Here is a 65,454-nt window from a genome sequence, read left to right as displayed (position 1 = left end):
CCTTAACTGTCAGTCAGTGTAGATGGCCCACGTTGTCTATCTGTGTTCTAGATGAGTTGTGTCAGTGTTCGGCTACGTTGTGGGCCTGTACACTTGGGAAGACAATGTCTTTCCTGGGGTTGTTCCCCCCAGAGGCTGATCTGAATGGATTGCAGAGGCGTGGAGGAGAAATAAATTGGAGAAAATAATAAATCGATGCTTGACGGAGAGTAAACAGACCTTCTAACCCCCAGTCCAAACGCTAGCGCTGAGGTTTTCTCCTTGGGCTGTATTGGATTGGTATGCGGAGCTGAGGAGAGGGGGCTCAGAAAAAGACTTGGCCTACAAATGATGTCCTTTGTTTGATCCATTAGGGAGGGGACCTCTACTGTCCCAGGGTGACAGTGGGGGAGGGACGGTTCTAAGAAACATCTCTGTCAGCTTCCTCTTTACGGCTCTTCTTCTCTGGACAAAGAGAGAGATACCAAGCTAAGACTGCTGTAGGTTTCATCCATTGGGGAAATTAGTGTGAGGAGAGTATATGGTGGTATGCTGCTGGTGTGTGCGTGCGTGCGTGCGTGTATTTGTGTGTGTGTGTAGGGGGGGGGGGCCTTACTGGCTTCTTGAAACTAATCTTGAAAACCCAGTCAAAAGTAAATCTAGTTTCAACTAAATAGTATTAAGTTATTTGAATTTAAGTGAGCATTCAATTTTGGTTTGCCCAAACTTAGCTTAAACAACATAAAATGAGGTGTTTACTCAATTTGTTTCTAGTGTTCATTCAGCTAGATGTTTTTTGTGGAATTTTACAAAAAAATGGCTGTGGAACTAAACTAAAAGTATTAATCGCAAGATGCAACATATTCAAGGACTTTACTGAGTTACAGTTTATATAAGGAAATCAGTCAATTGAAATAAATTAATTAGGCCCTAATCTATGGATTTCACATGACTGAGAATACAGATATGCATCTGTTGGTCACAGATACCTTTATAAAAAAGGTAGGGGCGTGGATCAGAAAACCAGTCAGTATCTGGTGTGATCCCCATTTACCTAATGCAGTGCGACACATCGCCTTTACATAGAGTTGATCAGGCTGTTGATTGTGGCCTGTGTAAAGTTGTCCCACTCCTCTTCAATGGCTTTGCGAAGTTGCTGGATATTGGTGGGAACTGGAATACGCTGTCGTACATGTCGATCCAGAGCATCCCAAACATTCTCAATGGGTGACATGTCTGGTGAGTATGCAGGCCATGGAAGAACTGGGACATTTTCAGTTTCCAGGAATTGTGTACAGATCCTTGAGATGCAGATTAGGTGATGGCGGCGGATGAATGGCATGACAACGGGCCTCAGGATCTCGTCACAGTATCTCTGTGCAATCAAATTGCCATCGATCAAATGCAATTGTGTTTGTTGTCCGTAGCTTATGCCTGCCCATACCATAACCCCACTGCCACCATGGGGCACTCTGTTCACGACGTTGACATCAGCAAACTGCTTGCTGACACGACGCCATACGTGCTACACTGTCTGCCATCTGCCTGGACAGTTGAAACTGAGATTCATCTCTGAAGAACACCCTTCTCCAGCATGCCAGTGGCCATCGAAGGTGAGCATTTGCCCACTGAAGTCGATTACGACAACAAACTGCAGTCAGGGAAGACCCTGGTGAGGATGACGATTTTGTGCAGAAATTAATCGGTTCTGCAAACCCACAGTTTCATCAGCTGTTCGGGTGACTGGTGTCAGACGATCCTGCAGGTGAAGAAGCCGGATGTGGAAGTCCTGGGCTGGCGTGGTTGCACGTGGTCTGAGGTTGTGAGGCCGACTGGACATACTGCCAAATTCTCTAAAACAATGTTGGAAGCGGCTTATGGTAGAGACATTTACATTCAATTCTCTGGCAACAGCTCTGGTGGACATTCCTGTAGTCAGCATGCCAATTGCACGCTCCCTCAAAACTTGAGAGTTCTGTGGCGTTGTGTTTGCACTAACAGGGATGTAAGCAAAATTGTGCACAACATTTTAGAGAAATAAGCTTTCTGTGCAAATGGAACATTTTAGAGAAATAAGCTTTCTGTGCATATGGAACATTTCTGGGATCTTTTATTTCAGCTCATGAAACATGGGACCATGTTGCATTTATTTAGTGACACACAGTGCTTTTTAATGTTTTTACAAATGTTTTACAAATTTTTCTCCCCAATTGGTAGTTACAGTCTTGTCCCATCACTGCAACTCCCATACGGCCTCGGGAAAGACAAAGGTCAAGAGCCGTGCATCCTCCGAAACACAACCCAGCCAAGCCGCCCTGCTTCTTGACACAATGCCCGCTTACCCTGAACGCCAGCCGCACCAATGTGTCAGAGGAAACACCGTACACCTGGCAAATGTGTCAGCATGCACTGCATCCAGCTTGCCACAGGAGTCGCTAGAGCACGATGGGACAAGGAACATGTTGAATAATAATTACTGTATAAATGAACATGCACAATGTAATCATGTACAGTATGTCAACGTGGTTCAAATATGTATTTTGAAAACATTGTATGTGTGTAACTAGCTCCAGTGTTTTTTAGGTAAGATGCCAAAAATAACAATTTCTAGAATGAACATATGTGGCTGAATGTGAACTAGCGGAATCAGCGCCTCCCCACTATGAACTTTCCGGTTCAAATCCTCCACCTCACCAACATATTTGTTTTACCCAAATATCACATTCACCAACCATTGCCGACACATTTTTCATTTTTAAATCACAAGAGATTATCTTTAAATTAATATTTCAGATGGAAGTGATGTGCTTGACTTTGAAGTTCAAACATTCCTACGATTTTACGTTCAGTTTTATTTCTATTTGGACAATTTTGGCAGTGGTGGAAAAAGTACCCAATTGTCATACTTTGGTAAAAGTAAAAGATACCTTAATAGAAAATGACTCAAGTAAAAGTGAAATTCACCCAGTAAAATACTACTTGAGTAAAAGTCTAAAAGTATTTGGTTTTAAATATACTTAAGTATCAAAGTAAATGTAATTGCTCAAATATACTTAAGTATCAAAAGTACAAGTATAAATCATTTTAGATTCCTTGTATTAAGCAAAGCAGACGGCCACATTTTCTAGTTTTTATTTATTTACAGATAGCCAGTCCTTTCTGTACTACTAAGCATTCAAAATGTAACGGGTACTTTTGTGTGTCAGGGAAAATGTACGAAGTAAAAGTAAAATTTGTATAAAATATAAATAGTAAAGTAAAGTACAGATACCCCAAAAAACTACTTAAGTAGTACTTTAAAGTATTTTTACTTAAGTACTTTACACCACTGTATATTGGACTCACATATTTTCTACTGTGGTCCAAAAACAAGGTACGATGGCATTTACTGTAGTTGGCATTTACTGTAGATGGCATTTACTGTAGTTCTCTAGTTTGTTCTCTCTGTGTTTTTTAAAATAGCTTTGCAGTTGTTCATATGCCCTACTGGGGCTTTATTTTCACTAATTCTGTTACAAGAAACTAAAAGGCTTCAGTGCACGCGTAGTTTATGTGAGTGTTTGAAGAGCCATTATCTATGTTATAATGAATGAATTAAGATCCATTCTATTCTATTCTATTCTAATCACTTTTATTCTATTCTATGGAAACATACCAGTAAGATCTCCCTGGATACTGAATTTCTTTCATTTATTTCCCACCATGTCTCATGTTTGGGATGTGTCTATTTTTGATCTTTTAGAATTCCAAACTTGTTTACCATCCGGTGCAGTCCTTCAATTCTCTGGATCTGGATGATACCGATGGAACAGACCTCCAACTCCCACCTGAAGCTCATGTGGAACACTCTCAGGGATAAAGTGAAGGCCAACTGGTTTCCCCATAAGTCCATTACAGGGAATCAGTCTCCACAGGTGACCGACTACCAGAGATAATACAGTATTTCTTGTGTGTGTGCTGTCTTCTGTCTATTTGTAGTTGTCTACATGTGCTGGGTTAACTATCCACAATATATCTCATTGTGTTTTGTGTGTGTTATTTCTGCCATGTTTGAGTTGGCTGTTGGTCTCTTCCAGTTACCATAGGCAGACATTGCCCTGCAGAACTTCCAGGGAGCAGATCCAATGGTGGGGGTGGAGCATCTTGGGATGATGCATAAACTCCATGACAGCGTGGGCGGAGTCACCAGGTCCTCACCACCTCAGAAAAGGACACAGCTATTGCATGATGTCGCCGTGGATGTCCGAGAGATGCACCTTAAGGATCTTCTCCAAACCAGCAGAGCACCGGCACGCAGGGCAGACCATGGGTAGGGGCAGGGGCAGAGGAGGAGGGGCACCGGGCAGTGAGGGCAAGGGGCACAGTTGAAACAGCATATCTCAGCCCTGGTCCAACAGAGACTGTAAAGAGAACTATGGGATCTGTATGTTTACATTTGCCTAAAAGTGGGAGCGAGAGAGAGACATTTTCAACATAGCCTTAAAGAGGAGGACGAGAGGCTTAAAATACATTCTCACACTCTTACACAAAAATGTTTTTGTTTAAAAAAAAAGATCTGCACAATTCTCAATAACCACCTCCTATTTTGACTCTTGCTGCCAAAGTTGTAAAGGTTTATGAAAGTTACATTTGTGTTTTTGTTTTTACTTCATGGAAGTGTGAATTCAGCTCAGGAAATGAATTACATTCTCATTAACTGAATGTCATTCCTCATTGGGTTGGACAAACAACAAATTACATTTCAGCTGTCTAATTTCTCTCTGTCCTCGACTGATCTCAAATAACCACATGATAATCCATGATAATAATAGCAATTTGAGTGCTCTCAACCTTTGATCAATTCATAAAAAAAATGCACCCTGACAGAGAAACAAATAATTGGTTGGCTCATATCCTCAGTGTTTTCAGGACCCCAATTTACGCTTGTAATAGGGGGACACCGTTTTTTAGGTACTTATATAAGACAATACAATAACACGTTGGGCATTGAGGAGTGAGATACATTGTTTTATTAAGGTGAGGTCTGAGACAACCTTTGATAACAGCAACATGAAGGTAGGCCTACCCTGTTTGATTTAAACAACAGTATCGAAACATTTATCAAAACAAAAATATACAATCAAAAAGTTTCTTTCCCAAGATGTGGTTTGTGATCATAAGATCTTTCTCCCAGTTTACCATGGTACTGCTGTGAAGTACCGCCACCGTATTGACACGGCTATATTGATGTTTCAATTAGAATAGCATTACATAGCGCAGCCGCATGGTAACACAGCATCACCAACCATCTGCTCTGACTCCACGTCTGACGAACGAGGCACGTGGGGCTAATCGAGCTGCACATGAGCGACGGGACCGTGAGATCTCGCACACACGCATGCACACTTACAAAGATATACCCTCACTCTCTCACACATACACACACACATAGACACACACTCTGTCTGTCTCACACACACGTTTCTATGCAGAGAAAGGAGGAACAGAAGGGAGGCTCCTCACCCTCTAGTTTAGACACCCTATTAACTATAAGGACAACCTCTGATTCCATCTCTCCCTTTCCCTTTCGTTTTAATAGGATCACCTGACAGGGTAATAATGCATTGACAGGGAAGAGAGATCCATACCTAATGTGTGTGGAGAATTCTTCAAAGCGCATCCGGGCAAAAGATTTGAAAAGGAAATGCTTTGTGCCAGGTTGGCGTGCTGGGAGGGTATGAAATAATACAGGGCATTATGCTTGGCATTACTGTCTGCCAACCCTAGAATCAAAGACGTGGTTGTCTGGATTACCTCCCTAATCTGTTGATGCTTTTGAGGAGCGATGCAGGTGTTCATGTGCCAGTTTTTTTTGTGTTTTTTTTCGGGAGGAGTGTTAGGTTGGTAATCTACATGAAATGCTTTCTGGGGAATAAGACATGATGAAATAGGGCCAAGAGATCTCACTGGAAGCATGGCACGTTTTATTGCAGAACAGCATGCTGTTCAGATAGTTGTAATACCGCTGCCAATGTGGAGGAGGTGGTAGTAGGCCTAGACACCACTTGTTGACTTACTTGACTGTTATGGTGGGAGGAAACTACTACTTCCGAACTACTAGACTACGATCAAACAATTTACCAACTAACAATACCTACTAACAATTTTTTACAACTAATGCTGAAAATACCTCAGCTTCAAAGTTCAATGAACAACATCGCCAATGGCACTAATCGGAAACTACATCCACAGCTCTAGGAACAACGCATCTTATTATCGTGGGTAGTTAGTCTAAAGATCAGCTCATCAGTGGACTTCCGGAGAAGTATACATTGGGTAATCCTCCCTTTTTCTCTTCACTGGGGTGGTCTCATCCAGGTTCAAAGAGGGACAGAATACACCTCCCACCACAATAGACTAGAACCACTGGTGGCTCTGCTTGCTGAGGGGTGCAGCTTTAAGCAGGCCTTTGAGGGGCCTAATTGCATTGGAATACAGGAGCCTGAGAGCTTGGCTCTGATCACGCCGACATGTGAAGGGCTCGCTCCCCAGCACCTCGAGAGCCATACTTTGCCAAGCCCTTCACAATACACACAATTAATACTCTCCATGCTCTCCCTACTCTACCTCTCTTTCCATCACTCCTTTATTTCTGTCTGTCTTTCTTCCGTTCTCTCTCTCTCGCTCTCTCACTCGTATGCACACGCACACACACACTGTTAATTCTCACGCAACCTGTCAATCCCGCTTCCTTTGATACATACACCAATTACATAATGGACTATAAGTAAGAGCTATAGGGAAAAAATGGGTCAACTTAAAAGACACCAATCCTTACACAAGTAGCCTTACACTACTAGTTGAGTAATGTACTGGTATGTAATTACCTTACAAAAAGGCTAGTAAAGTATATGCAGTTAATTCATCTCTGTATGGTGACATGACCGCTGAAAGGTAACAACAGTCCAATGCAGTGTGATATTGGTCTGGATATAGCTAAGGTTTTTCAAGGGAATGTTTCAGTGGTTTTACATATCAGACTACCTGTAGGCCTACATGTTAAAAAATGACTGTGTCTAGTCTAAATCCTTTCTATTGATTTCTAACCTATTGCATGAGAATTATAGGCATAGTATTTCCTCCAGTTCAGTACAATTGGAGGAGGGGACAGGAAGTGGTCACAGGCATGTCATGAATGTTATTATGGTAACATCACATCTACATAATGCAAAGTGAGGGATTCTTCAATGAGGCCTACAGGTCTGTCTTCATCCTACACTCATCCTACACTTCATCCTAAAAAGAAAAGGTACCTAGAGTGTCCTTTCGAAGTTCTTCGAATTGAAACTGTGGGGGAACCCCTATATGTTCTTCGAAGAACCCCTTTTAATGGATCCTCTAGCAACCTTTCAAAGAAACTTTAGGGGTACATTTAACTACCCCCCCCCCCCCCCCCCCAACCCCACCACCACTCCCCTAGTCTTATTATTAATACACATCACTATAACAACAATAACACAATATTTTAGTTGTCCGTGTTTCGCTACATCTGCATTAACATCTGCTAAAAATGTGTACATGACCAATCAAATTTGATTTGATTTATTATGATTTTAGCAGCAAAGCAGAATAAAAAAATATATATAAATGTGAGGTAAACTCCCAGCAGAGCCCCAAGTCCAATGGTTATATCCTCTGGCGTGTTGATGTTAATGTGTTGAGGTTCTCCATATTCATAGCCAGAATGATTTTGCAGTGGATGGTGATCAAACAGGTTTCCTGTTATATTCATCAGAGGTATAGGGAGAGTGAAGTCTGTGAATCCCCCCCCGAAAAAAACATTTTACAGATGATTAACAAAACATGCACAAGACAGTATTCCTACCTTGGTTTTTGTGGTGAATGTGAATGAAAAAAACAGTTAATGGTTTTTATACACAAACATTGTCCATAATGTTCATTGAAGAGGTAAAGGGGGAGGATCTACATAACATACTAATAGCAATTGACAAACCTTTGTATGCCTCCTCCTCTGTATACCTGCAGACACAGACACAAAAGTGAGCAGTTCAGTCATCTACACCCAATACAGCTAGCCTTCAACATACTCTTATAGCCTACATAGTCTTACCTCATTGTTGATTGATATCCATTGAATTGTGTCCATTTTCCATTTTAGAAAGATTTGAACAAATATGAAAAGCTAGATGATCTCATCATAAAACGATATACATTTATATCATACAAAGGGACAAACCTTACCTTAAATTGAGGAGATCTTCAGTTAAGTGCCGGCACCTGCTGTCCTTTCAAATTCAAATCCCAATGTTTCAGTTGGGCAGTTAGGTTCTTGCAAGAACCCCCACCAACTAAGGAGGTTCCTCAATTAACCTCACCTATAGGTTTGTTGGAAGAACCTTTTGGGGGAATTTTTCAGTGCCAAGAACCCTACGGTTCTTCGAAGAACTTTGAGGATCCAGGTGACCATTTGTAAGATTGCTTGCTGAAATAGTAAGATAGTAGGCGAGATAAAGTGACGTTATGGGTCTTCCTGGTTAAAAGAGCGGTTGTGTACATTAATAAGCCTACTCTCTAAACGTGAATCAATGTAGTTTGTGGAACAATTGAAGATTTTAAAACATATCTTTAACGAACACATCATTAGATTTTTCATTACATGAACCATTTATGAAATGTAATTATTTTCCCCACAGCATTTGAACACAAACGAGTTCTTGTGAAAAATTCGCAGAGGGATACGAGTTGATGTATGGGGAGACAGTTACCTAATTAGACCGTTAAAAATTGAAACTTTACAGCATGCGGGTCATATAATTACTGTTAATTTAACGCTCAGATTCTCCATCGTTAATTTTTATTCCCTTAAATGTTTGGCAGCAGCTCTTAGAGCACAGGAATAGATTCTACTGTATGGGAAAGCACACTGCCCCCTCCGAATGAATTACCACGGACCCCGCAGTCCAAATAACAAGACTCGCATCATTTATGCGTTGTTAAGCCATGTAATTGAACGACCCATAGTTTGCATATTACACCATTAAAATAATGTGCTTTGCATTTCTCCCAACACGACTATTTAAGCCTGTGTGGCGATGTGGTAATTCTTTGAATTACAGCCCTAATTACCACAAATGTTCTTTTGATTTGGGTGATTTCAGTGTTACGCCACAATGATGATATTTAAAAAAATGAATTAGTGAACCATGCCGTGAAACTTTTGTGCTTGGACTTTAATCCTTTCATATTTGCACTGTGTAGTATGCACAGTCTATTTGATTATGTTCATATTAATAAGGATTATTTTCTGTGACATGTCAAGAGAATACTCAGGTCAATCTATTGGTATAATGGATGGATGCACAAACCTGTGCATAATGCCATTCAGTCAACCGAGATTGTTAATCTACACTCTTAGAAAAAAAGGTTCTGGATAAAACCGAAAAGGGTTCTATGCTTGCTTCATATATGGCATCCCTTAAGGTTCTATATTGAACCGAAATTGGTTCCATATGGAACCCTATATGGAGTCCAAGGGTTCTATATGGAACCAAGATTGGTCCAGTGAAGAAGAACCCTAGAAAGGGGTTCTATATAGAACCTTTGTCTGTGCCATATATGAAGCAAGTAATATAAATAACCCTTTTTGGTTGTATACAGAACCTATTTTTGTGTATTGGACTAATCAGACAATTGGTTACCAATAAACTGTCCCACGCTAAATGAAAGATTGTTTCGATTATCCAATAATGGTCCCTATTTTAATAGGCCTATATGCCTCTATTATGTAAATTTAATTTTTGTTGAGCTTTATAGGCTACATTTTGATCGTTACCTTCTTTAATAATCGATTGAATTGAATTCATATTCGATTTCATTCTATTTCAGTTTCCCCAAAAAAATATTCATACTGTTTTTCCATACCTACGGTTGAACACGTTGTAGGAATATTTGTTCTGGTGGTCAATTCCATGCTCCAAAATATTGATATATTTATTGAGGATATTTCAGAGGGCTATTGTATTTCGCCTGCACCCTAGACGATGATTCAAGTGGGTAGTTTGGGCTAATATTTGTGACTGAAAAATTGCTTGAATAATGCACAAAAGTTTGAGAATGGAGAAGTGGGGCCAGTTTTAACCCCTTATGTCGTTTACAGGCCTATCATAACTACTCTCTCAGGCACACACAGAAACTCTCTCACTCCCTCCCTCTCATCCCTTCTCCTTCAACGTTCCCAATAACACCCACTCCCTCCTTTTCTCCCTCCAGCCTTTGTCCCGCCAGAGGGCCCCTTTAAATAGGCCTTTAGATATTCAAGAAGAGGGGGCGAAAGTAGCTGTGACGTGAGCTCTGTTGTTTCATTTACTCTTCTCTATGGCAACCAGCAGTGGCGCGACAAGAATGTCTCTCTTTGGACAATGTCCTAGCCTATCCCTGAGCGGCACAGAGAGGAGGAGAGAGGACGGCAGCTGTGGCGGGTTTGACACCTGCGCATCACGCCACGGACCGAGGCATGATCTCACTAAGCCGCTTGTATGTACTTCTGTCCTTGATGCTTCACTGACTAAACATCAGCCAGTCGACTCCCACTCTAACAAACATTTTAGCATTATATTGGCCTAAGTGAGAAAATACTTTTTGTTTTATTATTGCAGATGGAGCGCTACCGTCCTGTAGGTTTTCGCTCCAACCCTAACCTAGCGCACCCGATTCTAGTAATTAGCTGGTTGATAAACTGAATCAGGTTATTTATAACTGGAGTTGGATTGAAAACCTACAGGACGGTAGCTCTCCAGGAACAGGTTTGGAGAGCCCTGTTGTAAACTATTAGGCCTGCTACGCCTATAGGCCTACAATCTCAAATCATAAATGTAGGCTATAGACACAGGGTTGGGTAGGTTACTTTCTAAATGTAATCCGTTACAGTTACTAGTTACCTGTCCAAAATTGTAATCAGTAACATAAGTTTTGGATTACCCAAACTCAGTAACAATCTGATTACTTTCAGTTACTTTCCCTTTAAGAGGCATAAGAAGAAGAAAAAAATAACCCTTCAAAAGCATTTGGTGTGTCATCATAGTGGTCTCTGACTTGGGGTCAGACTCGTTCAGGTGGAACAAACTTAAACTTGCGCCTTTTTTCTAAGATAAATTGAATGTCAGTGGGAAAACAGAAAGGTGTCAATGTATTTTTTGCAAACATCCCTTCGACATTTAAAAGTAACACAATAGGTAATAATTGCGTTTTTTAAGTTTCTGTAATGTGATTAAAATATTTTTGCTGGTATCATAAGTGATTACAGTTCGTTTTTTTTGTAATCAGATTACATGATTAGGCTACATGTAAATCAGATACTCCCCAACTCTGTATAGACACTGTGTATAGGCTTACTTCAGACATTAAATATTGATTTCATTGTACTATTTATTATACATTGTATTTATTACTTATTTTCCTTATATTTGAATCAATTAAGTAGAATATTGAAAGCTACATTTCCAAAGATCATACTTTTAATGGTTTCGATTTGAAAAGTATACTTAGGCAACACAACACTAGTCTTGCCAATATAACCAAATTCATCACTGTCCTTATAATGCATTACGCATGACGTTCACTTCTTAGCCACTGTGGAACGTGTCTTGAGTAGGCGCAATTGAATCGTGGTATGCAAACTTTGGCAAGAGTTAGTTAGCTAGGCCTACAGCTAAAATCACCTAAGCAGATGCAATGCTTATTCAAATATTTTAAATGTTGTCGCAAAAAAAAAATTCTGTTCCATAGGCCTTTTATGCATCTGCCTTGTGACGCACAACTGTATTAATCTCTTACGGTCATTGTTTGACATTGTTGTGGTGGTCCAACTTTTTGTTTTATCGTAGACGTTATATATTAGTGTAGTTCTCCATAATCCAAACATGTTCAATTTGGTATTTACAAATTACATCAACAAATTGTTCTACTAAACATAAACCAAATAAAATAGTTCCCAAACAAATATCTGAAAACTCATGCCATTTCAGACCTGATTTCCATAGGTCTGAGATGGAAGCGTTTCACACACGCACATGCACACGCACACGCACACACACACACAAAAGGTGTCCAAAACAACAATGACATCATAGCCAATGAACCGCGTTCCCATAGTTGGACATTATGCATTCATGTTTTAAATGCATACTCCAACTATTAAACAATATACTATCACAAATTGTGTTTTTTTTTATACAAGACTGCTATGTCTAGCTTCTAATGTAAACAATTTGAGTCATAAGTAACCTACTACTGAAAGTTTTTATTTGAAAGTTTACCCCTTCATATGTTCATGGCGCCAAGACTAGTTTGATTCTGTTAAATGTCTATTGTACTTAAACTTATATTTGTATTGTCATACAATACATTCCAGTATTGTAGAGCATATGTAATGCAGAGGAAAATGGCATTCTATCACCGACATTGTATACAAACAGATCACGTAACACATGCACACTCAAAGTACTGTCAGTGGTACAAAGCATGTATCTATACAGGTTCACAGTAAAACATGCTTTCATTCCATGCAGTTTTGGCCATAAAAAAATAATTAAGCTCTACAATAAGTTCAACAATGCAACCAGTACTGATCATCGCAATAAGTCTCAGTTACTCTCATTCGGCTATTCAATATCAAGGAATTAATTTCATATCTCACAGTATAAACCTAATAACATAATAAATACATAACAAATGTAAGCTATAGGCCTACTACCTCAAACAAAACTTTATCCTTGAAGAAAAAAACTTTTCGCCCCATACACTGAACGCCCAAAATATGAGAATGCCCACACAATTATTGTAAGTATTTATAACATTTAATGTCTGAAAAAGTAAAAGTACAGTAAAATACAAACATAATTTACTCAAAATAAATAGACGAAGATTTAGAACCGTATTCAAATATAAATTTCACAAAAGCATTTGAATCATGCATCAGTCGAATGATCTGCAATCACGATATTTATATATTGGTTTAAAACATTATCGTATTAATATGAGTAAATGCCTTACAGTTCCATTGAAAATCTCGGCCAGTGCATATCCCCTTTCCGTTTTCCATGCAGCACTCTGTCTCTCATGTTTCAGAGGTGCCGCAGCATAACTCGCAGTTCTCTAGAAAGGGGTAGTGTTTGTTGAGACACTGCAACGTCCAATGAGAGGGCTGTTGCCAGGAGCAACCACGTCCATCAGCCATTTCTGTCCAATGACCAGCGGGACGAGGCGGGGTGCAGGTGCGCGCCGCTGAGTCCACTTGGCAGAGTGCCTGGGAGACGCCTGTGGCAAAACAGTAACTGTCAAATGCAAGGTTCCTTTAATAAGAGCGATCAGTCCGGCTCCGAGAGTCATGGCGACCACAGCGTCTAATCATTACAATATCCTTACCTCCAGCGCATCCATTGTGCACTCGGAGCCCGGGAGCATGCAGCAAGCATCGGCGTACAGGGACGCGCAGACCCTGTTGCAGAGTGACTACTCATTGCAGAGCAACAGTCACCCGCTCAGCCACGCGCACCAGTGGATAACGGCACTGTCGCACGGAGAGGGAGCTCCGTGGTCAACCAGTCCTCTCGGCGACCAGGACATCAAACCCGCGGTGCAGGGCACCAGAGACGAGATGCACAGCTCCAACAACCTGCAGCACCAGCACCAGCCGCGACCGGCCCACCTGGTGCACCAGTCGCATGGGAACCACCACGACGCCCGAGCGTGGAGAACTACCGCAGCCCACATACCCAGCATGGCAACATCCAATGGCCAGAGCCTTATTTATTCACAGCCCGGATTCGGCGTCAACGGCCTGATTCCAGGCAGCGGACAGGGGATGCATCACCACAACCTAAGAGACGCACACGAAGACCACCACAGCCCGCATCTCAGCGACCACGGCCACCAGGCGTCCCAGCACCAGCAACAGAGTCACCACGACCATTCGGACGAGGATACACCGACCTCGGACGACTTGGAGCAGTTTGCCAAGCAGTTTAAGCAGCGGAGGATCAAGCTGGGCTTCACTCAGGCTGACGTCGGACTCGCCTTGGGAACGCTGTATGGAAATGTGTTTTCCCAAACCACTATTTGCAGGTTCGAGGCCCTGCAGCTCAGCTTCAAAAACATGTGTAAGCTCAAGCCTTTGTTGAACAAGTGGTTGGAAGAAGCGGATTCCACCTCGGGCAGCCCAACCAGCTTGGACAAAATCGCTGCACAAGGGAGGAAAAGGAAAAAACGGACCTCTATCGAGGTAAGCGTAAAAGGGGCTTTGGAGACCCATTTCTTGAAGTGTCCTAAACCCGCAGCGGCGGAAATTACTTCCCTGGCGGACGGTCTACAGCTGGAGAAAGAGGTGGTGAGGGTTTGGTTTTGTAACAGGAGACAGAAAGAGAAACGGATGACTCCTCCCGGTGGACCGCTTCCTGGAACGGAGGATGTGTATGGGGACACACCGCCACATCATGGAGTCCAAACACCGGTTCAATGAACAATAACGGACCACTATTAGACTTTTCCTGATTCGATTTATCCTGAAAACGATATATATTTCACTGGACTATGAGCGATAGTGGGTGTTTTATGTATAATAATAGCCTAGCCTATGGCATGAGTAGGCTACTTACACAATATCTGCATTGAATACCATTCAAAACCCAAATATCATTAGCAATGGAGTGGAAATTGTTTTCTTCAAGAGCTAAGAGAACACATGTTCGAGGATATGCCTTGCAATGTGACTCGACGCAGTTTCAAGGTGTAGCCCTATTGTGAAAAATATTTGGCGTAAAGGGAATTATCGTTTAAAACTAGCCTCGAGATTCTTAGCTAAAATGGTTTACGTTCTCGACTTTTCTAGTGTATTCAACACATGGCGCTGCGTAATCATCATTGTTTTGTTCTGGACATGTGGGTCCGACAAGAAAAGTCATCAGAGCTGCATTCGACAAATATAGCCTAAACGCCATTTCTCTGTCCCAGACATGCAACTGGGGTTGAGCATCGGCTGAGCAATGTGTGAGGGTTGATAATCTGTCAGTCATATTTTCCCAGTTAGTTTTGACATTCAACATTGCTTTGAGGCGTTTAGGCAAATTATTATTGGCGAAAGCTTTATTATTTTCCCTGTTACTTGTTATATCCCTATTATTATTATTATTATTGTCAAGAGCAGTTCGATGGACCTCCTTGAATAATTGATACCACATAAATCGTATGGTTTTGATATTTCGTTTGAACGCACACAAGAGCGCATCATCCTCCTCGTTCTCTCAATGATATCAGCACGTGCGGTTCTAAACACAAAAGGCTGCCAACACTGAGCTCCGCTCCACGCCACGCGGCCAGCAGCTAGCAGTCAGGTCACGGAAGGGCTACGTGGCGATGGAAACCTGGCACTTTTCTAGAGCAAGATATATCACCAAGTTTCACAGAACATTGTGATCAATTTTGTAAATATTGTATAACTAAACAGTCATGGCTTAGTTCCTTCTCACTGAGGCACTTTTTTTCTTTCGGTGTTTTCAAAACAAAAACAGGTTTTAGCTGTTTATTTTTTTATTCCAAATGGTTTTGACACAATTTTAGGTTTCAATAGCCTACCTTGTATTTTTATTTAAAGTTATTTGTAGCTGAAATTATGCTTGTTGTTTGCAGTGTAATGTGTTTTATGTTAAATTCAGAGGCATTTCATTGATGTGAATTCAATTGGATTGGCAGAATTGACTTCACATGTTGTCCTGTCATTGGCTTTCAATAATGTCCACCTGACATATTTTTGAATCAAATATATGCTTTAAGTAATTATGTTCTAATTGATTGGCAACTAAATAATGAATCAGCCCACAGATTGGCAAAGGAAGGCGATATGCTCGCTGAAATATATTTTATTTAAAAGATGTATTATTCCTTTACAAAAGGAAATAGATATTTAAGTAGCCTACATTTTATATCAACTTTTAAAAACAACGTAAGCCTTTTGTCAAAAACAAGTCACCTGGCACCACATAATAATGATAATAATAATAAGAATAATATATTATTATTTTATTATTTATCATAGGTGAGGATTTTATTTTATCCTTACCATCTTTCTTTTGTTTTGGTATCATTACGAAATGGGAATAATTATCAAATACTTTAATTTTATTATTTTGTTGTTGAGATTGTAATTTATTCTATAACGACTTTTATAGATGACACAAAGTACAATAGATATATAAATGCCATCGAAAAGGCTTATGGAATATAGGCTAGTCATAAGGGGGAGAGATAGTATTTTTTATTTCAGCGGGATTGCCATAGCCTATACCGTCAATGCTACGTGTATATACATGTTTTCTGATAACCATATGGCTTGTTCTCCGTAGCTTTGTTTCATTTTATGCAAATTGTATCCAGGGACTTGTGTTCTTCTCATTTGGAAGCAGCTTGCCTAATCTTACTTTTTTTTTTTTAAGAAAAAAGGTCATGGCATTGATCATATTTCTTCTGTAGCTTGAATTAACCGACCAATCTTACAATTCTCTGAAAATCAAACTGTGCGATGTACAAATTCGATGTTTTTTTTTTTTTTCCCCCGCGTTTGTCACATTCACTTTTAATTGATCTGGATAAATCTGGGGGTTAAACACGCAGAGATGGTGATAGAAATATGTTTAGGTAATATTTCATCACTTGATATGACATGAACAAAGACTTGCACATTTTTAAATAATGGGGTTGATATTAAAAAGCTTTTTTCAATGTCGAGATCTAATGTATATTTATTTAAAGCTAACATGGAACATGGTCTTTCTGGCTATTTCCCACCATCTTTTTTTATTGTATTCTCATCAAAGGTTTTTTCGTAGTCATAACGTCATGATGACGAATTTGTTTCCTTTTGGGGTTTGCAAGAAGAGAGGCATGTAGTTGGTTAATACCATGTTGAAATTGAGAACAATAAGATTTTAATGTTTATCAGTTCATGGCCATGGCGCATTGTATTATGCCAACCAAATGCTAAGACCTAATTAATGCAAGTTACAGTTTCACGACAGCTATGACATTTCTGTGCATTCGTTCATATTTACTGACTAGACAAACATATTTAATATGAGCAAATAGGTGGTGAGCCTTGGCTATAGGGAAAATATAGACTATAGGCCTATTTCGTTTCTGCACCCTCAACAAGCCTGTATGTAGTCTTTTGTAGGCTAAATGTAGGCCTATGTCGAGTGTCCATTCCACAGGTCAAATGGACCACAACACCATTGCGCTCTGTGGACGTATAGGTTAGGGTCAATGAATCCATTTGAACATGGGTTCAAAATAATACAACTGCTCTCTATCGATCACAAGTCCTATTATGGCGTCTCAGTGGGCAGCGTTATTGGCAGCCCATTGAGGACTCCTCCATTTTGAAGTTGTCCATTTTCTTCTACTACTTTTATGACTTGGCAAACAAACTGAAAGGGTGCATACTGCCACCTGTGGTGTGTTGTTTGAACAGGTATGAAGCCAAGGTTGGTGATTTACTGCCAATGTTTGTGCATGACTATAATTCATTGGTTTATCCCTCCCGATCACCCAGGTGGAATCATGTTGACTACTTCAAAATGGTGAAAGTGGCGCTGCACATGCTAAAACAAGATTTTATTCCACAACACTGATGATGGATCAGCTCGTATAGGGATGAAACCACCCATGGCTGCAAATATTGAGATGGCTTATTTTAAATGCGTAGGCCTACCATATAATAATGGACTTAATCAAGATTTGGCAAATGATTCTACACGTGTTGTTAGATATCACGAAATATATTGAGCCATAAAGTACAGACAGTAGCCTAGAATTAACAAAACATAATCAAGGTTTGAGAGTCCTCTATCCAACTCTGTGGTCACAACCCAGATCAGGGCATGGCTTCTCAGAGCCTTCGTAGCGTTAAGATCATCTTTAGAATAATCGTATGAAGTATAGTAGCCGAGCTGTTTCCCAAAACCATCTTTACTAAAGTTGCACAAAATAACACTCGTTATTTATTGACGGCCTCAGACCACTCGTAGAACGTCTCGGTGCGTCGTTAGATGCTCTTCTCTTTTTTTTTTGCCGTTCCGTGTCACAGAAGATACACAGAAGATCTCTGCTAAACACATAATCAAGAGGTTCATCCGTCTCAATGTGACTGCGGATACGTTCAGAACGTAGGCGACTACAAATAGGCTAGCCTATGAAGCTCATGTCTTTGCACTTGTTAAAAACAAATGAATAATACAACGATGCATGCTTCAAATGAAAGGCTACATTTTAGGCTACGTAGGCCTATATATTTAAATGACATTGAAATCAATTTGATGTTCATTCAATTAAATTATATTCGCCTCAATATATTTCATGATATCGAACAACATGTGCTGGATGACGTGCCAAATATTGATTTTGTGCATTATAAGTCGCTTCAATATTTGCAGCCAAAGATGGTCATATCTATAGGAGCTGATCCGTCGTCAGTATTGTAGAATAATTATAGTGCTAAGGTAATATTTGAAAGCTGCCCACTGGGCACAGTCGTCAATTCAACGTCTATTCCACCTTGGTTCAACGTAATGTCATTGAAATGATGTGGAAACAACGTTTATTCAACTAGTATGCCCAGTGGGCCGCTGCTTCTCTTTCGCCACAAATGGTTCTTTCTCTACGTGCTTGTTTTGGAAAAAGTAAATAACGATGCATCTGGTATAATCGTAATGCTTACGTTACATCACATGTTTTTCTTGACCGGATGAAACATTTTGGGGGATAATATAATCCAATAATTCAAATGAAAATGCCATATTACATTGCATATTTTAGAAACTTTGAAAACACGTAGATGTCCCTTATTTTTTCAATTTTGTTGACATGCGATCATATGATGATAATCTGAACCAATCACACGTATCAGCCTTTCTACCCACACAAACACTCGATGCTTCACAAGTTCAATAACGTTTTGATGTGAAAGGGTGGAAGGTATATTATCGATAGTTTGAAAGTGTTAATGTAACCGGCTCTAATGTAACTTCAATAGTATTGCTATTGATAGGTAGGCCTAGGCTACTAACTGTAATGAAAAGCTAAAGCAAATATCTGCGTTCAACAGTAAAGATGGTTAATTTAAGGCGAATAAGCATAGCTTTCCTTTTAAGCAAGGCCTTCATTACGAAATGCGCTCAGTCATTATCCCTGTACCGCGATTCTGTATATCTTAAAATCTTTATGGTTACATGACTCCTTAGTGCCAATCCACCATTAACACTTGATTGATACATTTGGATGGACTTGGCTGCAGGCCGCCTCAAAGAGCCTACGAAAGAAGAAATGCAAATATGAGAACTGCAGAGCTAGGTCTACATGCCTTCTTCCATAGGGGCCTTCTTTTGGGAATTTTGTGGAAATTGCATATCCTAGCCTACTTGTCAAATTTGTACTATTATTGCAGTGTCCTTCTTTTTTGTAATATTATTATTATTATTATTTGTTTACATAGCCATGGTTTGTTTACTGAGCCTTTACTGAGCATATTTGCATATACCAGTAACATGTTTTATTTGAATAAGACCAAATATTCAAAAGGAAAGTGTGCAGGAGCCCACAATACCATTTTAATGTTTTGCATGAAATGCACCGGCCTCTGATCTATCTCGACCCTCACAGAAGCAACGCCTAACTATATTTATTTATAACAAAAAAAACTATGGTCTTGTGCACTTCATTCTTTCACTTGCAGATGCAATTAATACTGCGACATGTTAATTACACCTTCCTCTTTATTTAGGTTGCTTGAAATTTCCCATTAGGCTCGCGCACTGCACGGTTCTTGCATGGTGCTTATCCGCTGCACACAGCTCAAGTTTGCGCTGCGTCAATCCTCTGGTGCCATCTAGCGAGTCCTTTGCGGAATAATAGCCTAAAAGGCGGGGCAGTTTAGTGTATCCTAGGCCTACACATGGAACACATTCTTTCTTAGAACCTTTTAAATTGATAGGGACATGGCTTTACATATTGCCCACTGCTCATTTCATTCTTAAAGCATGCTTTCATAATGTTCAATATTTGGAACATTAACAAACTCAACAATTTAAGGCACCTTCTCATCAGGTAACATAGCTGGTCTTTCGTAGTGGGATCCTGTTCGGTAGGCCACTTAACATTCATTATGTAGCCTAGGCCTATTTATAATTTATTATAGGCCTCATAATAATGATCAAATTAAGCAATCTTAGGGCTCTATTTAATCAAATCTGCTTTAGCTGACATCTGTGTAGAGGTTGTTTTGAAGGTGTTGGAGGTGGAACTGCATTAGAGCTGTCAAATCCACAAGAAGCTCCTGGCAATATACCTAAAGCAGACATTGCCATTGGCTGCACTGAGTCACTTTAAGAGAAACCCCAAATCCCATGCAGCCTTGTTTACAAGTTCAAACACTGGAATGAGAGATGGGTAATATACATTGATTAGGCTGATAGAAATTATGATTATTTTGTTAAATCATTTTAAATTTGAGAGTCATTATTTATATATAGCCAATACACTTTCCGGTTCTGAACTTGTAATGCGAGTGGGACAGGTGTGGCTTCATGACAATGATCAAGAGCAACTGCTCACCAAATTGACAGCGCCAACGCAGTTGCATCTCAGACACCTCCAAAATATCAGCTATGTGGGTGTTGGCTATCGCTGGTTAGTGCTTGATCTGATTGAATCTATGCTGTAAGTTAAAAGCACTTTACATTGTATGTGGTTACTTACCACTGCCAGCATAAATAGAATGGCATTTGAAAAGTAACACTGAACAGTTGTATTTTCATTTAGCAATAGGCTCTCTCTCATATATATATATATATATATACACACATATATATACACACACACACACTAAACAAAAATATTAATGAAACATGCAACAATTTCAAAGATTTTACTGAGTTACAGTTCATATAAAGGGAAAGGGAAACACAGTCGTGAATTTCAATGGGACGTGAGCCTACCAGACAAGCTAAATGTATTTATTTTATTTTATTTCACCTTTATTGAACCAGGTAGGCCAGTTGAGAACAAGTTCTCATTTACAACTGCGACCTGGCCAAGATAAAGCAAAGCAGTGCGACAAAAACAACAACACAACACATAAACAAACGTACAGTCAATAACACAATACAAAAATATATGTACGGTGTGTGCAAATGTAGAAGGAGAGTTTACAGTCTAGCCAGACACCTAGCTATTTATAGTTGTCCACATATTCATAAGTCAGAACCGTCCAGAGTAGTGATGCTAGTCAGGCAGGCAGGTGCGGGCAGCGATTGGTTGAAGAGCATGCATTTCATTTTACTAACATTTAAGAGCGGTTGGAGGCCACGGAAGGAGTGTTGTATGGCGCTGAAGTTCGTTTGGAGGTTTGTTAACACAGTGTCCAAAGAAGGGCCAGATGTATACAGAATGGTGTCGTCTGCGTAGAGGTGGATCAAAGAATCATCCGCACCAAGAGCGACATCATTGATGTATACAGAGAAAAGAGTCGGCCCGAGAATTGAACCCTGTGGCACCCCGATAGAGACTGCCAGATGTCCGGACAACAGGCCCTCCGATTTGACACACTGGACTCTATCTGAGAAGTATTTAGTGAACCAGGCAAGGCAGTCATTAGAGAAACCAAGGCTATTGAGTCTGCCGATAAGAATACGATGATTGACAGAGTCGAAAACATTGGCCAGGTCAATGAAGACGGCTCCACAGTACTGTCTTTTATCGATGGCGGTCATGATATCGTTTAGGACCTTGAGCGTGGCTGAGGTGCACCCGTGACCAGCTCAGAAACCAGATTGCATAGTGGAGAAGGTACGGTGGGATTTGAAATGGTCGGTGATCTGTTTGTTCACTTGGCTTTCGAAGACTTTAGAAAGGCAGGGTAGGATGGATATAGGTCTGTAACAGTTTGGGTCTAGACATCCCCCTTTGAAGAGGGGGATGACCGTGGCTGCTTTCCAATTTTTAGGAATCTCTGACGATACAAAAGAGAAGTTGAAAAGACTAGTAATAGGGGTTGCAACAATGGCAGCGGATAATTTTAGGAAGAGAGGGTCCAGATTGTCTAGCCCAGATGATTTGTAGGGATCCAGATTTTGCAGCTCTAACAGAACATCAGCTGTCTGGATTTGGGTGAAGGAGAAGAGGGAGTGGTTTGGGCCAGTTGTTGTGGGGGGTGCAGAGATGTTGGCCGGGGTTGGGGTAGCCAGGTGGAAAGCATGGCCAGCCGTAAAGAAATGCTTGTTGAAATTATCGATTATCATGGATTTATCGGTGGTAACAGTGTTTCCTAGCCTCAGTGCAGTGGGCAGCTGGGAGGAGGTGCTCTTATTCTCCATGGACTTTACAGCGTCCCAAAACATTTTGAATTAGTGCTGAAGGATGCAAATTTCTGTTGAAAAAGCTAGCCTTTGCTTTCCTAACGGACTGTGTATATTAGTTCCTGACTTCCCTGAAAAGATGCATATCGCGGGGACTATTCGATGCTAGTGCAGTACGCCACAGGATGTTTTTGTGCTTGTCAAGGGCAATCAAGTCTGGAGTAAACCAAGGGCTATATCTGTTCTTAGTTCAACATTTATGGTAAGGGGCATGCTTATATAAGATGGTGAGGAAAACACTTTTATAGAACAACCAGGCATCCTCTACTGACAGGATGAGGTCAATATCCTTCAAGGATACCCAGGCCAGGTCGATTAGAAAGGCCTGCTCACAGAGGTGTTTTAGGGAGCGTTTGACAGGGGTGGTCGTTTGACCGCGGACCCATAATGGACGCAGGCAATGAGGCAGTGATCGCTGAGATCCTGGTTGAAAACATCAGAGGTGTATTTAGAGGGCAAGTTGGTCAGGATGATATCTATGAGGGTGCCCATGTTTACGGATTTGGGGTTGTACCTAGTAGGTTCCTTCATAATTTGTGTGAGATTGAGGGCATCTAGCTTAGATTGTAGGACGGCCGGGGTGTTAAGCATGTCCCAGTTTAGGTTACCTAACAGTATGAACTCTGACGATAGATGGGGGCAATCAATTCACATATGGTGTCCAGGGCACAGCTGGAAGCTGAGGGGAGTCTATAACAAGCGGCAACAGAGAGGGACTTACAGATGAAGTCAGAAGTTTACATACACCTTAGTCAAATACATTTAAACTCAGTTTTTCACAATTCCTGACATTTAATCAGAGTAAAAATTCCCTGTCTTAGGTCAGTTAGGATCACCACTTTATTTTAAAAATGTGAAAAGTCGGAATAAATAGTGGAGAGAATGATTTCTTTCAGCTTTTATTTCTTTCATCACATTCCCAGTGGGTTAGAAGTTTACTTATGCTCAATTCGCATTTGGTAGCATTGCCTTTAAATTGTTCAACTTGATTCAAATATTTCAGGTAGCCTTCCACAAGCTTCCCACAATAAGTTGGGTGAATTTTGGCCCATTCCTCCTGACAGAGCTGGTGTAACTGAGTCAGGTTTGTAGGCCTCTTTGCTCGCACACCCTTTTTCAGTTCTGCCCACAAATGATCGATAGGATGAGGTCAGGGCTTTGTGATGGCCACTCCAATACCTTGACTGTTGTTGTCCTTAAGCCAGTAAGGACATAGTACATTTGGAAGACCCATTTGCGACCAAGCTTTAACTTCCTGACTGATGTCTTGAGATGTTGCTTCAATATATCCACATCATTTCTCCTCCTCATGATGCCATCTATTTTGTGAAGTGCACCAGTCCCTCCTGCAGCAAAACACCCCCACAACATGATGCTGCCACCCCCGTGCTTCACGGTTGGGATGGTGTTCTTCGGCTTGCAAGCCTCCCCCTTTTTCCTCCAAACATAACGATAGTCATTATGGCCAAACAGTTCTATTTTTGTTTCATCAGACCAGAGGACATTTCTCCAAAAAGTACGATCTTTGTCCCCATGTGCAGTTGCAAACCGCAATCAGGCTTTTTTATGGCGGTTTTGGAGCAGTGGCTTCTTCCTTGCTGAGCGGCCTTTCAGGTTATGTCGATATAGGACTCGTTTTACTGTGGATATAGATACTTTTGTACCCGTTTCCTCCAGCCTCTTCACAAGGTTCTTTGCTGTTGTTCTGGGATTCATTTTCACTTTTCGCACAAAAGTACATTCATCTCTAGGAGACAGAACGCGTCTCCTTCCTGAGCGGTATGACGGCTGCATGGTCCCATAGTGTTTATACTTGCACACTATTGTTTGTACAGATGAACGTGGTACCTTCAGGCATTTGGATATTGCTCCCAATGATGAACCAGACTTGTGGAGGTCCACAAATTTTTTATGGGGTCTTGGCTGATTTTATTTTTCCCATGATGTCAAGCAAAGAGGCACTGAGTTTGAAGGTAGGCCTTGAAATACATCCACAGGTACACCTCCAATTGACTCAAATTATGTCAATTAGCCTATCAGAAGATTCTAAAGCCATGGCATCCTTTTCTGGAATTTTCCAAGCTGTTTAAAGGCACAGTCAACTTAGTGTATGTAAACTTCTGACCCACTGGATTTGTGATACAGTGAATTATAAGTGAAAATAATCTGTCTGTAAACAATTGTTGGAAAAATTACTTGTGTCAAGCACAAAGTAGATGTCCTAACGAACTTGCCAAAACTATAGTTTGTTAGCAAGACATTTGTGGAGTGGTTGAAAAACGAGTTTTAATGACACCAACTTAAGTTTAGGTAAACTTCCGACTTCAACTGTATTTTTGGCGAGATGGATTTTTAAAACTAGAAGCTCGAACTGTTTGGGCATAGAACTCTGCAGGCTATCGCTACAGTAGATTGCAACTCCGCTCCCTTTAGCAGTTCTATCTTGACGGAAAGTGTTGTAATTGGGGATGGAAATTTCAGAATTTTTGGTGTCCTTCCTAAGCCAGGATTCAGATACGGTTAGGACATTAGGGTTGGCTGAGTGTGCTAAAGCAGTGAATAAAGCAAACTTAGGGAGGAGGCTTCTGATGTTAACATGCATGAACCCAAGGCTTTTAAGGTTACATAAGTCAACAAATGAGAGTGCCTGGGGACACACAGGGCCTAGGTTAACCTCTACAGACACCAGAGGAACAGAGAAGGAATAGGATGAGGGTATGGCTAAAGGCTATAAGAAGTGGTCGTCTAGTGCATTGGGAACACAGAATAAAAGGAGCAGATTTCTGGGCATGGTAGGATAGATTCAGGGCATAATGTACAGACAAGGGTATGGTAGGGTGCGAGTACAGTGGAGGTAAACCTATGCATTGAGTGACGATGAGAGAGGCTGCATCTCTGGTCTCCGCATGTGTGTGGTGTGGGACAACGGAGCTACCTGAGGCATGTTGAGCGGGACTAGGGGCTCCGCAGTAAAATAAAACAATGAGAGCAACCCTAAACAACAGTATACAAGGCATATTGACAAAGAGAGGCATAAAGCAATCACAGGTGTTGATTGGGAGAGCTAAGACAACAACGGGTAAATGGCAATGAATGTGCAGAGAGGGTCAGTTAGCTACACACAGGACCTGAGTTCGAGGCTTGGGCCAACAGATAAACAAAATGAAGTACCGTGTTAATGAACAGTCCAGCAGGCATCAGTTGTGTAGCCGAGTGATCATGAGCAGCAATAGATGAAACAGGGAGCCGTTCGGGTGTGGTCGTTACTACGCTAGGCGAGCGGGAGACACGGCATTCAGAAAAGCTAACGAGCCGGGCCTAGCAGATGGGTCTTCACCGACATCCACGACGCAGAGGCCGGTTGAGAGCACATCGGTCGAATTACGTCAGCAGACCAGTCGTGATGGATCGGCGGGGCTCCGTGTTGACAAAGGGTCCAGGGCAGGCCAATTGGCAAGAGAGGTATTGTAGTCGGTGTACTTTGTTTGCTAGCCGAGAGATAGCCTCGTGCTAGGCTAACTGGTGAGTGCTTCTGGACAAGGGCGTCTGGACATGGGTAGCAGCCAACTAGCTGCGATGTTCCGATGTAATGGTCCGGTGATGTAGTGGAAAAAAGCAGTCCGATATGCTCAGGGCTGATATCGCGCTGTGCAGACTGGCAGGTATTATCCGGGTTAAAGCGGCTGGTGTCTGAGCGAAAAGGTAAAGACCGCTAGCAGTGGCTAACAATGACTAAATAGCTAGCCAGCTAATTGGCTACTATCTTCTGATGGCTAGCTTCTGATGGAGGTTCCAGTTATAAGGTCTAAAAAAAACTGGGCCAGCTCCAGTACATGGTGGACTGGGAGGGGTACAGCCCAGAGGAGCCGACATCCTGGACCCCAACATCGTCCGAGATTTCCATCTCCGCCTTCTGTACCGATCCGCTCCTCACCCTCGGGGCTATCCCCCTGGCCCGCATCGTCCTGCGGCTGTAGCCGTTACACACACCTGTCCCCTAAAATGTCTGTTCTGTAATTTGATTTGGCCATAACTTAATTAGTATTGTTCAATGTAGTGTGGGAAATACAATCAAATGGATCATGTATGTTTTTCTGAAGATGTATTTGAAAAATGTACCAAATCACTGATTTATTAAAATATTTTTGATCCTTCGATTGAGAAACTACAATTTCAGCATGCTCTTAATGATTTCAAAATAGTGTGTGATATCTGTGGATTAGAATGATATAACATGTACCAAACAGTGCTTGCATAATTAGTAATGGTAGCCTTAGTATCTTGTCCCATACATCAAGTTATATAACGGGTGGGTCTAATCCTGAATGCTGATTGCTTAAAACTGCATTCCAGCAAGTTACCACCGGCTAAATCTATGACGTTAAAATGGCTATTTACTCTATTCCATCTGACTGCGCAATCCACTGTCTCATCAGACCAGCCAGGCAATTTATGAACTTGATCTCCACTACAAGAAGCATCTAGACATTATTTCACATTTCTTTTCGACATTTTAGACATTTCTCTCAAGTGGCGCAGCTGTGTAAGGCACTGCATCACAGTGCTTGAGGCGTCTATATAGACCCGGGTTCGATCCAGGCTGTGTCACAACCGACCGTCCCTGGCAACCGAACCAATAGAACAAATGACCAACCGGCTATCTTGTGGAAGGATGAAATGGTATGAATAAATTAATCAAAATAACCTTTTTAATTAAAATATTTATCATTATTTGAAAATGTTGGTAACCCGTTATATAAAAGTGACAATGCCCTCAAAGCCGGTGTTCTGAGAATATATTGGCACGGTTGGCCAGCCCTCGTCTTCGTCTCGGGTTTAACAACGCCAGTGCCAACATATCCTCCAAACACTGGCTTCGAGTTCATTACCACTTAAGTAGAGTAATATTGAAATAGCTTCATGTCCATGGTTCCAAAATGTAGATAAAAGTAAGTTTAAGAATTAGTCATTTTGGTAGATTTTTGGGCACTTCACCACTTTCCTACCAAATTTTTAAAGGATACATATACAGTATATGGCATACTTGGGCCATTTTTTGTGTTCTCCAGAACCCCTCAAATATTTTAAGCCATCATTGGGCTGTATGTAGGCAGGCCAATTATTTATTGAGATATGACCATGTGAATCCTGTTCATTATGGCCCTTTGGAGCTGGTTGGTGGTCATTTTGGAAACCTGAGTATAATCAAAGAGGCACTGGAGTATTGCCGGAGCGCACCGGAGCGATGAATTAATGTCTCACAACATCACTTAATGAATGATTAGTATTCTGCATAACAGCCTGAAAATAATAGCATACTATAACATTACTGTATGACCAAAAACACCACGTAATTTATGAGATTTAAGGATGATTGTGCTGAATGGTTGCGTTTTTTTCTCATGATGCGGCCAAAACGAAACAACGTGCGGCAAACAATAAATATGCTCTGATGGAAACAATACAGGTAGGCTAGTCTGTAGGTTGCTCAGGTGAGCAACTTTCACTGGGGACGGGGTCATGTACCCCCCACATTCTGAAATTGTACAGTCTACGAGCGGTCAGGTAGACTGTTTGGAGTGTTCAGACAGATAGATTTAGGACCACTTGTGTCCACAAGTCCGCAACCACAGAGCAGGCTGACAGGCTGTGTGAAGGCAACGCTTCCGGAAGGCTGGCTGGACCAGCACTGGAAAGTTGGGAATAGTTCAGTGTGTATGTGTTGCGCTCTTTCACAGAGTTGTAAAAGCAAGCAGAGCAGAAATTGGCTACCCTTTAGCTGGCAAGGTAACTGATTTTTAACTTAACAGAAAAAAACTAGTGTTTATTCGCAGTGCTGAGCTATTATTGTAACCTGACATGTAACGTTAGCCAATGTGTCATTCCCTCTCGACTGAGGTGAATGAATAAGCTACACTAGCTAGTAGCTTCTACAGTTAGGTCAGCTCTAGCCTCTAGTTATCTGTCGGATAGCGATAGCCTGTTTGGACTCTGCTGTTGGGACAGCTTTATGTAGGCCCTAACAGTTTGTGGGCACCGTTTGAGTGCAATTAATGTATTGTTTAGTGTTGTGGCTTTGCTGGCATGCATCCCACTTTTTTTTCTTGCCCCACATAGATTTACATGCTAAAATCGCAACTGAATATGAGTGATCAATATTTAGGCCTATTTCTAGGCAACGTAGTAAACTATGGCCTAATAATAGGCTTATTTAGGAAGGTTTGTTCATTTGTCAGGGTATTGGTTAAAAAGAAAAGCAGTATTTATTTTTCAGTTACCTTTGATCAAATTTCACCCGTAAAACAAAAATAATTGTCATACACGATGGCACCAAGGTAGGCCTATTTTGGTGTTTGAGGTTATTAAAATACAAACATTTATTCAAGTCAATGTGTGTAGGCATAGGTAGACGTTGCATTTGAATGATGGGTTCTATGCGCATAAAATGATATTATTCAACAGGCTACGGTGCAAACTTTGAGAAATTATGACATAATTTTCTTTCTTTTTTTTACACTCTGGCACCTAAAAATATTGCACTACACTACTGAGTATAATAGGTTGAATCTGCAATGGCACTATAGCTAGACATCTTCGTTTAGACTTTTACTTCCTTTGTGTCGAGGCTGAAATGGGTCTCTCTTCTTGACAATATATCAAAAGTGACGTGTGTGTGGGGGGGGTTATGGCCCTTATAATTAAAAATGAATTACCTTTTAATGTGGCATGAACACAACCAGTCACGATGCTTTCGTCTGATTGTCAAACAAATCACTTGAAAAAGTATGCTACCGGTGAATGTTTCTCCACTTCAAAATAATCCGAACAGTGCAATGCATGTACACTCAAGCCATTTGAGGAATGGAAATAGACATCTGTTTACCAAACACAAAAAGTACTAGGGTGACCATCCTGTTTTTCCTGTGACAGTTTCATCCCCATTTCAGGAGTTCTTGACTTGTCAGGCTACAAAAAGGTCAATTTGTCAGCATGACACATCAATTCATGTAGCCATAATCAATGGCAATCGCTGAATGTCATTAGGCACACTTTTTGAGTTTATGGTCAATTTATACTACCGGTAGCCAGTGATGCAGTGGTACATTTTTGGGGGTAAACTCTGATTGGTGGTTGGGGTGAAAATAGTAACACTCCCTATACTTTCAATGCCTTTTTTTCTGAAAAAGGTGGATAATCTGTGTTTAGTTGCGTTTACCCTCCACTTGGCCTACACCACTACCGGTAGCCTACCCTCTCAGCCGAGGCAATTTTACACACACCAACGCATGCAGAGCAGGTAGTTGAATCAAAACATGTTTACGCCCTAGTTCATGAGTTGTCCATAATTTATGGGTTGAATGCTTGGGAGTCTTCACAGATCCTGTGACATAAAACACTACCTTTTTTTCCTTAAATGGCATTTATGACAGTGTTCTTAGTCATTTATAAGCATTTAACAATTGAATTAGAACACTGAACTTAAACCCCGTGCAATTCCTGGATCTTGGAGATCTGGAAAATACAAATGTAACTATGCCTATGTTGCATTTCATTATGTTTCACTGTGAAAACAGTTCTTATGGGCACACAAGTCCAAAATAATGTAGACCTATGCCATTGCAAAATTGAATGCTTCTAACCGAAAGAGTCAACTATAGGCCTATTGTCATTCATGTTGGATGGATTGGATGCACATTGGTGTCTAGCTGTAGGCTAGTAGTTTAGTGATATTGGCAACCATCATCAGTTGATGATGAAAAAAATATTGTGTGATAGAAAATAATGACGCTAAATACATGGTCTACTTCTTCTGGCCACGGCTGGCACGGCTCTCTAAACAGCTGACTGAAAAAAGCAAACAATGATAAATCAACGGATAAATCTAATGCATTAGAATAAAGGCTATTTTTATACTGAGTGGACAGGCAGTGGACAGGGAGTCGTTTGTGCAGCCACCTAGAAATACATGGTTTAAACCATGACAGAGGGTTGGGGGTGTTCGTTTCATTTGGAAGCATTTCTTTTCATATTTACCACTGCATTTTAACAAATAGGAGAATGGTTAAATTGACATTATTTAGAGACCCCCCCCCCCCCCCAAAGTTTGACTTTTGTTGCATTTAGGGTAGCTAATGTCTCATTCAGGGGAGTTGAGCCCCCGTGGCTTCCTCATACTTCGCACCCTGCTGCCTCCAATCTTTAAAATGTTTTTAAAAGGTATGTAGTATTAGTGTACCAAGTTTGATACCTATATCATGAAGTGGAACAATCTGAGGTAAATTTGATTCTTATCGGCTGGACTATATCAGGTGAGCAGAGATGACTGATGATTAGAGTCCTCTCTCTCTCAACTATGTGTTCTTTTTTCACTTTCTGTGCCAAACGATACTTTAGAATAAGGCTACTTTTAGAACTTGAAATACAGTACAAACTGACAGAGGCCAGCTCAAAGCATGATGTATATGCAATCATGTATATAAACCCTGGATTGCTGATGCTATGTTTTGGCCATTGAGCGGCTTTGAAGCCACCAGTCGGCCATATTGGCACTCCCCAGTAGGAGCAGTCCTCCATAGGAATGAATGTAATTCTACAGTTTTTCAATTAAATGTTTCAAGGACAAAATTACATGTATTTAAGTAGTTTTTTGTTGTAGTGGGGATAGTAACATTAATTATCTCAAAAAATTATACTTTAAGGAAAATCTTTTTATATATTTGTAAAAAAATAATAGATATATTATATTATATTATTTAAAAGTATCTGTAATAGAATAACGTGGCTAAAACAAATGTAGGGGGATGGGGGAGTGCCATGATGGAGGCAAGGTGGCTTAAGCACCGCACCCTCTATTAGCCAGTTAGTGTACACAGTGCCTTCGGAAAGTATTCAGACCCCTTGACTTTTTCCACATTTTGTTACTTTACAACCTTATTCTAAAATTGATTACATTGATGAGGGGGGGGGGGGGGGACAATCTACACACAATATGCCATTAATGACAAAGCAAAAACTGTTTAGATTATTTTCTAATTCATATATATTTTGTATAATAATATCACATTTACATTAGTATTCAGACCCTTTACTCAGTACTTTCTTGAAGCACCTTTGGCAGCGATTACAGCATTGAGTCTTCTTTGGTATGACGCTACAAGCTTGGCACACCTGTATTTGGGGAGTTTCTCCCATTCTTCTCTGCAGATCCTCTCAAGCTCTGTCATGTTGGATGGGGATGCACAGCTATTTTCAGGTCTACCCAGAGATGTTCGATCGGGTTCAAGTCCGGGCGCTGACTGGGCCACTCAAGGACATTCAGAGACTTGTCCCGAAGCCATTCCTGCATTGTCTTGGCCGTGTGCTTTGGGTTGTTGTCCTGTTAGAAGGTGAACCTTGGCCCCAGTCTGAGGTCCTGAGCTCTCTGGAGCAGGTTTTCATCAAGGATCTCTCTGTACTTTGCTCCGTTAATATTTTCCTTGATTAGTCTCCCAGTCCCTGCCACTGAAAAACATCCCCACAGCATGATGCTGCCATCACCATGCTTCACAGTAGGGATGGTGCCAGGTTTCCTCCAAATGTGACGCTTGCCATTCAGGCCAAAGAATTCAATCTTGGTTTCATCAGACTAGAGAATCTTGTTTCTCATTGTCTGAGTGTCTTTAGTGCCTTTTGGCAACTTCAATCGGGCTGTCATGTGCCTTTTACTGAGGAGTGGCTTCCATCTGGCAACTCTACCATAAAAGCCTGTTTGTTGGAGTGCTGCAGAGATGGATGTCCTTCTAGAAGGTTCTCCCATCTTCACAGAGGAACTCTGGAGTTCTGTCAGAGTGACCATCGGATTCTTGGTCACCTCCCTGACCAAGGCTCTTCTCCTCCGATTGCTCAGTTTGGCAGGGCGGCCAGCTCTAGGAAGAGTCTTGGTGGTTCCAAACTTTTTCCATTTAAGAATGATGGAGGCCACTGTGTTATTGGGGACATTCAATGCTGCAGAAATGTTTTGGTACCCTTCACCAGATCTGTGCCTCAACACAATCCTGTCTCGGAGCTCTACGGACAATTGCTTCGACCTCATCGCTTGGTTTTTGCTCTGACAACTGTGGGACCTTATATAGACGGGTGTGTGCCTTTTCTAATCATGTCCAATCAATTTAATTTACCACAGGTGGACTCCAATCAAACTGTAGAAACATCTCAAGGATGATCAATGGAAACAGGATTCAACTGAGCTCAAGTTCCAGTCTCATAGCAAAGGGTCTGAATTTCTGTTTTTTTATTTTATTTACATTTGCAAAGATCTCTAAAAACCTGTTTTCTCTTTGTCATTATGGGGTATTGTGTGTACATTGCTGAGGATTTGTTTTTATTGAATCAATTTTAGAATAAGGCTGTAACTTAACAAAATGTGGAAAAGTCAAGGGGTCTGAGTACTTTCCGAAGGCACTGTATAGATTATTGTGTAAATGCCCAAGGTACATGGCCTACCGCAGGGTTCCCCGATTGACATTTTTTCGAATTTTCGTTGTTGGACATAAAAGACTGTAAAAACACCAGGAAATCAGCTCCAAGTGATTTTAATTTTGGATATCTGTTCATAAGTATTCCCACACATAGAGACATGATCATATACAAATGTAAGAAAATGTTTCAAATTATTACGTTTTAGTCAAATACTGGGCAAAAACTGTTTGAATCAACATTGTGATGACGTGGGAATCAACGTGGAAAACTGATTGGAATTTAGTATTTTTTTCACCCAACTTTTAACCTAAATCCAATGAAATGGTCAAATGTTTTGTTGATTTCACATTGAATTCACCTTAGTTGACAACTCAACCAAATGTAAATCAAAACTAGATGTTTGTGCCCAGTGGGATGATTCTCTCGCTCTCTCCCTTAGATAACTGTGACAAAGGCTCACCAGCGCCCATAATTCCCCCAGCTCCCATAATTCCACCATTTGACATTGTTGTTTTTCAACCTCACTCAGACGCATCTGAGCTAACTACACTGTGCGCCCTTAAGTACACAAATGTTTGTGTGCGTGTTCATTTGTAAACAAGTTATTGTTTAATTATAACTTTGCGTGAACTTTGCTGATCAGTGGGGCGAAGCATGTCTCCCCTTCAGCGCGTAATTATTCAGGCTAATTGCTGGCCCTGTTCACAGAGCATAAAGCACTGCTCATCCCTCAGCATGGCTATCTCACATGCCTTCATTTCACTGGCTGTGTCCCAAATAGCACCTTATCCCCTATGTAGTGCCCCACTTTTGATCAGAGCCCTATGGGCCCTGATCAAAAGCAGTGCTCTACATAGCTGTTAGGGTGCAATTTGGGAAGCACTCACTGGCTGTCTCCTCAACAGAAACATTAACAGCATTTGAATGGTTCAATGTCTCTTATGATCCTAGTTGTCAAGATAAAAGCATATGGTGCTGAAAAGAAGGAGGGGGTAGATATACATGTTATTTTTTTATTCTCACGTCTAAAATGGATATAATAATAATAATAAAGACATGACGTTAGCAATTTGTCTGTCTTTACACCGTAAACATGCATTGTTGTCCCACCCAGTCTGTTCTCCTTCCAAATCAATGCTGGGTAATCAGAGAGGACACAAAGCCACATATATACGACTGTCATGGTGAGGCCTCCCTCTCTCTAAAGATGAGCAAAAAAGACTATATAAAATAAACAATACAAATACTTAGCTATATTGTATGCTACATTATTTTTAAACAATTATATTATTTTATCCCCCTTGCTAGAATAATGACACTTAGCTTTTTTCTAAAATGCTTTATGATATTGGAGAACACATTAAGAGGGATCTTAGACCATTTTCTCCATACAGAATCTTTCCAGATCCTTGATATCCTTCCTCTGTACTTATGGACTGCCCTCTTCTATTCAAATCACAGGTTTTCAACAGGGTTCCAGTCCGAAGACTGAGATGGCCATTGCAACATTTTGTGGTCAATTAACCATTTCTTTATGGATTTTGATGTGTGCTTGGGGCTATGGTCTTGCTGGAAGATCCACTTGAGGCCAACATTAAGCCTCCTGGCTGATGCAACCAGGCTTTTGGTTAAAATGTCCCGGTACTTGGTAAAGTTCTTGATGCCATTGACCTGAACAAGGGCCCCAGGACCAGTGGAACCAAAATGGACCCATAACATCAAAGATCCCATTTTTTACAATAGGTATGGGGTTAATCTCTTATTATGCTTCATTATTTCAACGCTAAACCCACCACTGGTGTGTGTGGCCAAAGACCTCTATTTTCAGGTCACCTGACCATACCACCGGTTCCAATCAAAGTGCCAATGCTGTTAAGCAAACTCCAGGCGTTTACATTTGTTCAATGACATGAAAATAGAGCTCTTTGGCCACACACACCATTGGTGGGCTTTGCTTTGAAAGAAAGATTGGCACCCTTGTACTTTTGAGCTGAATGCATTTCCTCTTCCCCTTTGAGACCACATCCCGCTCTATAAATCCCACATCAGTTCATTTTCAGTTCCTCCCTATCGCTCACAACTGTTACGATGGCATCTCTGTCTGTCAAACAACAAATTCTCCCTGAATCTCTTCAAGAAGATCAGCGAGAGGAACAGCGAAGGAAACATCTCTCCTCTGATCATCTCCTCTGCTTTGGCTATGGTATTCCTTGAGGCCAAGGGCAATACTGTTACACAGATGTCAGAGGCGCTGCACCTCCACAAAGCTGAGGGTGACATCCATGATGGGTTAAAAAAAACTCCTGTCTGAGCTGAACAAAGACCAACCCCATACACACTGAGCCTGGCCATCCGCCAGTTTGAAGGGGCCAGGGGCAATATTGCCGCACGGATGTTAGAGGCCCTGCCCCGCCACAAAGCTGAGGTGTTCAGAAAACTCCTGTCTGGGCCCCGTCCGCACTACCCCCTATGCACAGAACCTGGTAAAGCCTTTACAAAAGCTTTTCTCTGTAAAACTAGAAAGCCCTACGGTGCCAGGTCAACTTTGAGTCCAATGCAGAGGCAGCTAGGGTTAATATTAACAACTGGGTGGATAAAAAGACAGAGGGAAACCTCCAGAACCGGTTGCAAAAGGGAGCTGTCAACAACCAAAACTTGTTGGTGAATGCCATTTATTGCAAGTGAGGAAAGGAGTTCAAGGAGAGATCCACCAGAGAAGCTCAGTTCAAGGTGAGAAGAAATTAGAGGAAGCCAGTGAAAATTATGTATCAGGAGAGCATGTTCTGCTTGACCTTAATCCCTGAGGTCAACTGCTAGATTCTGGAGCGATCTGAGCATGCTCCCGGAAGAGATAGAGGACAAACTGGGCTGGAGAAGCTGGAGAGGGAGCTCACGTATGATAACTTTGTTGCATGGACCAGGTGGGACATATGCACTTCCCCAGATTGAAGATGGAGAAGACCTGCGACCTAAAAGCCGTTCTGGTCAGCATGGGCATGATGGACTCCTTTGAAGAGTTCATGAGCAATTTCTCAGGTATGTCACCCAACAACAACCTGGAGTTGTCTGAGGTGGTACACAAGGCCTTTGTAGAGGTGAATGAGGAAGGCACCGAAGGCTGCGGCTGTCACAAGGCGGTCTCCCTGATCAGTAATGTTAAAAGAGCATAATATACGTACCTTCAAAGCCGACCACCCCTTTCTGTTCTTCATCCGCCACAACAATACTCAAAACATCCTCTTCTGTGGCAGGTACTGCTCCCCTTAAAGTAATGCTACAGAGGTTTTGTATAAACGGGCCCCCAAGATTTTGCACAATTGTGTGCAACGTCATTCATTAAATATATGTTACGTCCTGCAAATAAGAGATATGTTAAGAATTCCAATTCATACAATTGGACTTTGCAATGCTTAAGGGTGATCGTCCTTGTAAACAACATTGTCATTTGTAATAATTATGGTCATTTATGTAATCTCGGTTAACCCAGAAGTAAAATCTTTGGTCAGCTGCATGATTAACTTCTGGCCAAAACGTGTTTGAAGTTGAGAGTTCCGGCAAAGACGAAGGCCTAGATTCAATCAGATCAAGCGCTAACCGGCGATAGCCAGCACCCGCATAGCTGATGTTTTGGCAGTGTAAGAGGTGGAACTCTGTTGGATTTGTCAAATCGGTGAGGAGCTGCTCTTGTGATCATTGTCACGAAGCCATACCCGCCCCACTTGCGTTGGAAGTTCAGAACGTGAAAGTGTACGCTATATAGAAATAATGACGCTCAAATTGAAAATCATTAAATGTGATCATGAGGATTTCTATCAGTCTAATCGAGGTGTAGATACAAATTCACATTCCAGTGTTCGGACTTGTAAACATGGCTGTAAGGCATTTCTCTTAAAGCGACTCGGTGCAGCCAATGGCGATGTCTGCTTTAGGTATAATGCTGGGAGCCGCTTCTGGATTTGACAGCTCAAAAGCAGTCCCACCTCTGACACTGTCAAAACATCAGCTATGCGGATTTCGGCTAAAGAGAATCTGATTATATCGTGCCCAAAGTCTCCACCCTCACAAAGCCAAAGCCCCCCCCCATGCGCAAAGCTCTTGAATTGAAGCAGTTTAAGCACTGCCTTCGCCCAATCCTAAAACATCCAAACAACAAAAAAGCAGAACTTCTGCTGCTTGTCATCTCAAGCATCCCATTCAGCTCCAACTGATTATTTGGTCTACACGCAGAATCTGCCTACAAGAGATTATACTGCTATTTTATGTTTGCAGAATTGTTTAGTAATGTAATTATGTTGCATAATAATGTCTGGAATCTTAATTTGAACATTTGTGTGTTTAATTTGTGTCTGAAAAAAACGACATAAAAGGTTTGGCAACCTACAGAAACATGTATTATAAATCATAACAGTGACATCACTGATCCATGCCCTGCTTTTTCACGCAAGTGTGCCAACAAGATCCGACCTATGCAGGCTCAGATATTTTCATTTCACACGATCCTTTTCCGCCTAGTTCCAGAAACTATGATGGATCCGTAACCAGGCCAAGCTTGGTTTGGTTCGGCTCAGTAGTGTGGAAGCTCTCATTACGCCATGCGTAGATATTTGCTTGTTAGACCAGCAGTAACCACAAGAGTTCAACATCATCTGTTGGGAGAGTTAACATCTGCTCCTTCCTTGTTTAGGGTTCAACATTTTGACTTCAGAACTTTTAATTTAAGAGGCAATCATTTCATCCAGACTTTTTACTTCTAGATTCTTCTGGCCTGGCTCTTGCAAAACAAATACAAGCTAAACTAATTGCTGAGGATCCCCTACGGATGCATTAGGATTATAGTAGAGCATGACAGCGAAAAATCAAGCCGCTGCATCGAGCGGAAAGTCTCCATGAATCACGTTTTGTGTGGGGGGGACAGGAAGCGGCGGGGGTAGTGGCGGATCAGTAATCATCGGGGAGGCAGTCCAAATGAATACTTCACCGGCAGCCGCCTCGTTCTCCATCATTAGGGCAAATTACAGGGCCACAATATACATCATTAAACCGGGCACAAACAATTTATTAAAAGGCAATTAAGGAGACAAGAGAATGTCACTTCTCCCTGTAGTATTAATAGGCAGTAAAACGGCAGAGGGTTAAGGCTAATGCTGAACTTCCAGTCAACCTGACTAATGGCCTCTAGTTGTTCCAAAAACACAAGATTACCCTTTGCCTAGCTAGCCAAACTCCTTGCTCTGGCCAAATGTTTTGCCACGCCCACGGGCATTAGTTTCTTCTCTGCAATGAGTCTGGATCTGAGTAACTCCATGACAATTTCTAGAACGGAAAAAACATTCTAACCGTTCTGATTGGTCCCAGACACCGATGGACTGAGCAAGAGCCAGAACAAATATGTGTAAAGCCTATGGGTAAAGCAGAGGTTTGAAAATGTGTCAATGGCTTTGTTACTCCGATTGGTTAGAGATGATCCGATCACTGATTACTTTGTTTGGTACAACACCCCTCAATTTGACATCCCCACAAACTACTTCAATCACGGCAACCTCAGACTGAAGTTCATAGCAAACAAAAGAGCAACGGGGAAAAAATTCAGTTTGAGTCGTAAGGCAAGAAGACTCTACCCCTACACTTCAATATAGTTATTTCTGTTGAGTCACCGCTCATGATAAAAGGCACCTCAGGGGGGAAAAAATGGTTGTACATCAAACCTTTTTCATCTAAAGAAACTTGTCATTTTAGGGTTCGTTGTTGGGTGAAAAGGTTCTACCTGGATCCAAAAATAATTATCCTACAGGGACAAGCCAGAGAACACTGTATGGCACCTTTCTATTTAAAGAGTGATCAAAACAAGGTGGGGTAATGTTAACACAACGTACACTATGAGCCATAAATACAAGGCAGTCGAACCTGGCATTTCAATGGACATACAGTTGGGGATAAATACGAGGTCTCAGTCATCAACCTTCAGTTTATTTAAAATTAACGCACCCAGTTTCGTCGTAGTAGAGGTGCAACCTTTTTCAATACTTTAGAGCGGTTATTTGCCAGCGAGTCTTGATGACACCACACCTGACATTCACACTTAGTTAAGGGTACATTACTAAAGTTTTTACAAATGGCACAAAGTTCGACCACACACACACATCCAAAACTAACTGGGAAAGGTCAATCACTGCAAAAATAGCAGGTCCACATAAATAAATGCCTTTAAATAAAAGTTGCATTACAATGTGGTGAAAATTGTGATGATTTTGGTCAACTAGTGACCGGACAAAGGAGAGGAACTAGATTTGTGTAGCAGGATGACAGATTGTGTGTGTTTGTTGTACAAGTGTTAACATGAATATGTTTTTCAATAGTTTGCCTGTGCAGGTTACTTTAGTGATTTGAGTGTGACCAGACCACGTTCGCAAAGATAAAAGAAAATGTAATCCAACAAGCAGACATTCACATAACTGCCACTTAATAAAAAGGGAATTGAAAGATGGAGATAAGATTCTGTTTAAAAAAAATATGGCTTTGCATATGTCAATCAAGATGACAGATCTGCATGGGTTTCTTCACTGGTCAAATAAAGCTATAGTGAGGGACCTGGGATTTGCTAGTAACTTTGGTAGGAGGGCAGGAAGCAAAGCATTACAAATTACTGACACACATGGACACCACATTCAGTCATGAAAATAAGGCACAAAAATACTTAACATACTAGCTAGCATGTGCTCAAAATGAAACTTCAAGTTTTGCATAAAGGTAGATTCAGCTATACAAATGTCAGTAGCTGCATATCAGGCCGATATCCACAACAACAAAGATAGTGAAGCGAGAGGATAATCTACTTCGCAGTAGTTGCCCCTGAACTGTCACATTTGCAGGAGAGTGAAACGACCTCCCATGCACATGCGAAGATTCTCTGTATGGGAATGTGGGTGCTCACAAGTACAGCCTATTGTATAGCGTTTATTCCTCAATATCTTTGTTTCACACTGCTGCTCGTATCGCTGAGTCTCAGTTTAAAGGAAATGCTTAGTAGCATTGGAGATGTGCAATAATATACTACAAGATCAATAAATAATTAAGGATAGTGATATAATTTTACAATCATACAATTTGCACAATATTCAACATCAAATACACCCCAAAAATGTTTTGTCTCAGTATCGGGTGCCAATTTTTCTGAACTCCCATAATTTTCGTTGTCTCAGAACAAACTGTGGCAGTGGAAATCAAACAGGACAAATGTTTTGCTGAAAAATAATAATAAAACAAATTAAAACAATATGAACAAAATAAAAACCCTGAGATTTCAGATTCAGATGCAACATTGAGGTCACCCATTTTACAAAATGCGTCACAGGAGGGGCGGGACAGATGACAAGCAGCCACCAGATGTGTCAGTTACTAGGCTGACCAACGATGAAATCTAGCGGCTTTGGCAGCCGTGACCCTGATTTCAACCAGTTTTACTCTTAAGACTCTTTCTTGCATTCAGCGGCTTGACACGAGGAGACTGTGTTGAGGTGTGGGTGAGGTGTTCAGCTGATGCTCAGGGCACCACAACACAACACTCCTAACCGTTCAGTCCACATTACAATAGGCCTCAGTGCTCTCAGCCGTCAGGCCCATTCATTCTACCCACTGGAAATCCAGTACTACTCTACCCTGCTAGTCTAAATTAGCACCTCCCCCTGGTGTCCCTGTGTCACTGCTCCTGTGTGAGGGTGGGGCTGAGTGAGGTCACTGAGTAAAGCTCTTCTTGATGGCCACGTTGGGGAAGAGTCCGCAGAGCTCTTGGACGATGCGGGCGTCCACCTGCGAGCAGAAGGACACGTCCAGGAGGAGGAGCTTAGGACACGCCTGCAGCAGCTTCCTCAGGGAAGAGGAGCTTACCATCCGGGTGCCTGTCAATCAACAACACAAACATACCACATGAGGGAGCAACATTTATGTGACCCCTCAGAAATACATAGATTAATCAGATAGGCAATTACAGACAAATAATAGTGAATACTGTGTTTTAAATGCTCCAAGTAAAATACTATATCAAATATCAGGTGTGAACATAAAATGACTTTATATAAACTTGTGTGAGAGACCGAGAGAAAGAGAGATAGATTAAGAAAGAAAGGGGAAGGTAGTACCCACCCAGTATGTCGAGGTGCTGCAGTGCGGGGCAGTTGGCAGCCAGTTCCTCAATGTCCGAGTCGCACACGGTGCGGTTGGCGGTGAGGAAGAGCTTCCTCAGGCACGGCAGGTTTCGGGCCAGGTGCTGGAAGCAGCCCGAGCTGCTCTGCAGTGTGGAGCACCAGCCCAGGTCCAGCTCCTCCAGTAGTCTGCACCCTGCAGCCAGCTCGGCCAGGCCACGCTCCGTCAGGTTTCTGCAGCGCCACAAGTCCAGGGAGCGCAGTGAGCGGCAGCGGACAGCCAGCATGCTGGCCACCACGTCATAGTCGTCTATCTGCAGGGAGAACATAGGGGTGGTGCTGTTAGCTAACATAGAATGACTGAATCAATTGTCATGATTTTTGATTGTGGTTAGGAGTTAAGCTGATCCTAAAATGTCTATCTGGCGCAAGAGAAGGGTATGATAGTGAGCGCATTTGTGGGGGGCATCTTACCATCACACAGCTCCCCAGGTTGAGGTGTCTCAGCTCAATGCAGAACGTTAGGATGCTCAACATGGCTGTTTGCTGCAGCAACATAAACAAAGCAAGAGAGAGAGAAAATGTCACGAAGTTGAGGTAAGTTTCTATCAACTCACCCAAAATATGATGATTGCACCCCTTTTTGTACACACACAGTAAAATGAGACTGCGGAATGTGTGTCAAAGGTGTCACTTCAAAAATTACAATAACAGGTCTGCCCATGTTATTCAATATCTCTCCAAGATGACTTGGTCGGGCAAACACACAACTCAACAGTATTAGGGTAGTATAACATTTCAAAACGTTAAAAAAACACATTTGCTTATCACCTATCCACCATTGCTCGACAGGGAAAGAGGTGAGATTTCAATGTGGAACTGTCAACATGCCACCGAATGGTAATTGAGTGTGTGTGACGTGTACTTTAGCAAGCATCTCGAACGCGTATGCTTGTGTGTTTCGAGTGTGTGTGTTGTGGTCTCTTTTTATGCCTATAGACAGCCAGAGAACTATTTAATTATACCAGTGACAGCTTAATGACAGACAACAGGGCTGGATGACACATAGGACTGCAGACACACACAGCCTGCTCAGACTGCCTGCAGTAAACAACCTGAAAGCCTACACCTCAACCACACTGCACTGGAAAAACTACGGTATGGTGTCGGTCTTAGGAAAAGGCTGAAACATGAGAACAACACTCAGAAATGCTCTGTAAGGTTTTGTAGCAAGCCTGGGCGAGAACAGTGACCCGAGCTCTGAGTTCATTACAAATGATGACAGCAGAGAATTAGTCCTACGTAAACCACAATGATGCCATCCACAGGTCATGCATCTAATAGGAAACCCAACTACCTCTTAACCCATACACCGCCAATATACCCATGTGCATTAGCCTAAAAATAAGGCATAACTTGTGTTAGAACATCATCTCAATATATGCTACTCAGCAAACACTTTTAACCAAAGTGACAATGCAGTGAGTGCATACATTTTTAGTATGTGATCTCTATGGGAAATGAATCCACAACCTTAACGCCGGCATCATGCTTAAGTTATGGGTGCCCCAAGGTTCGATACTCGGCCCACTACTGTTTACAACCTATATAAATAACATCGGTAATGCTTTAAAATGCAGATGAAACAGTGTTCCATTGCGCCATCGGTTGGCCAAGCCTTTTCACACTTGAAGTCTGATTTTCACTGCGGAGGACACCATTGGATCTAAAGCTAGTACTAAATTCAAACAAAACACATGCTTTTTTTTCTAGGTCCCATAACCCAGATTTAACAGAATTTGTAATTACTAGTATGAACAGTAGTCACAAATTGAGCGAGTTCCTTCCTACAAATATCTTGGTATCTGGCTTGATGACAAACTGTCATTTAAAAAACATGTCACTGAGCTGGTGAAGATGTTGAAGTTCAAGGTTGGTTTCTTTAACAGGAAAAAAACTTTTGTTAATAGGAAGGAAATTGTCCAGGCCACTTTTATGTCTATTTTGGATAATGGGGATATTGCATGCAGCAGCATCTACACTTAAACCAATTGATGCTGTTTTCCATTGTGCCCTTATGTTTATTACTGGTGATGGTTATAGAACTCACCATTGTGTTTTGTATCAAAAAATGGATTGGGCCTCTCTGTATGTAAGGAGAGCGCAGCATTTCTTTGTGTTTATCTACAAAGCACTCATACAGAAACGTTGTATGTATCTATCATTAATTCAATTTAGACATACAAATGACCAAACCCGGTCTCAGGCTTGGATAACACTGGACGCCCCTTCGGTCTCCACAGTTGCTGCTTTTTGTTTTTTTGCGCCCTTGATTTTGTTTTTTTAAATATATTTTTTTATTTCACCACGTAGGCCAGTTGAGAGCAAGTTCTCATTTACAACTGCGACCTGGCCCAGATAAAGAAAAGCAGTGCGACAAAAAACGACAACACAGTTACACATAAACAAAACGTACAGTCAATAACACGTGGAACAACTTACAGAGCTCTCTGAAATTAGATGTTCTGGTCCCCCTTGGTTAGTTCAGAGTAATGATCGGAGACCTCTATGTTGATAAATGGGTCTGTTTTTCTTAATATGGTTTGTAATTTTGTATATTGTATGTGTTTGATGCATTTATGCAGGGCTCATCTGTAAAAGAGACCCTAGTGTCAGAATGACTTTCCTGTGAAAAAAATAAATAAAATGCTCTTGCCACATTCTTACCAATTGAGCCACACTGAAACGAAGGAGCAATAGCATCACTGTTCTTAACAGCGCGCCTAATGTAACAGATTCAAATCTCTGTTAGAAATGTAGAAAGAGTGGGAATCTAATAGCGACAACTAGGATGGTTGCTAATATGACTAGGACCGTTCCTTTGGCTTCTGGACAATCAAAGAAAGTTGATATGAAAACCAATAGAACTGGAGAGAAATGCTGTTTAATGGCATGACGTCTTCATAAAAGAATTGCCTCCATTTCTATGGCTGGATTTTTGGTAGGCTACTTTGAAGCAGGGTAAGACTTTCCTCGTTACAGGGAAGTAAAACTTTCAGGTTTCAAACAATTGGCGCAACGGTCTAAGGCACTGCATCTCACTGCTAGAGGCGTCACTACAGACCCTGGTTCGATTCCAGGCTGTATCACAACCGGCCGTGATTGGGAGTCACATAGGGCGGAGCACAATTGGCCTAGCATCGTCCGGGTTAGGGTTTGGCTGGGGTAGGCAGTCATTGTAAATAAGAATTTGTTCTTAACTAGTTAAATAAAGGTTAAAAAAATATATTAAAAAATACTGCCTCATGTTTACATTGCAAAGTGGTCGGTGACGCGCTGATAGCCTGCCTACCGTTGACTATAGCCAATGCACTCGAATGGCAAATGGGAGGCTCACTTTAATTACGAGTTGAGATTGAGAAATACAAATTGGAACTCTTTTTAAATTGTGGCCATCAAAACAGTTAACAATTCTAAATGCAATCGTGTGCTATTTGTTACGCAATGACTGGGCTTATAAAAGGTTGTTTCACTCCAGTAGACTACCAGCTTTTTGAGGAGCTGCTCTCGAGCTGTCTGACAGTTGATAGGCTATTCCGCTCCTCAGACTAGGCTCTGTATGACGTGCACGTGTGATAAGTAAGATACATGATTATGGCTAACGAAAATACACACTTGCCAATTTAATTCCAGTAAATTATGCAAATTAACCTATAGACTGATAAGCATGACCGGTCAAAAACGGGCTAAACGATTAGCATCCCTATTTAGCATACAGTGCCTTGAGAAAATATTCACACCCCATTGCTTTTTTCACATTTTGTTGTGTTACAGCCTGAATTTAAAATGTATTGAATTGAGATTTTTTGTCACTGGTCTACACATAATACGCCATAATGTCAAAGTGGAATGTTTTTCAAAATGTTTACAAGTTATAATTAAAAATGAAAAGCTGCAAGGTCTGGAGAGAATAAGTATTCAACCCCTTTGTTTATGGCAAGACAAAATAAGTGCAGGAGTAAACATTTGCTTAACAAATCACAAATTGCATGGACTCACTCAGTGTGCAACAGCGTTTAACCCTTTAAACCCCAATATAATTATAGAATGCTGCTGTAGATTACTGAGAATTTTCAAGATAAAGCTCATTCTCACACATTTCAAACAAACAGACATAGCTCAAAAACAAAGAACAAAATGACAATTACAAGTTAACTTAAAGAATTGTGCTCTTTAAAACTATGCCACCACATTCATGTCAATAGGAATGACACTCTTTGTCTTCCATTGTGTAAAGACACTATCAAAAAAGGATTAACACTCAACACAACAAAAAACCCTAGAGTTTTAAAATTGCAGTACATTTGACTAAATTACTCACTTAAAAATGTACCAAGCACAACCCATACTTAAATATTATTATACATATGAATAAATCAAATTATCCAAAATGTGATCAGACGACAATATTCAGAAACTTTTTCAAAACACACACACAAAGTAATCCATGTGATTGACAATAATTCTTACTTCTGTAACAATGTTGAAATGCAAACAACTATTCAGAGACTACAGTATTTCAAAATGTAGGTAACCTCGCGAAAATAAGATTTAGTTCAGACCCGGGCTGACACAAAATGTAGGTAACCTCTCTCAATAAGATTTAGTTCAGACCCGGGCTGACACAAAATGTAGGTAACCTCGCTCAATAAGATTTAGTTCAGACCCGGGCTAACACAAAATGTAGAAATAGTAGCCTCCTTTGACAATTCAGTGAATGCAACAAGTATTAGATAGAGACGGAAAAAAGAGAATATACAAAACACAACAACTGTTCAGAGACAAAAGACTTGTAGGACAAATTCATGTTTCACACTGTCACTTTAGTGTTTGCATTTAGCCTACAACATAGAACTTCTAGAAGCATGGCCCCATCCTGCAAAGTGGCATAGACCACGTAGAGCACCCAAAAGGAGGTTTCTACATATCTCTCATTTTTTGCACTGCGTCCTCTCTTGTGCCCTTCAAACTTCACCTGCTTTCAAATTAGTTGCAACTCGGTCGACACGCCCTGGTGCCACATTCGTCTCCCCTCTTCCTGCCACTGTAGCAATATCAAAGTGAATGCACAAGCAGCATTTTGAATGCCTTCAGGGACCAGCGCCTGTGTTTTCTGGGAAGGGGCCTTTACAGGATCCCCCATAAAATGTACGCTTATGATGGCAATGTTGAGCATCCCCCAAAACACATACTTCCACCATTTTCTACCTGTGCGTCCAACATTGTAATACCTCCTCAGTTGGTCAAGATGGTCAACCCCGCCATTGTTCTAGTTGTAATCCATTACAAGCTCTGGAACAGATAGAAGTCCGTACTACTTTTAAAAACAACTCCAAAACCCACGTCACTGTCACTTTAGGCCCAGGCTGTGTGGTAACAAGGGTGAATAGTGGGACTTAAGGCAGACACGCCATGGAAGTGTTCCCCTCTCGGGTGTGCTCCCTCTCCCTCCACTCTTTTCTCCCTCCTCTTCACATCTCTATCCCTCCAATTATCTCTAACTCCTATTCCTCCCTGCCTTTTACTGCTGAGCCCTGACTCTCGACATCACTTCCTTCACTTTTACTGACCTAGAAGAACAGTAACAGAGGGAGAGGAGCAACATATAGGATACAATTGTAGTCAGGCACATAATCTCTCTCCCTGTCTTGCTCTTCCTTCCTCTACACATACTCTCTTCCTAATAAGGGGTTTCCATAATAAATTGTGTGATAAAGTTAGCTACACGCCTCCCATTCCACACATGCACGCACACACACTCTCTCTCTCCTCCAATCAACTCTTGCTTTCTTGCCTGACAGACTAACTAATTAACTAGCTGGCTATAGCAAGCAGTTTCCATATAATTACATTGGTAGAAACAAGACAAAACAAGCAACTAGTTAGTTGACTATATACAGCTAAACACTGCAACTATTTCCAAGAGACAGAGAGCAATCATTCGAGCTTGACCACTGGCAGGGATGTGCTCGCCTGTACCAACCAAATTATGATTTACTAATCTGTGAGCTATTCCCCAAGTATCACAGCATCAAACATTGAAGACACCAATACCTCACAAAGAAGGGCACTTATTGGTAGATGGGTAAAAAAAAGAAAAAAAGGCAGACAGTGAATATCCCTTTGACCATGGTGAAGTTACTCATTACACTTTGGAATGTGTATCAATACACCCAGTCACTACAAAGATACAGGCGTCCTTCCTAACTCAGTTGCCGGAAAGGAAGGAAACCACGAGGCCAATGGTGACTTTAAAACAGTTCATGTTAGAGTTGAATGGCTGTGATAGGAGAAAACTGAGGATGGATCAACAACATTGTAGTTATGCCACAATACTAACCTAATTGACAGAGTGAAAAGAAGGAAGCCTGTACATAATAAATCTATTCCAAAACAAGCTTCCTGTTTGCAACAAGGCACTAATATAATACTGCAAAAAATGTGGCAAACCAATTAACTTTTTGTTCTGAATACAAAGTGTTGTGTTTGGGGCAAATCCAATACAACACATTACTGAGTACCACTCTCCATATTTTCAAACATAGTGGTGGTATGCTTGTAATCATTAAGGACTGGGGAGTCTTTCAGGATAAAAAAAAACAAAACGGAACAGAGCTAAGCACAGGCAAAATCAGTGAAGACAGTGAATGTTCCTGAGTGGCCGAGTTACAGTTTTGACTTAAATCTACTTGAAAATATATGGCAAGACCTGAAAATGGTTGTCTAGCAATGATCAACAACCAATTTGACACATCTTAAAGAATATTGAAAGGAACAATGGGCAAATGTTGCACAATACAGGTGTGGAAAGCGCTTAAATATTTACCCAGGAAGACTCTGGTGTAATCATACAGCTGTAATCATTGCCAAAGGTGCTTCTACAAAGTATTGACTCAGGGGTGTGAATACTTATGTAAATGAGATATTTCTGTATTTAATTGTCAATACATTTGCAAAAAGTTTTCACAGTCATTATGGGGCATTGTGTGTAGATGGGTGTTTTTTTAATTGTTATTTAATCCATTTTGAATTCAGGCTGTAACACAACAAAATCTGGAATAAGTCAAGGGTTACTTTCAGAAGGCACTGTACCTCTATCTTTGTGCGGTAGAGCACTAGCCGGCGCAGTTGGGTGAGCTTGGAGATGTGTGTAAAGGCCTGGGGGTGGAGGCGGTCGCACGAGGACAGGTTGAGCTCCTGCAGCCCGGGACACGTCTGGGAGATGACCTCCAGACACGGTTCACTCAGGAAGTGACAACACGACAGCTCCAGACACACCAGGCTCCCGCCACATGCCTTCATGAAGCTGAGGGGGAGGAGGGGGAGGAAGTCAGACCTGTGTTGTGGCAACACAATATTAACAGGGAAGTTCCGGATTTGACAACTTTATGTTACTTTCAGTCTCAAGTTTTATTAGTTGCATGTACGGGATACACATGGTATACACCGTCCAACTAAAAAATGCTTACTTGCAGGTTCCTTCTCGACAATGCAACACCAATAAATAATAAAAGGTAAGAATATGAACATAAAGTAAATGGCTCAGTAGAATAAAGATTTTAGCACAAGTAAAATACAGAAAGGTAAAATTCATAGTCCAATATTTACACAGATGGTTCCTCACCCTGAAATCAACGGAAGTGATGGGCACACACATGCCACACTGAAGTCAGAGGCCAATGAACCACAAAGGTCCAGATCCTCTAGCCCTCCCACCCCCATAACTCACCTGCTGAAGCCAGTGAGGGTGAGGGCTCCGCGGTTGCCGGTCCAGGAGAGGTTGAGTCTCTGGAGCAGGGTGCAGCGGCCCTGCAGGTGGCCCAGGGAGGTGTCACTGAGGCGAGCCCAGTACGGCTGCAAGCTCAGCTGGATGTACTGGAGGGGGTCACAGCAGTGCTGGTGGAGTAGCTTACAGGTCTGGGTCAGGCGACACAGGTCGGGCAGGGTCAGGTGGCTGACTATCAGCTGGATCAACTGCAGGGGGAAGAGGGAGGGAGGGAGAATTACACAAAGAGAATAAGAGAGAAGGGAGGATAGTGGGAGAGGGGTTAGAGGGAGAGAGAAAGATAAATAATGGAGGAAGAGAGAGAGATAAGGAAAGCAAGAAAGAAAGCAAGAGAAATGTAAACAGAAGGGATGATGTCAGGCAGAGCAGATTAATATAAAAAAGTGTATGTGGCACACACACAAAGCAATATTCTTGTGGCAGTGAATCTGCTTGTTTGTCTAATATGGATGTGTGCTTCTCTCAGTAAGACAGAGGTAGAGAGAGAATAGATGTGTGTATGTGTGCAGTGAATAAACAATACACTGTGTGTTCAACAGGGTATCAGCAAGCAGATAATAGCTATATTGTATTTCACACACACACAGGTTGTGAAGAGTATGGCAGCGGTTTGGGGAGTAGTAATTAAAACCAAGAGAATAGCCAGTGTTTTTAAGCTTGACTTAGAAAATATGACATGTCTTTATGACATGAAAATTACTAAGCATAATATCAAATATCTCCATGGGTCCAAGCCAGTATGTTTAGGTCTATGGGAGATATCTTTTGTCAAATTAAGTCCTCGCAAAGTGCAAAAACATTTTCAGTAGATAGGACTACACTCAAAGCTGCAATATGTCACTTTTTGGGCAACCCGACCGAATTCACATTTAAAAAAATAGATATCACGTTATAGATCTGTCATTCTCATTAAAAGCGCATCTAAGAAGCATTATATCTGTTCTATGTGTGCTATTTCTATGCTTCCATTAAGTTTCACTTCTGCATCTTTTACTTTCAGTTTTGTACACCAGTTTCAAATAGCTGAATATACAATATTTCTGGTAATGGAAAATATTTTTCATAGCGGTTTAGATGGTACAATGATTCTCTAAACTATACTTGCTTGTTTTAGTCACATACACTGAAATCAGGCTAACTATTCACATTTTTGCAACCAGGAAATGGCGGAGCGATTTCTGCATAGTCCATCTTTAAAACCAAAGCGAGAATTGTTTGGAGAACAGCATCTTGCAATTGTCCTGCAACTATTGCTGTTTCGTGGACAGAAAATACATCCAGCAGCCATATACGAGTGTTGTAGTATATGTGAGTGTCTAATAGCGTATTCTCCCCACCTCGTAGGGCAGTTTATCGAAGTATCCATTCCCCAGGTTAATGTGCTTGCCATCCCCGGCATGTCTGGAGGAGGCTCCCGGGTCAGACAGCTCCTCATCACTGTCACTCAGGTCACAGATGTCGATCCTGGGCATCTTATAAAGGGAGAGGATGGGCCTCTCTTTCTGGCCGCGCAGGACGACGGCGTCCAGCTCCGTGTAGTACTTTAGCAGGGAGCTGTTGACCTCCACGCGGATCAAGTTGGTGGGGAAGCTCAGCTGCTTGATGCTGGGGGAGAACTGCCTGGCCTGGGGGGTCAGCACCTTGGTGGGCTCCTCAGCCCACAACACCTCCCACCTGGGGACAGACAGAGGTACACCTCTCAGGAAGTACACACGCACTCACCACTCTTTAAATCTGAGACATTCACTTAGTGCAGTTTTCCCATACACATACTAAGCCTAGTCCTGAACGAATAAAACGTGCTCAATGGAGAATCTAAGTGAAAGTGCTTCTTATTCCGAGACTAGGCTTAATCTGTGTCCGGGAAACCAGCCCATAGAGTACAAACCCGAATTCCGTTGTGGTCCTCTGTAGCTCAGTTATTCGAGCATGGCGGTTGCAACGCCAGGCATGGGTTAGAGTGCCAGGACTACCCATATGTATTAAATAACATAAAAAATGTGCACCAATGACTTTAAAAAAGGTCCAATGCAGCCGTTTTAATCTCAATATCAAATCATTTCTGGGTAACAATTAAGTACCTTACTGTGATTACCTCTGACCATTTTAATTGATTTAATTGAAATAGCTTCTTGGCAAAGAGCAGTTTCTCAAGCAATCATTTTTCTAGGACTGTCAGAGTGGTCTGAGTGGGGAGGGGGAAACTGAAAACTAGCTGTTATTGGCAGAGAGGTTTGGAACTCTATCTTATTGGTCTATTAACTCATTCATAGAAAAACTATATTCCACAATTGAGAGCATCTTGACTGGCTGCATCATTGCTTGGTTTTACCCCTGCACCTCCCTCGATCGCATGGCACTACAGAGGGTGGTGCCGACAGCCCAGTACATCACTGGGGCCGAGCTCCCTGCCATCCAGGACCTCTATATCAGACGGTGTGAAAGGAAGGCGCGGATAACTGTTAAAGAATCCAGGCACCCAAGCCATAGACTGTTCTCTCTGCTTCCACACGGCAACTGGTACCGGAGCAACAAATATGACACCAACAGGCTCCTGAACAGCTTCTATCACCAAGCCATAAGACTGCTAAACAGATAACAAAATGGCTACATGGACTATCTGCATTGAACACACGCTAGTCTGTTACATATCCTGATGCCTAAAACTCAAATTAAACGGTGTCTCAAATAGTCGCCTGTCCCTTTTAATAGTCGGGTATCGGCACACATTTCAGCACTTAAACGCCTGTTTCAAATAAACGCTGGGTCAAATTGAATTGTTTGAGGTTACCATGGACACAGCTTTGATATTCTTACGGTCATGTGCATTAAAAACATTCTTTAAAAATGCCGTCATCGTTGCTAGCCATGGCGCCACCAAAAAGAAACCACAGCTTGTGATTACCCGGTACCGCTCTCCATGGTGCTGAATGGCGAAATTGGGGTGTATGATAGGCAGCTTAGTCTTTGCAAGTCTGACCTGGGATAGATTTGTTATTATAATGGTAAACAATAAACAATATGGTAGTCTTTTCAAAATTGTATTGAGCAAATGCTGTGTGCATTAAAGAAATAGACAACTGACTCAAATAGAAGCCTGTCTCATAATACGCACCGGTTGTGTTGAGAGATTGAAGTAAACGAACACCCTGGCTATTAACTTGAGTTTTACGGTATATATATTTTTTTACCCTTATTTTACCAGGTAAGTTGACTGAGGACACATTCGCATTTACAGCAACGACCTGGGGAATAGTTACAGGGGAGAGGAGGGCGGATGAACGAGCCAATTGTAAGCTGGGGATGATTAGACGACCGTGATGGTATGTGGGCCAGATTGGGAATTTAGCCAGGACATCGGGGTGAACACCTCTACTCTTACGATAATTGTCATGGGATCTTTAGTGACCATAGAGTGTCAGGACACCCGTTTAACATCCCATTCGAAAGACCCCAATCACTGCCCTGGGGCATTGGGATCTTTTTGTTTTAGACCAGAGGAAAGGGTGCCTCCTACTGGTCCTCCAACACCACTTCCAGCAGCATCTGGTCTCCCATCCAGGGAACTACCTGGACCAACCCTGCTTAGCTTCAGAAGCAAGCCAGCAGTGGGATGCAGGGTGGTATATAGGGAAGGTGTGAAAGTGGCTATGGATAAAAAGCAGAGATTTTACAATTTTGAAGATATGAAGATTTGTCAAACTACATTTCTACAACCCGAGTCCCACACCACCACTGGTCCTTACCTGACGTCTGTGGGAGGGTTCTGAGAGAAGGGGTTGAGGGAGCAGGCCATGATCTGGACAATGGCCCCCGGGTGGTAGGTCTCCAGCACCTCCACAGCTGTGGGGTAGACGGGCTCCTCAAAGGCCAGCTCGATGTAGTCCTGGCTATGGAAGGCCTTGGGCGTGCGGCGGAAGGGCAGAGGCGCGCTGGCACACTGCTCCCACCACGTCCCGTAGGCCCTGAACACGGCCGTCTGGGTGAAGTCCCCAGAGCTGGGGTAGACGTTGGGCATGCCGGCCAGGTTCCACATGGTGTACGACATGCTGTTCTCACTGCCGTAGTGGGAGCTGAAGTCCAGCACCTCTATAGGATAGGATAAGGTTAGTCCATCTGATCCCAATCCACCAGACAAAAGCACACCAACACACATTTTGGGAGGAGCACAGTGTCAGCTCCAGTGCAGCACACCTGGAGCTATTTTAAGGGGTTGGACTAAGTGCCTTGCTCAAGGGGACAATAGCAGGTGAATGTTCATACCTTTGGCATACTGTTCCACCTCCACGCTGATGGGCAGGGTGGCCCGCTGGCCTGACTCCACAGCCCGCCTGCTGGTCAGCGCCTCACCCCGAGTTCCGCTCCTGGACCGGCGCCGCAGACAGATATAGTAAAACATGCTCAGAAGGGTTAGCATAGGGAACAGTGGGTCAGGGGAGCAGTGGGCTGGGTGTGGCTTGTGGGAAGAGGCCCCAGAAGCCCGCCTGGCTCGGGAGGTCGTGCTCAACACAGCGCAGGCTACAGGCCCAGCCACATACAGGACCTGTGGGTTCGGGAAAGAAACAAAAAGACACACAAGGCAAGAGTTAGAAAAGCAAGACAGAAAAAGATTCCCCATTGATCTTCAAGAGCGCTAGCAGTAAAATCCTTTCTTTTCTTCACAAATTCTTCACAAATAAGCAAATGTATCTGTCTAAGGGATGGATCGAAGTCAACTTTATAGCTTGCTATTACAATAATAGATTTTATTAAAAACAATATATTTCTTGCTCATGATGTTATTGAGTTCTTGACCTCACAATAAGCCAGATTCAAGTAACTTACACCGTGGTTCTGAAACTTGAAGCATTGCGGCACAATCAATAATTGCATAATTCATTTCAATCTTCATTTGAACAAAAGGGCTTTGTGTTGGAGCCTATTTCTTCCTATTTAAGAAATAAAAAGGTAGGCCTACCTGTTTGACAGACAGAATTAGGCTATAGGCTGATATGTCCATAGATTTGGTCGGTCAATTACTCCACCCACTGTGCACTTTTTAAATAGCCTACCTTTATGTCAGTGAAGGGCTGTTAAGTTAAATCCAAGACTCAAATTGAGGGGGTATGAGAGGGTGCCATAAGCCTGCCTTTTATTAAAGAAAATGGCAAAAAGCAGAGGCCTACCCCTTGTCATCTTAAAACAGATCCAATTGTATAGAGTGATCAACAGTGCCTTCGGAAAGTACTTTTCCCACGTTGTTAGGTTACAGCCTAACATGCTGACCAGACCGGACACGTAGCATGCGCGATCGTTGCAAAATAAATGTTGAAATATATGTTATTCAATTATTGCACCCACACTGCTCGCGCGCACCAACGAGCGTCTGCGTTACCAAGGTCTAAAATAGAAGTCATTCCTATTTCTGACGCAGATCGCGCTGAAAGTCCTGCCTCTCCCATCTCCTCATTGGTTTATAAAAGCAAGTACCCACGTGCCATCTCCTCATTGGTTATACCCACGTGGGTGATTTAAAGACGAACTGTTTTGCCGGTTGCCGTGGTAATACTATGAAAGTTTAGATGCGATCACCATTTAAGTTCAACGATGAAAAAGCCTGGAAGGAGGAGAGATGACTAGAAACGATTCGGTTGGCCGTTTTAGGTGTGGATTTAATTAATTTGTTGGAGTAGAGGACCTTGTGCATTTCAGGTAAAATAACAACTCAATGTTTATATCCCAGGACAAATTAGCTAGCAACAGCAAGCTAACTAGCTAAATTACCATACATGTTTAATGCTTTTCAACCTGTCCCCAAATTGATGTCATTGATTTAGAGTTTGTTTTGATATTTGAACCTTCGTGTCGTGATCGCGTTTGGTGTAGGGGGACAAAATAAATTTGGTTTGGGTTCCGTGTTATTCTAAAATTGATTGGGGAAAAAACAATGACAAAGTAAAAAAAACAGGTTTTTACAAATTTTTGTTAATTAATAAAAAATCTGAAATATCACATTTATATAAATATTCAGACCCTTTACTCAGTACTTTGTTGAAGCACCTTTGGCAGCGATTACAGCCCAGAGTCTTCTTGGGTATGACGCTACAAGCTTGGTACACCTGTATTTGGAGTTTCTCCCATTTATTTTCTGCAGATCCTCTCAAGCTCTGTCAGGTTGGATGGGGATGCACAGCTATTTTCAGGTCTCTCCAGAGATGTTCGATCGGGTTCAAGTCCGGGCTCTGGCTGGGCCACTCAAAGACATTCAGAGACTTGTCCCGAAACCACTCCCGCATTGTCTTGGCTGTGTGCTTAGGGTCATTGTCCTGTTGGAAGGTAAACCTTCGCCCTAGTCTGAGGTCCCAAGCGCTCTGGAACAGGTTTTCATCAAGGAGCGCTCTGTACTTTGCTCCGCTCATCTTTGCCTCAATCCTGACTAGTCTCCCAGTCCCTGACGCTGAATTACATCCCCACATCATGATAATGCCACCACCATGCTTCACAATAGGGATGGTGCCAGGTTTCCTCCAGACATGATGCTTGGCATTCAGGCCAGAGGTCAATCTTGGTTTCATCAGACCAGAGGATCTTGTTTCTCATGGTCAGAGTCTTTAGGTGCCTTTTGGTAAACTCAAAGCGGGCTGTCATGTGCCTTTTACTGAGGAGGGGCTTCCGTCTGGTCACAGGCCTGATCGGTGGAGTGCTGCAGACATGGTTGTCCTTTTGGAAGGTTCTCCCATCTCCACAGAGGAACTCTGAAGTTCTGTCAGAGTGACCATCGGGTTCTTGGTCACCTCCCTGACCAAGGCCATTCTCCCCCGATTGCTCAGTTTGGCTGGGCAGCCAGCTCTAGGAAGAGTCTTGGTGGTTCCAAACTTCTTTCATTTAAGAATGATGGAGGCCACTGTGTTCTTGGGGACATTCAATGCTGCACACATGTTTTGGTACCCTTCCCCAGATCTGTTCCTCGACATAATCCTGTCTCTGGGCTCTACGGACAATTCCTTCGACCTCATGGCTTGGTTTTTGCTCTGACATGCACTGTCAACTGTGGGACCTTATATAGGCAGGTGTGTGCCCTTCCAAATCATGTCCAATCAATTGAATTTACCACAGGTGGACACCAATGAAGTTGTAGAAACATCTCAAGGAAGATCAATGGAAACAGGATGCACCTGAGCCTCAAAGGGTCTGATTAATACTGTAAATAAGGTATCCATTTTGTGTTTTTATTACACTTCTAAAAATCTGTTTTTGCGTAAACATTATGGGGATTATGGTAGATTGCTGAGGATTTAAAAATGTTATCCATTTAAGAATAAGGGCTGTAATGTAACAAAATGTGGAAAAAGTGAAGGGGTATGAATAGTTTCCCGAGGGCACTGTATAACAGCGCTTTGGTCCGCAATGTTTTATGCTAGAAACAAGCTGTAAAATACAGAGGAAAGACGTGACTCGGATGCATATGGGAATATCATTGATTAGTTGACATTCAGAGGCTGAGCTACAATCTTCTATAGCCGAAGAAACACAAACTAGACTTTACTTGGGAAGTAATCTAATTGTCACTATCAATTGATTAAGCTACTCACTTTTTGTACAATAAAATGTTTAAACCCAGACAGCTTTTAGGGAAACACTTGTAACCTTCTCTCATTGGGTTAAGCCACAGAAGAAGAGTAGCCAGAAGTTAAAACTGTCTGTGTAGGCCTAACTTTTGAAAGTACCAAGCTCATTATCCTAATGACGTCTCAAATTGAATTATTAACAGGGACAGTTTCTTTGCAAACAAGACCCACTGATTTGGCATGCAATTCCACGTCATTCTACGTAATTTTAATACCACACAAATTACAGAAACTGTCCCTGTTAATAATTAAATCTGAGGCGTCATTAGGAATCTGAGCTTGGTACTTTCAAAAGTTAGGCCTACCCAGACAGAGTATGCTTACCCACGCAGACAAATGTAAGCCAGCAAATACGATGGTAGATTCATCCAATGTTTTTGCTATAAATGAGATCTTTCCACCCCTACTCTTCTCCACGGTGAACCCACAACCTTCTGGCCAGCAGCCCTGAGCACTATCAACATTTCTGCACTGCCATGTAACAATAACAGGACAAAAAGTCAAAGAAGTGAGGGCAAATAGTAGACATATTCTCTGCTATCCATATTGTTTTAATTATTATTTTGGGTATAGGGGAGGGTCACTTGTTTTTCCAAGCATTCAGGGAGGGTTTAGGTCAAATATATTTTGCTTGAGGGAAGGCCATCCATTTTCATTTCAGAGGTCAGACTTTCACCATGTAACCCTTATAACATTTACTCCCTAGACTGACATTGTATCTTTTAGTCTACAAAAGTTTGAGTATTATTCTCTACCTTAGCAGTATGTATGTTTTTTGGTTTGCTGTCTGTTTCTTCACACCAAACAGATGTTTGCTACAGTACCGCTCTGCCACACAGTGGAGAGAATGGGCCAACTCTCCTTGATTACTAGTCCTGATGATACCACTTTGGTTGGAGGTAAGTAGCAAATGGCTCAAGGAGAGGGATATACTACAAAGCAAGATCAATGAGTTAGCCAGCTAACTTGTCTATATATTCTGAAAAAAACTTAGTTTTTTAACGTTTTTATTTTAAAGATGAGCTTGAAATAGGCATGGTCTGATTGACCCAACAACATATTTCTTAGTTTAGCTTTTCTAATGAACCAGCTAGCTGGCTTACTTATTGATTCTGTGGTCCCGTGTAGCCTGTTGGTAGAGCATGGTGCGTGCAACACCAGGACTGTGGGTTCCACGGGGACCAGTATGAAAAAAATAAAAAATAAAATCTGAAAATGTATGCACTCACTACTATAAATCAATCTGGATAAGAGTGTCTGCTAAATGACTAAAATGCAAAATGTAGTCTACCCCTCAGTTTTTGGTCAGATAGCACACAAAACACTCCACAATGGCATCACACCACTCATGTCATTATCGAAGTTTGCACTGTGGTTTCAGTGTTACACAAAAACGCCTAGCCTAGGCTTACTGTTACATGTCTAAAATGAGGAAGAACTGCTGTCGTACTTCCTGCCTAACCATTCAGGTTTTCCATTAACACAATCTTCCTCTTTGGTTAGGCCTAGGCAATATCAATGTCATATAGCAATCATAAATTATAGCCTGCTCCACCACATGAATTTAGTCTCAAACCAACAGATTGGAAAGCAAGTTTCCTTGCAAAGATACTGGCAAAAAGATTAAAACATTTCAGCACCAGATAATACCTTCAAAGTCAAATTATTGTATTATTGATAAATAATACTTAATGTTGAGCTGAAACATCAAAGCTTTAGATGTGTCAAATTATCTTTCCTCTACGTGAGCCTACCCCCGCCCTAGCCAATTTTTGTAGTTAGAATCCCTTTAGTTTACACAAATTCTTGACATAGCTAGCTAAGCTAACCCTTCCCTACCCCAAACATCTGTCAACTAGCGACAGAACATGCCAATGCAGCAATGACAGATTTAGCTTGTTACGTCGTCGTTGTTGTTGTTGTTGTTGTAACGTTACTTAGTTGTTCTTGTGATGTACTATAGCTAGCTAATGATAAACCATGGAACACACATTAACGTTAATCACCCAGGAATGTGGCTAGGTTAGCTGTGATTATCTTGACATATGGTGGACCACAAATAAACCAGTAAAAGTAAATATAATTTCAGCTCAAACTGATGCATATGCTCACTTAATCTAATATTTAGAAGACATGATAATATGACGTTTGTAACTGAAGAACATGTAAGTGGATATTGTAGCCAGGTAGCTAACGTTAGCGTTGGCTAGCATGATTTGTCCAGCTAGCAAACGACCAACTACTGTGGAAGACTCAATAATAAGAACAAATATAACAAGGTTTACATATGTACTTACGTTAACAGTAGATCAAATTAAGCATTCATATAGCAAGACTGTCTTTGTTCCATATCTGAGATTATTTTAGCAGAAATCCTAAAACGGCAGACTTTTGTTCTCACTTCTGTTTACATCGAGTATTAATGCCTATGAAACAGAGCATTGTGGGAATTATAGTCTTTTGTACTGGAAATATATTTATTCTGGTTTTGTGTGTGTGATTTATAATCAGGAATTGAAAAAAAGTGTGAATTAAACATTTGTCTGTCAGAATTGACTGAGAATGTAGTGGTGTGACATTTATCCTCTCCTGCCACAACCTGCCTCTGACCTCTCAAGGCAGAGGGACTGCATTGTTGGCTGTCCGTCACACACACACACACACACACACACACACACACACACACACACACACACACACACACACACACACACACACACACACACACACACACACACACACACACACACACACACACACACACACACACACACACACACACACACACAGACAGATATATATATATATATATATATATATATATATGAGAGAGATTAATGGATGCTTATGGTCATGTCTTGGCTGGCATTTGCATAGATGAATGACTTGTCCATTCACTTTGTCTCTCTGGTGCATTGAGGCCCTATTGTCACCACAAAAGAGCAGTGGATCCCTACGGAACCCTCAGCAGCCAATCACAAGCCAAGCTCTCATTAGCAGGCGTCCTTCGTGGGTGACGAGAGCCGATTAATTACCTTTGACTAACAGAGCTGCATTTCTCTCTTTCTCTCAATTTTAACCTTTTGTTTTTTTTGTAAAAAACACATTTTCATGAACATCAAAAACTTTTTTTTAAATCTTTAAAGCTTTGATTTCAATTAAATGACCAAATAGCCAAATATATTTGAAAACATAAATTAATTGACACGATTAGCATATTTTTCTTGTCAGACAAAAATTAGAAAGGAGAACAATTCAATGCGTTCATTTGTATTATATGTTTAAAAAATTAATAATTTCCTTTGATTATTTCTTATCCCTAGAATAGGCTTTGAGACTGCTGTGGTCATTGGACACTGGCTGAGGTACATTACCAAGACACTGGAACAGAAGAGAGTATCAGAGGAGAAGCTGGTGTCCATCCAGCTGCAGAGTTAACGAGAGAGCAGGGGGATGATTTGGAGCCAGAAGGCACCGGGGCTGCCAGTTCTGTGATTGACAGTCCAGGCCGCTCTCAGTTCCTCTAGGCATCACCGCCGCCTAGCCCGTCTACTGTCAGGCCTTTGTTCCGGCCCACTGTGCACACATGCATATACACATGGGTGAGCACACACAAATGCAAATGACCACACACACATAGACACACACACAAAAAAAGTTACTTTCTGTCCCTGTGCTTTGCCCCAGCTGTCAGAGGCTTAGTTAAATAATGAATCTGCCCCTCTCTTGCCTCTGTGGAGAGGCTAAAGAGGGAGTCAGACTAACCTAATGTAACATACTGGCTTGGTTAACGAGTACCACTTCCTCCCGATTCGGCCCATACCTGGCGCAAACTCGGGACCTCTGCCTTGCTAGCACATGTGATCACCCTCCTGAAGCGTCTTACAGGTCAGTGCCACACTTCAAGCTGGCTATTCGCTGGCGCAAGTGGAGACACTTCAAGCTGAGGAGTAAGTTTCACACATCCACATGCGCTACCTTCACCCCTCAAACTTACTCAACAGCGACCCCAGCGTTGAGCCGAGCGCAGCTGGAGATTTGGTCACTGCACCACTGTAAAGGACGTCACGCTGCTTGCTTAGTGAGTACCACCTCCCGATTCGGCCCCACATTCGGCCCCACATTCCGGGGGGGGGGGGGGGGGGGGGTTATCGGGGGAGGTTCTCTTCTGCACTGTTCAACCAATCCAGTAAATGTGGAGGAGGAGTTCAGAGGGAGTGTAGCCTTGTTAACGTCCAAAAGCGGAAGTCACATCACAGGCTTCCTTCCATTTCCCCTGGAAACCGACAGACGGTAGAGAGAGAAGCCGCTCTGCATAGTTATAGCCATGCTTAACTTCCCAGGCAGCCTTAGTCAAGCCACATGGGGTAACATCTCATGGGGTGCATAGAACATCCAGCCATGCCTAGCGCCCATCCCCCTCCACATTAGCATAGAATCTGACCAATGCCATGCCTTACCATAGAAATAGATAGGGTGCACTCAGTATGTTCACCAACCCTCATCGAAGTTGAATACAGAAAACAGACAATGGTAGACAATGTCATAATAGTTCTGATGTATTATTTCCATGTATATATTTGATTTTTCTCACGTCAAATAAGTCAGCGGTCAAACGTCCCAGTTATTAGAAACATGACTTCCAGGTGCCAGTATGTTTATTATTCACATGCATTTGATATCCCAACAGGTGTTAACAAATGTATGCTGCACATCACCCCAGCATGATGCTCGACTGAAGTCACATCACAGGCTGAAGCACAGGGTCTCCTCTACAAACACAGAGGGTAAAGAAAGGTGAAGAAAGACTGAGGCTGAAAAAGAGAGGAGGTAATGTGTAAGTGGGGGGGGGGGGAAGCAGTGAACGCAGTAAATAATAGAGGAGGGTAGGTGTATACTGTATCAATATGAAGAATAGAAGAAAAGATGGAGGTAAAGTCAAGAAAGTGAGTCGAATGGCACAGAAACACAGCAAAAGATTTGTTTGTAGGAGGAAATGCTAGGAAAAAACAAAAAGGACTGAAGAAGAAGAAGAGCATTCTTTGCATTTTTGAATCTGATATACAGTTGAAGTCGGAGGTTTACATACACTTAGGTTGGAATCATTAAAACTTGTTTTTCAACCACTCCACAAATTTCTTGTTAACAAACTACAGTTTTGGCAAGTCGGTGAGGACATCTACATTGTGCATTTCACAATTTCTCCAACAATTGTTTACAAACAGATTATTTCACTTATAATTCACTGTATCACAATTCCAGTGGGTCAGACATTTACATACACTAAGTTGACTGTGCCTTTAACCTGTTTGGGCTGCAGGGGCAGTATTGAGTAGCCGGATAAAGGGTGCCCATTTCAAACGGCCTCGTACTCAATTCTTGCTCATACAATATGCATATTATTATTACTATTGGATAGAAAACACTCTCTAGTTTCTAAAACCGTTTGAATTATATCTGTGAGTAAAACAGAACTCCTTTTGCAGCAAACTTCCTGAAAGGAAGTGGAAAATCTGAAATCGATGCTCTGTTCTAGAGCCTGCCTATTAATGTCCTTGATATGTATTAGTATAGATGCACTTCATACGTCTTCCACTAGATGTCGACAGGCAGTGAGAGAAGAAATTGAGTGAATAACTTGATCTGGGGTCAAATAAAAGCTCTCGGCATGACGTGTCACCAGTTTCCTGTTTTCTGGAGAGCGTGTGAAGGGACCTGGTTTTGCCTTCTGATAAGCTGTCGTTATGGACGACTAATATCTCCGGCTTTGATTTTATTTGATACTTGACAATATCATCGTAAAGTATGTTTTTTCAATATAGTTTTATTAGATTATTGAAATTTATTCGGGACGTTAGGCATGTTGCGTTGTGTGCCTTTGTTCAGGAAGGAGAGCTTTGCGCTACTTTGCTAGCTTTCCGTGCTAATTGACTGGAGAAGAGGACATTCTAAATCCAAACAACGATTGTTCCCGACAAAGGACCCCTTGTAAAACATTCTGATGAAAGATCATCAAAAGTAGGCCCCATTTTATGATGCTATTTCATATATCTGTCGAACATGTTGTACTAGTCGTTTGCGCCCAGATTTTGGGTACTCTCTCGCTATACCTAAGCTGGATGTCGTAATGAAGTTATTTTTAGAATTTTAACACTACGATTGCATTAAGAACTAGTGTATCTATCATTTCCTATACAACATGTATTTTTTAGTAACGTTTATGTATAGTTATTTGGTCAGAATAGTTGAGTGCCATAAAAATATCTGCACATTCTGGGAAAAAGATGCTACGTTAGCACAATGTATAACCACTGATTTCAGCTCTAAATATGCACATTTTCGAACAAAACATAAGTGTATGTATAACCTGATGTTATAGGACTGTCATCTGATGAAGCTTATCAAGGTTAGTCAAAAATATATATCTTTTGCTGGTTTATTCGCTATCGCTAACGTGCCTATTGCTATCGCTAACGTGCCTTGATGAATGAATGCGGTAGTGTTGTAGGCTATTGTAGTAAGCTAATATAATGCTATATTGTGTTTTCGCTGTAAAACACTTAAAAAATCAGAAATATTGGCTGGATTCACAAGATGTTTGTCTTTAATTTGCTATACACCATCGATTTTTCAGAAATGTTTTATGATGAGTATTTAGGTATTTGACGTTGGTGTCTGTAATTTCTCTGGCTGCTTCGGTCCTATTTGTGACGGTAGCTGTGATGGTAGCTGCAATGTAAAACTGATTTATACCTCAAATATGCACATTTTTCGAACAAAACATAGATTTATTGTATAACATGTTATAAGATTGTCATCTGATGAAGTTGTTTCTTGGTTAGTTTGGTTGGTTCTTGGTTAGTTAGGTTGGCTTTGTGCATGCTACCTGTGCTGTGAAAAATGTCTGTCCTTTTTTGTATTTGGTGGTGAACTAACATAAATATATGTGGTGTTTTCACTGTAAAACCTTTTAAAAATCAGACATGTTGGCTGGATTCACAAGATGCTTATCTTTCATATGCTGTATTGGACTTGTTAATGTGTGAAAGTTAAATATTTATAAAAAATATATTTTGAATTTCGCGCCCTGCACTTGAAGTGGCTGTTGTCATATTGTGCCCGGCTTCGGGCTTGCAGCCCAAAGTTAAACAACTTTGGAAAACAACTCCAGAAAATGATGTCATGGCTTTAGAAGCTTCTGATAGGCTAACTGACATCAACATTTTTACAAATTAATAAAAAATGTCTTGCGTCAACAAGTATTCAACCCCCTTTGTTATGGCAAGGCTAAGTAAGTTTAGGAGTAAAAATGTGCTTAAGTCACATAATAAATTGCATGGACTCACTGTATACAAATAGTTAACATGATTTTTGAATGACTACCTCATCTCTGTACCCCACACAAGGTCCCTCAGTCGAGCAGTGAATTTCAAACACAGATTCTACTACAAAGACCAGGGAGGTTTTCCAATGCCTTGCAAAGTAGGGCACCTACAGTTGAAGTCGGAAGTTTACATACACTTAGGTTGGAGTCATTAAAACGATTTTTTCTTGTTAACAAACTTTAGTTTTGGCAAGTCGGTTAGGACATCTACTTTGTGATTGACACAAGTAATTTTTCCAACAATTGTATAGACATATTATTTCACTTATAATTAATTGTATCACAATTCCAGTGGGTCAGAAGTTTACATACTCTAAGTTGACTGTGCTTTTAACCAGCTTTGAAAATTCCAGAAAATGATGTCATGGCTTATGAAGCTTCTGATAGGCTAATTGACATCATTTGAGTCAATTGGAGGTGTACCTGTGGATGTATTTCAAGGCCTACCTTCAAACTCAGTGCCTCTTTGCTTGACATCATGGGAAAATCAAAAGAAATCAGCCAAGACCTCAGAAAAATATTTGTAGACCTCCACAAGTCTGGTTCATCCATGGGAGCAATTTCCAAACACCTGACGGTACCACATTCATTTGTACAAACAATTGTACGCAAGTATAAACACCATGGGACAACGCAGCCGTCATACCGCTCGGGAAGGAGACGCATTCTGTCTCCTAGATGAACGTACTTTGGTGCGAAAAGTGCAAATTAATCCCAGAACAACAGCAAAGGACCTTGTGAAGATGCTGGTGGAAACGGGTACAGAAGTATCTATATCCACAGTAAAACAAGCCCGATATCGACATAACCTGAAAGGCCGCTCTGCAAGAAATAAGCCACTGCTCCAAACCGCCATAAAAAAGACAGACTACGGTTTGCAACTACACATGGGGACAAAGATCATACTTTATGGAGAAATGTCCTCTGGTCTGATGAAACAAAAATAGAACTGTTTGGCCATAATGACCATCGTTATGTTTGGAGGAAAAAGGTGGATGCTTGCCGAAGAACACCATCCCACCGTCCCGCTTTGCTGCGGGAGGGACTGGTTGTCACGATCGTGTGGGGGAGAGACGGACCAAAACGCAGCATGTGGAAAATAAGCCATCTTCTTTTTATTGTGAAGAAGGAAAAAACGAAACAAAACACTTACAAACTAACAAAACAACAAACGACCGTGAAGCTATAAACGTAGTGCACACACACAGGCTACAAACGTTCACCATAGACAATTACCCACAACAAACTAAAGCCTATGGCTACCTTAAATATGGCTCCCAATCAGAGACAACAGAAACCAGCTGTCTCTAATTGGGAACCCATTCAGGCAACCATAGACTTTCCTAGACAACTACACACAACACAACATAGACACAGCTAGACAACTATACTAAACATAAACCCAACTACTCTAAATAAACCCCCTAAACCTTACAACCACCCTAGACACTACAAAAACCCACATAAATTACCCATGTCACACCCTGACCTAACTAAAATAATAAAGAAAACAAAGAATACTAAGGCCAGGGCGTGACATAACCCCCCCCTTAAGGTGCGAACTCTGGGCGCACCAGCACACAGT

At 41.6% G+C, this 65,454-nt stretch overlaps 2 protein-coding genes and 2 pseudogenes across 3 annotated transcripts; 3 read left to right on the top strand and 1 right to left on the bottom strand.

Moving 5' to 3' along the window:
• Window positions 1–4,292, top strand: part of LOC129858610 (PC3-like endoprotease variant B) — a 148,677-nt pseudogene extending 144,385 nt beyond the window's left edge.
• An 8,978-nt stretch (window positions 4,293–13,270) lies between these two features.
• LOC129857798 (POU domain, class 3, transcription factor 2-like) lies at window positions 13,271–16,749 on the top strand. Its single transcript, XM_055926382.1, has one exon. It carries the CDS (start codon window positions 13,364–13,366, stop codon window positions 14,492–14,494), a length of 1,131 nt encoding a protein of 376 aa, XP_055782357.1. The 5' UTR covers window positions 13,271–13,363; the 3' UTR covers window positions 14,495–16,749.
• An 18,537-nt stretch (window positions 16,750–35,286) lies between these two features.
• On the top strand, window positions 35,287–36,171 carry LOC129858608 (serpin B6-like; annotated as a pseudogene).
• A 2,668-nt stretch (window positions 36,172–38,839) lies between these two features.
• On the bottom strand, window positions 38,840–58,914 carry LOC129857797 (F-box/LRR-repeat protein 4-like). Of its 2 annotated transcripts, XM_055926380.1 has the most exons (9): window positions 58,783–58,914; window positions 53,142–53,421; window positions 52,625–52,967; window positions 50,216–50,552; window positions 48,822–49,066; window positions 48,185–48,398; window positions 41,507–41,578; window positions 41,034–41,346; window positions 38,840–40,789 (listed from the first exon to the last, which is right to left on the bottom strand). In XM_055926380.1, the coding sequence occupies exons 2-9, from the start codon at window positions 53,293–53,295 to the stop codon at window positions 40,626–40,628; spliced, it is 1,842 nt and encodes a 613-aa protein (XP_055782355.1). In that variant the 5' UTR covers window positions 53,296–53,421; window positions 58,783–58,914; the 3' UTR covers window positions 38,840–40,625. The 2 variants fall into 2 exon arrangements, with proteins under 2 accessions (XP_055782355.1, XP_055782356.1); XM_055926381.1 differs by lacking the exon at window positions 58,783–58,914 and having other exon boundaries at window positions 52,625–52,965; window positions 53,142–53,226.
• Between the last annotated feature and the right edge of the window lie 6,540 nt (window positions 58,915–65,454).

This window comes from Salvelinus fontinalis, chromosome 6 (genome assembly GCF_029448725.1).
Source record: "Salvelinus fontinalis isolate EN_2023a chromosome 6, ASM2944872v1, whole genome shotgun sequence".
NCBI classification, from domain to species: domain Eukaryota; kingdom Metazoa; phylum Chordata; class Actinopteri; order Salmoniformes; family Salmonidae; genus Salvelinus; species Salvelinus fontinalis.
Note: the sequence above shows the minus strand (reverse complement) of the source record. Positions and strands in the feature narration are given on the sequence as shown.

Coding starts and splice junctions, on each gene's coding strand:
- LOC129857798 (XM_055926382.1), top strand. CDS start 13,364: ATGGCGACCACAGCGTCTAATCATTACAATATCCTTACCTCCAGCGCA.
- LOC129857797 (XM_055926380.1), bottom strand. CDS start 53,295: ATGCTAACCCTTCTGAGCATGTTTTACTATATCTGTCTGCGGCGCCGG. Junction 52,968..53,141: donor GGTGGAACAGTATGCCAAAG/GTATGAACATTC, acceptor CCTATCCTATAG/AGGTGCTGGACTTCAGCTCC. Junction 49,067..50,215: donor TCGATAAACTGCCCTACGAG/GTGGGGAGAATA, acceptor TTCCCCCTGCAG/TTGATCCAGCTGATAGTCAG.